Below are 60,948 nucleotides of genomic sequence, written 5' to 3' on the forward strand. Positions count from 1 at the left end.
AAAGAGCTTCATTACGAATTAAGAGAAGAATGAGCGTTGTAAAATTGAAATGTTTTTCAACGCCCGCTTCCGGAAGCAACCGGATAGTTTCAACTTCTTCAAGTATGCGGACGTCAATATGATTTACAATCACCAAAACGCAAATTTAAATACGGAAAGCAATAATTACAACAGCTGAAATATATAATACGTACTAAAATATATAACTAATACAAAAAGAGTTAAGCGTACTAATTATTAATTTATTCTTGCATGCATAATATTATTAAAAGAGTAAGGCGAAATTGTTCATAAAATACATATTTTTAGTTATTCTTCAAAATCAATTTCATCCCCTTCAAAGTAATCTCCGTCCGATAAAACGCATTTTTGCCAACGCTTTTTCCAGTCTTTGAAACAGTCGGATTAGTCTTTTTCCAGCATAGCCCCCAAGACCTCCTTCGATCCGGATTTTATCTTCTCAATCGTTTCGAAACTGCGCCCCTGTATTGGCCTTTTAAGTTTACTGAATAGCCAGAAATCGCACGGACCCAAATCAGACGAATAAGGTGATTGCGAAATGATACGAGTGGTGTTTTTAACACCTTTTTTCTCAAAAAAAATTGAGCGATTTTGGCACCAATCAAAGCTTATCCGGTTTGACAAAAACACATGTACCTCAGACATAATTAAACATTTCGACAAACAGACGCTTTACAAATGTTATTGACAGTTCTACCACCCTAGGAAACAAAAATTACCTGCCTTGCTGATGTCCAGGAATTTTTAATAACAATTTCTGTCTTACTTTTTTTATCACGGTAATAAAATAACAGAACATAATCAATTAGATATAAAAAATAGCACTGATATGATTAATAACGTCTTTACTTACTAATGTAAGAACATAGTTAATGATAGTAACTAAAATAATATGTTACGCCTTTTTTATATTTACATAAATATTAAAATGTCCTCAATAACCTGCAAATTAAACCTGCAAATAACATGAAATACATTCGAAAATATGTATGAGGGTAATGTTATGAGATGAAGGTTAAAACTGTCAAAGTAAACTTAAAAAATTTGAACTCCCTATAAGTTTTAAAGCTAAAGTTAGTTTAAACACAGCTATGAACTACAGCGGACTATTATCACTTGTAATTTATACCAAGCATTTATGGCCTAATATACAATTAGAGAATTTGATAAACATAAATAAATAGCCGTATCAGCAACACTTTATTATAATTTAAATATAGTAAGGCCTAGTTAAACCTATGCTATAGTTAAGGACATAACTCAGGGAACATGAATATTATCGAAAATTATCGTATTGTTAAGAAATTAAAACTCTTATTCTATCAAAACAAACAACAATCAAAACAATTCATTTTAGTTTTTACAAAAAAGCGTGTTCGAAACTTTTTATAAAACCAATTTTTTTATTGAATATAAAAAGAACTTTTGACTGTGACTTCGCTTGATATTTAATATATGTATAGTTTTATCGCTTGCAGAAACCTCAAAGACTAATAAAGGTCATTTATAAGATTTATTTTTTTCAAATATAAATACTGGCTTCACGATCATTCTAATGTTGTTCGTATTCAACTCTTTTAATAATGTTAACACGTAAGACGATGCAAATAATCCATAAATCACTCCATTGGAGTTTCGACTTTCATCGAACTAGCTAAGTGAAACCGACAAAGGTCACAATATTCTTGTGTCATCTATGGATGCATTGTTTATGCAAAAAAGTAAAATGATTGAATATTGCATATGTATGTTGCTTTAGAACTGTGTTTCGCGCAGACAGACGGTCGAAGAATTACGATCACGAAGCACAGCGATGACCAATGTACCCAAGGCCGATCCCCGCGTCTCCCAACACGTGACAATAATGTAGTGGACAGGCCAGTAGTGGCGCCTTCAATCCCGTCGGCGGGGTCAATTGACGTCTAATTGTAGAGCTCCGGTCCGTTGCGAAGCTGCATAGTGTCGATGCCCTACAATCGTATTTTTAGTAAGGCCTAAAAATACAAACAGTATGATAAATAGTTTTTTACAAAGCGAATGCTTGGTATTCAACAACGCATTTCATAAGCTTCCGTATTTTTACACGCTCTTACGTATATATACCGTAAAAATATTTTATGTAAATAATTATTTAATAATCAATATTCGTTATACGATATATGCGTTGACTTCTAGCAGTATGTTCTCCAAAATTTCTTTATATATTATATCCTTTAGAGTAAATATGAAATCTCTCATTAAGTAGGTACTTTTATAGGTATAAATCTATTATGAACAATATATATATAATATATGAAAATATAAAAGAATATATCTTACGTTAGCACGCAGACCAGATAAAAGCTGGGGCTGGTTCTGCAATGGAAACAACGGAACAATAAGGCAGCATAGGACATCCAACCACAAGGACAGACGGTATAGTCGCATGAAGGCCACATTAACTATTGAAAATCTATGGGAGAGGTCTATGTTCAACAGTGGACATCCTACGGCTAAAATTATGACGAAAATCTTTCACGCTCGCCTTCGATTACATAAAAATAGCATTGAATGCCCACTTTGATAAGCATATGCTTCTAAGTTCAACAGCCGCAAACAATTATATTAATCCAAAATATTCTACACGTATTTTCATAACACTTAATGTTGGGTAAAATACAGTTGGGCAGGATTTTGTATTTAAAAATTTAAGACAGGTACCGGTTTGTTAACAATTGCAGTTGAATAAGTTACACCAATTTTTATTTGAAAACTGTAGCTTATCTAAAGCTAAAATTATCTAGCATTTTTAGTAGTTGTTTGTCATTCGCCTATCTGTAGCTTATTTTCTCCAATGAGAGCATAGGAAATAGAGGACGTTATATGATTAATAACTCATCGCCTTCTGTGAACAATTTTAAAACTGAGTTTTGGTTAGCAATTGTTAAAATTCTATGAACAAAAAAAATTTTGCAAATAATTTTAAATCTACAAACATATTTTGACGAGGTTCAATTCAAAAGAGGAAGTAGTTTTATTATCTGGAAGGACACAGTATGGGGTCAGTGCGATATCTGTTATCAGCTAACGGGCTTTGCGCGACCGAATTAATATGAATTTTACACAACATCGTGCTAATTTACAAAATCATTCATAAACAACTGTGTGTTTTATATCACAATTCACTAATTTGATTTTGAGAACTTACCATGGAGAGAGATATGTACGGGTTTTGACCATAAAATCCAATTTCTTTCTACGGATCTTCTTATTTCTTAAAAAAAGAAGACAGTGTACACTATAAGCAAAAATTATTAAGATACGTATTTATTCACCTGTCATGACAACCACAGCCCGAGATATCTCTCTTAAAGTAGTGTGTTGTGTTGTTTGGCAACATTGGAAGTACTGCAACGACAATTAAAAATACACGTTCATCGTGTAAGTTTTAGTAACTTCTTAAATTAATTATATAATATTTTAGAGACAACATGTCAGTACACGTACTTGGTTACAATTTGCAAATAACAAACACTAATATTTTTATTAAATGAAACGATTCCGGATATAGAGTATAAAAATAACTAATTAACCATTACAAATGCGAGTAAACACCATTGTGTACATATTTATTAATACGATTCCATTATCCTCCTTGGTCATAACTGCCTATGCAGCTTGTTCGTTCCTTTCTGAAAGTTTACTCTTCAAAAGTATTTAAAATTAATTGGTTATTCAAAAATTCAATAGTTATTTGTATAAATTAATATATAAAATTAATAAGTATATTGGATATAAACAGAAGCAGATTTTTTCATTAACTACTTACTAACTTATTTACATGCCAAATTTTTGACACATTAAATACACGTTGTTCTTTTGCAGGTCGCACAAACGTTGAAAATAAACTACAATTAAGACAAAATTGATTAAACTCGATCGGAAATGTAAAGTATAAAAATGCTTTATCAAAAACCACAACCCAATTTAAGTTGATAAACTTAATTAATAAATGTTGCCGGCGATAAGCTCCTAGTGAAGTATGCCATTATATTAATCTTAATAATACGAAAGCGAAACCACATGTATGGCATACCGTGCGAAATAGACTTGTTTTTGTAAGGAGGAAATTTAATTTTCCTTGAATTAATTACTGATAATAGGAGTTTTTTTAATGAGTTCAAAGAGTTTTAGCTTTTTTTCATTTAATGATATACTTCAAATAAAAAATGTAATTATAAATGTAATATTTGAAATTGTACTAGCCTATTTTTTACGCCTAAAAATGAAATATATTTTTCTCAGGTAAACGATGACTCGTCCTGAGCTACCAAAAGAAATAATATATTTATAGAATTTAAGGATGAATACGTAATCGGTTCCAACGTTATGTTTTAGTGGCGAGTTGACATATAAACGATCTTCAGCGAAACGTGCTTCGTTCTAACGAGACAGCAGAGCTTTGGTCTCGACAAATTATATATAAATTAAACATTTATACTAAGTATACAAGTATCACAATTTTGTAAATATTACAAAGACATTTCTTAACAATGTCATTTATTTTATCTTTTCCATTATTTCTTTTGTACTCTTTCCTAAATAGACCGCTATTCATAATCTTAACTTTAGATATGAATATTTATCAGTAAAAACCGTATTAAAACATGTTAACTCTTTTTCAATTTTATCTTTAAGAAGCTACACACGTCCATACAAAGACTATCATAAATATTACGTTAATCGCCAAATGTTGACGCCACATGTGGGTTTATCCTAGTTTTAGGAATCAAATTCATTTTCGAACGCCATAAAATCGTTTGTTTTTATATAATATAAATGAATAACAAAAATATTATAAAATAAAAATAAAAGTAGTAAAAAATCTTTCTGATAGTCTTTTCTGTAAAATTATTTATTAATTCTCAATCAATTCTCAAAAGCAGATCCACGTATATTCGAAACCGAATGTCATAAACAAAAATGGCTGCTCATTGTTTCCTCTCAAGGATTCGATTTATGTGACATCGAAAACCACCAAACGTGTTCTAGATCATAAGTAAAATAACATGGCAAAATGCTTTGTTCTCATCCGAACGTGAACGAAGCGTTTTTTTCTTGTTGAGACCCTTTTGTTTTTAAATTATGTAACTTAGCATTCTAAATGACTTGTCAAAAACGGGTTTGATGATGACGCATCGTTACATAACCGATGGGATAGACTGATATCGGATGGTAAAAAAAAATCAAAATAATCACATTCTCATCATATTGAAATGTAAACTCATATTTTGTATTTCACAAAAATTATATTTTACTCAATTTATTTTTATAATTATTAGCTATTTGAAGTAAATATGATCACATAGAAAATATTCCAAAACTTTATTGTATCAAAACATGCCAATTAAACATTACTTTATACGTACAATTGTATTTTTTACGTTAACGACTTCACTCGATATTTTAGACCATAATTTTTTAAATTCATGAATAATGTAAATAACTGTGACTTTTGGTTAAAAGTTATATAGCTAAATAGTAAGGATAGGTTATAAATGTTTTGATTGTCCACGTCATGATAACCAAGATTGAGCGTTCGCTTTTCGATTTCATTGTTTTTTTCTCAGACGCTTCGTGTGTCGGAATGGCGAGGTTTTATGGCACACGTTTATGGGGTAATGTTAGGGTCACCATTGGATACCAAGAACATTACCTAAACATCCGGTGTTGTAGCTTGGTATAAACGTTGCGATAAATAAAGCTTCAAGTTATATTATTCATTGTTTAAACATACATACATGCATTTTCGTTTACTATATATATGATTTATTCCCGGGCTCTCGGTACTACTAAATAACCAAGTGAAATTTAAATCAATAATAAGTTTGATAAGTGCTGCAAAAATATTTATTGCAACATTTTTATTTTATCGGACATGACTGATTTCTAATTTTAATCTGATAAAACCGCGGAAAAAAGAGTCAAAATATTAATTTTGAACAAGATAGAAATTGTATTTAAAATCGTTTATTATTTATTAAAAAAAAAAAAACGTACTGTGCTACACCCCATGCAAATATTTTTAATTCCATCCAATGAATTTAAATAAACCAAATATATGTTTAGACAGTTCATACAGTTGCCTTAACGCTGTATACCAATTCCGCTAATGTACAATCGCAAATTTCTATGTAAATATGCGTCATGGCTTCAAAATGTTGCATGGTGTAGAAAAAGTCCTCGTGGACATTAGGATGTGGCTACACTACCCAACATCCCTGATCGTAAAACTTGCGATGAACGTGGGTTGCGGTCGCGTGATCCAACCGGTCGTAGAATAACAATGTTCATTATTCAAATTGGCTATTATGATTCGCCTTTCCAACTCCCATTAGCTCTTCTCACGAGTTGAGAGAGAGAGATGCCCTTACCTATAGCGTGTTTCAGTTAATTATTTAATCAAAAGTTTATTTTTTAAATTATGCGTTTTTTCCAAACATTATATCCCCTAGTCTATAGTTTAACTTGAGCTAAAATGCTTGTAAATAAGACAACAATAAACTAAATAATAATAAACAAATAACACCGTTTACCAGGAATCATTTTTGTATGGGATTGCATAATATTTTGACAGAAAAAGATAACGGAAATTTTCTATGTAAAATTTTATATCGTAAGATGTTCTGCGCGCAATCGACTCTATATTTGGTTAAGACGGCATCGTGAATTCAAAGAACTTCCTTATTCCTACTCATCCTTTGCACTTTGTAGCTATTGATATTTAATAATTACGTCACAAGTTTACGTAGGCAGAGCCGAAGCCTGTCAGTTGTAAGTAGAAGGGGGTATTATAATAAATGGCATGTATGAGGCAACGGCGACAGCGAGTCGCTCGGGGGGCAAAACCGGTCCGACACTTCCTCGTGTCGCGAGCTATCTGCGTTATTGGAACTATTAGCCGACCTGGCACCGCCAGTGCCTCCGCCATGGTGTTCGATTTCAACAGTGGGAACAGAGTTTTAATTGAATTTAATACTCTTTATTGTACACGTTCGAAAAGATATACATAGTTGCATAATAACTAAGAAAAATACAGTGGGCGGTCTACCACAAGGCAATTTCACCCAAACAACTATGATACGGGAAAAGAAGGACAAATAGCTGATAGTCAACGTGTACATAAATACAAAGTACAAAGTTTTACATATGTGTGCATACATTTGATATATACTAACAAAAACATTATAATACATAACTATAAATATAACAATTCATAAAAACAAATTAAATTCTCGATAAGTATTAGCACTTGCCTAAAATTTAGTGAATTAATGGATTTTATTTGACACAAAATGTTATCCTAATATCTACGTTATTTTCTTTTATTTATTACTACTAACACAAACTACAATAAAAAATAAGGTTGGAAATAATAATTAGATCAACTATATATTTATTTATATAAATACCCTAATCTATTTAAAAAAAAATAGTGGGTAATTATTATTACAATGTTCCAGAAGCTTACATGTGAATTAAAAATGTACGTATGTGTAAAACAAATTCTTGTTAGTTATACCATTTATAACTCATGAAATGACTGGACTAATTTTGATGATTGTAGTGTTTTTAGATTTGTTATCTTTCAGAATATGGGAATATATATATACAACTAAGTCTTGCTAGGTAAACCATATATTATTATTTTTTTATCATTTATTTCTTTTTATATATTGTCTATTATTACCGTCTTCATAAAAAACATTTTTTCATGTTTGTGTACATTTGAATTCATTGAAGTTCAACAGGTAAGCAAGTATACTAATAAATGAAATAAATACTTTAAGATGTCTATGGCAAGCCGTACAAAGAAATGAATAACTATGTCGCGTCATAAACTGTCTGCGTGTCGTAACAAACCGAAAATATGAGCGTGTAACAATGAACACAACGAAACATGCAATTCTTTTAAAAGGTATTTGCACCATTATTATGAAACTTGCCTTGGGTGACGTCTTCGCGTATTTGTTTTGTTAAGGCTGTCGTAGTTAAACGAAATATCATTTATAAAAATTCATCCTTGCTAATGAGGTAGAAACATAGAATATCGATCGTTAAATGTTTGTCTGCGTTTTATCCCACATTTATTGTTAGAAAAATGTTCTGTACGTGTATTTTAAAATAAAAATAACATTTGAGCCCATTAATAACCAACACATATTTTTTAAGAGTATCAGTGAATTGAATCTTAATTTTGTTCACTGATCGAAAACACGGTATAAAACTGTAAAGTAATATATTTCTATAGTTGTAGTCCTTTTGAGTAGAATATAATACAGGGCAACTACATCGAGAAATTACGCAGTGAGTTTAAGCATCACAAGACCAAATCTTAGAACAAAAAGTGGTTAACCGCCTTCTCTATTCTTTGTGGTCACTGAAGAATAACGGACATTCAAGTTCTGGTAATGAGATTTTAGTTGGAACTTATAAAGGATTTAGATCTCTTTGTATCACGAATGGATTACAACGATGACGTGGCATGTGACGTAACTTCACGCGTTACATAAATCGTTATTGTTATTGTTTCCACAATTTTCACTTATTTGTTTGTTGATAAGCGTTTTTGTTCTGTGAATATACGGTATTGTTACATTCACACACATATCGTGTGTCTTTACAAAGAAACGCAATTAACAAACGTTTCTATTATTGTAACGGAAAAATCCAGCAAACGTATAGCTCATTGTCACTACCTATTTTTTATAAATATTTTTTGCTTCCTTATTTCTAAGTATATATTCGATGAATAAATTATTTTATATAATTCGCATATTTTATGTAACCAGTTATAAAAGTTTTTATGACTATACTACATTTGATGGATGTACTTGATTTAAACTTTAAACTCGATTTGTTGCATACTTAAAAACTAAATGGACGCTTCTGTCTTCTGATAGTCACTGTTGCCCTATTAACATTTAGAGCTTCCGCGGGTTTTTATCACAGGGCGCCAATATCGTATACTCTAAACTTCCTTTTAAGTAGCAAAGCTCAAGAGCTTCAACAGGATGCTCAGTTTGGTCACTTACGTTCAACCATAATTACAGAATTGCGAGCCTACCAAACTCTAACATAGCTTGGGCAAACGTTCCATAAAATGGCCCAACGTAAAAATCCATTAAAAAAGGCCTCAGTTTGGACTACCAAGCTTAGAACGCGTTTTTTATTTCGAGACAAAAGAGAGGAATGGTACCTCGACTCGGTCGGCTACTATTATTCTAGCTAGCATTACTATCACTTCGGAAAGCATTAGCGCTTTCTCACTAACAATTAGTTGATAGTTTTAATATTGCAATTAACAGCCAGAATATAAAATGTTTTAACACTTTAATACTGTTTGACTGTCGGCGTTAAAGGCTTTACCCAGTTTAGGTGGCCAAGCGCTGATGACGCTTAGTCTAAACCTCTTTGCAGTAACTAATCTCGTTGGCAAACTCAGAAGCTTCGGCTTTTGCCATTTAACCGTTAGACGAAAGGTTCACAAAATAACGGTATCAGGGAGGAATATCAGCTTGTTATGCATCCAACAAGTGAAGCGACAGAATAGTCAATTTTATAAATGCCCATCTACTACCCTATCTTATGTTCGCAGCTTGAAGTATTTAACACATCGCAATGAAACTGTCATTATTACCAGGAAACAAAAAGATATCTATCAATCCGCAATGGGACAAAGAGTGGATTGTGGTCCGAATCTCTTCTCTTGCATCTAAATAGATGAAAAATTCTAAGGCTAATTGCATTTCATACCTGGATGTCAGAAATTCACAAACTGTTGTAACATCTATAAAATGAATGGAGCTCCCACGCTTTCATGACATTAGTACATTAATGATTGTCTCGAAAAAAATATTTTTTTTCTTTAATAATTTATTTCTAGAAATAGCAATTACAATAGTTGTTCCTGACATTTATTATTAACTCATGTAATACTTGTAGTCTTATATTATTTCTTCAAAAAAAAATATTTAAATTGTTTTAACTATTAAATTTCTTATTAGAAATAAGTAGTGCCTGTTGTGTCAGTTATATTTGTACTTTAGTGTTTTTATTGTGTACAATAAACTGTTAAATAAAAAAAAAATATATTGTCTTTTTGGTTTATAATCAGCATTAAAAATGTTTATTGTGCAATGTATTGCGGTGAAATCTTTAGATTTGTTATAAAAATTATTTATAACAACATTACGTTCGCTTTGATATAAAGGAAAATTAACAAGATAAACAATAGTTATCATCACTTTTTCGATGTATTTGAATAAATTCTCAACGAATCCACAATATCAATAAATTACGTTCTCTTGAACTTGATAACCTAAAAAAACGGTCGTTTTAGATTAAGCGATAAGAACGGAAATGTGATTTAGATTCGTAATAAAAAAAATTGTTTTAATTTAATAATAGCTTAATTAAAATATTTTATTTTTTGCTTGTTTCATACGAACAGATTTTAACCGTAACAAAGGTTTTGTTTAAAAAGATACACGTTACGATTTTAACATAACTTACAATGCTTATTAACTATGGTAGTTGAAGTGGCCTGCGTTCTAAAGAGAACTGTCACTTCTGTTGTTAAGCTTACATGTACATATTCAAAATACTTTTTACATTAATCCCTTTTATTTATATTAAAAAAAATTAATTCAACTCATATAAAAAGAAAAACAAAATACCAACATTTCTACATTGGTTTTGATTATTTAATGGTATAAAATTACGCAGAGGGATCGTGTGCGTAATTTTAACGTTTTTTCATTAACAAAAATTTCGTGATTATTGCTAATAAATTCATACAGCAACAGAACTTATAATATGATAATAGCTACTGAAAAAAAACGTAACCATACCACCCCGGATGCTTTCGAGCGGGAATGAAATAAACGGGTATTAAGATACAGCTCAGGCGAAACTCCTAGTCACCGCCTGACCCATGAAACACAGGAAGGCGTAATTGACTAGACAAGATATTTGAGTACAGATGGCTCAAATATCTCCTCCAACCTCCCGCGAGGTATAGAGTTCCCGTTAGTACGATTCGTATTGCCGGCTGCTACCTACCTGCTTCGTACTGCTATAATGTGACCATTACATTTATGTTTTTTGAGGAACAAATGCAAGCACTAGTGGTAGTTTCCTGCCTATTGAAGGCGATGTAGTGGCCGAGAAAGAAAGAGCATGAGCTGGCAGTATTGACGACGGTTTGACAGAACAGAGCGCCCGATACTACGGCCGTCCCGGCGCTTGTGTACCTGAAGACCAGTACAACGGTTTCAATACTATTACAGCATTTATGCGCAACCAGTCACTTCATAGAGTTCCGGCTTACACGACCAAGGTTGGTTGCTTCCTAACCCAGTAAATTGTCTTCCAAGCTTAAGTTAGTCGATCCTAAGTGCCTCCGACGTTCTATCATAAAACTGGCAGAAAACAAGAAATAGTATTTCAAAATTACAAACTCTTGCTGCCATGTTATGCACAAGTAATATAAGATATCGTCCAATGAAACATTGTTTGGATACGCAATATTGATTTATTTTACCTGTGACGAAATGATTATGCTCAGAAAAGAATTGTGTACATACTCGTGAAGCGATATTGATATTAGATTTGCGAAGTAAAAAATTTAATTAATCAGGCTGAAATTTAAATTATTTTTCTGATCTAAAAATGAAGAAAAAACACAGAAATAGCGCACTCGACACGATCGAAACGCACTTAATTTGTTGCTTACATGGTACCTGTTTTTATTATCATCATCATATAGATCATATAGATATAGGTCTCTCCTAAAGATTTCCAATAATATCGGTTGAAAGCGACCTTAACGAGGACGATTGTCTACTTGTTATTGCACTACACCTGCACAGTTGTGAGCCGACGACGGGGCGACAGTGGACATCAGACTCTGAAACCGGGACCACCTGGTACTTCAACTTGACAATCCGCTAGACTATTGGAACATAATAAGCAAGGAATATTGTTATCGTCAAGAATAGCTTTTGTATTACAGTACAAATGACACACTAGATCATAGTATACATTCAGTTGCGTATGCGTGATTCACGCTCGTCAGCTCGGTAATCTAACAGACTGCATAACTGCATGCGTATGCATATCAGACAGCCGCTAGTGTGTGTATATTTTAGCTTAGTATACAAAGAAATGATGAGGTGATCCTTTATTTAGAAAGAGTCAACTAGGTACATTGAAATTACCTATTAAAGTGTTCCATTAGTCGAAAGTCTGACTTTTGAACAATAAGAAAATTCCTATTTTACCTATTGTACGAGTACTAAGATATATATATATATATATATATATATATATATATATATATATATATATATATATATATATATATATGTACCTATCCCTCAATCTACACTGTACTCGTTTTACACGTTTTCGCTTTTACACGGTTTTATTTTAATAACTGATTTTATTACCGTCTCTCAAAATGTAAATATTTCTGCTTCAAACATCGAATCGGCACAAAAAACTTCGAGTGATGAAAGTGAATTCGAACCTTCGATTGCGAAAAAAAGACTTAGAGTAATTTCTGGCAGTGATAAAGGATAATAAAACACCTTCGGTTTTAATTTTTGTTCTTCTGTTTAATGTGTTGTAATTAAATGAAATAACAGTGTTTCCGTAAAATATTAAATATTTTAACTTGTCAATGCATTTTATTTTTATTTCTGTGGACACTTTAAAAAAAGTGAAAAAAATCACAACTGTTAAATAGCAAAATTATGCATTTTGTGCAAGCTTTTTGATTTACACGTTTTTCTCAGGAACGTATCTACCGTGCAAATCGGGGGATAGGTGTATTAACTTTTGTACATAAAAGTATCAGGAAATAAAAAAATGCGTCATCGGCTAAAAAGAGAATTTTTGGGTAATTAACATTTAAAGCTCTCCTATAGAACAAGATTGAAAGCGGAATCTAACACAAGACAAAATTTCTTTAAGTGCTCTCCATACTAGGCTAGGCTTCACAGTTGTAATCTGAAAATAACAGCTGATCGAGCCGTTATTCAGTTCTCTCGACCACTATCGTCTGCTAACCGTATGTCAAGTAATAACTCTAGCAGAGTTCTTTCTCGTGGGGCCTTTTTATCAAACCAGAATGCACTTATCCCAATAGCTTTGTGGCTAAATCGTTGTAATAAATAATTTAGAAATCGAAGCTTAGGATCAATAAGGGTCTGGAAACAAGCGCAGCTTATATTAGCCATTTAGGCTTATTAATAAAGGGACTAATATATCGCTACTTCCGCTATGCAGCAGTAGTCGTGCAATGAAGTGCACCGCCCGCCAGTCCGCTAATAAATGTGCGTGCGCGGCAAACAATGCGAAACACTGAAATTCACTCTACACGTGTTTCACTCCTCCACGGGGCATCCTCAGGAGATGTTACACCGACCAGTGCCAAATACCGAGTGACAGTAGTCGTGTTCCGCAAAGTAACACCTGAATCGATTAGATTCAGGCTTATGTTCAGCAGTAGACGTCCCACGGTTGAAATGTTAATAAACCCAAGCTTAGTTGCTTAAAAAAGGTCTAGATGCCTTCTGCTCTCTATAATCTTATTCTGGTAAAGTTTTAAACACTAACGAAGAAACAGCATTTGTCAATGAAAAAAAAGACACCACCACGTGGTGTTAATATTGTTCGTGGGTTCAATAGATCACAACTTGTGACGGACAATTTGTGCTCCATAAGGTCCGTGTCTCCGTCATCAACATTTCAGTCGCAGGACGTTCTCCGATGATCTTAATAAGGTCATCTCGTCGTCGCCTTTATAAACGAGCATGGGTTGATTGTCAACAGCTTCTGATAGACCAAATATATTAGTTATCTTTTTTGAAAACTCTAAGTGAAATAACAAAATAAAAAGTATGACAAGTATCTCATGCTTTTAGTAAGGCGTGAGAAGAATCGGTCCCACAAAATCAACTTATTAGTGTCTTCCTCTTAAGACAATCAGTTGTCAACGCCGCGGCTGTCTGAGAGGATGAGGACAATTAACCGTTAGACTGGACGTCTCCATTCTAATTAATTTATTGTAGTTCTTTTTAGCTTCTTACGTTTACTAATTAAATAACTAGTTTATTTCTAAGGGCTGTTATGTGAAGATGTTATAAAGTTTTGCTCACGTAATAAAGACTTTATTTTAAAAAATATATCTGAACAAACATTAATAGAGCATAAAATTTATTAATCTCCTCTATGTCAATAAATCAAATCCTGTTGATATTGTCTATATATATATATAGACATACATATATTGGTAGTTTATAACACTAAGAACAAAACATATTTTTAAATTAAAATTATTCCTTCACCAAAGAGATAACTTTAGGAAAACAAACATTTAAGTTACACAAATGACCCAGTTTTATGTTATCTTAAAATTGTTGAAATAATAAAAAAAGGAAATAATAATACAAGGAGATAAGCTAAGTTAATGAATAAAATTATTTTAATTATCTTCTCGGTCTGCTGACTTTAAAAGAAATATACCAAACGGTTTTTGTCTTAATCATTATATTATAGCAACCTAACAATTATTAAGCGTTTTAAGAGAAGTAAAATTTCAAACTTTTGAGTTTTTTAATCGCATTTGTCTGCAAATCTGTTAGCAATATAATATAGTTTAAGTGATTACTTTTTTTCCAATAAAATATAATTTAGACTACTTAATCCTCCTTATAGTATAATATAAATGCTCGAACGGTTCAAGCGACTATTGTGTTATTAGCCTTTTTTAAAAAAAACTTGTGTACGTTATGAGAAGTATTCCAGTAGTAAAATTTGATAGAAACTAGAATCAGTTTGAAGTATCTTATAAGACGTCTTTCAACTTAATCTACAAGTTTTACAAACGCGCCATGATTTGTGACGACCACAAACTGGGACGGATTTTTTTTGTGGTTACTTTGGTATGTCAAATTTACACATGAACCACGGCGCTCATTGTAGACTCATTTTATACCCCTGTAACCACATCTACATGTAATCGTTGTTTATAATTAAGATTTAAATAAAAAAAGTGATCACTCTGAAACATCTTTTTAGACAAAAACTTTTCAAAATATAAGAAGTACTGGCTCGGTAGACAATTACAGAATAAAAAAACCATATTGCTATAATTTGCTGAGTGAATCTAAATAAATGAACACGTGTTTTTATGGTAGATAACGAACAACTGTATTGCGTAATGTCCCAGCGCGGTGGCGACAATTAACTAAGCATCGCTTCTTTGTCCATATGTAGAGACTTGTTAACCACATTAGAAAGTTACAGAACGGTAAGCGCCAGATGCGAGCATACAGGCAGCCCTGTGCTAGCTCGCTTCCTGATATACCTTATTCGACTGTACTACACTTGGCCTTTGTCGTTTTCGTCGTTAATGTTAATCCGTTCACGTGTGCTTGTAGTGCGGAACCCGGCAGTAACAGAGGTCGCCGGCATCGCGTTAAGGTGATCGACGGCTGCCCTTTTCAAATTACTGTACACCATAAATGGAATGTCAATAGACAGAAAATCAAATGCAAACAGCTTCGGCTTTGTTTACAACAGTTACCTGCAGTTCACTTCAAATTTTTCTTTTTGTTTTATTTATTAGTCGTATTCGCTTCATTTTTTTATCTAGAAATAGATAAATACTGTTTTTCATCATTTTAAAATAAATTATTCACTTAGATATACTGTTCAAAATAGAAATACCACGTTGAATTTAAGTGTTCTAGGAAGATTGAGCTAATATTAAGCAACGGTAGCTAATGGGTAGAGGACTAAGACTTGGAACCGTAGATCATAGATTTGGGTTTGATTCCTGAGTCACAGTCTTATATAATTCAGTTTGTGTATTAATTATATAGGATTGCCACTGCTCATAAACAAATTTTTAGAGGATGGGTAGTAGCGCCCTCTGAGTATCATAATACCACACTGCGATCGTCAACCAACTTGCGAAGCGTGTCAATTATGGCATATCACCCCACAGATATCTTTGCGGGAGGCCTTACCTTGCCGTGGGCATTCGCTAAAACTTTAAATTTGTAAGAATTTCAGGAACATTTAACTATTAAATAATATTATTCATTTATCAAAATAACAAGCCGAATATTAATATTCTTCATAAATAACTATCTGAATAAACTGAGGAAAAATAACAAGATGTAGTAGGATTAACAGAAGCCAACGATAAAATAACACGAAGAAACAATGTAAAATAGGTTTTAAAAAATTACATTGAAATTGAACCAAGCAGTGATGACTAACGAGTATGCGATAGTAACTTAGCAGACGCACGTCGTGTTCGTCATAATGATTTAAGGATTTTTCAACGTGACCACTGAATGATGTCACATAATATTAATTGAAAATCAGAAAGACGCCGGTAAAATGTCATTAATTGTTTCTACTTTTCATTTCCTCCGTCTTACATAAGTCAGTACTATCATGTAAACAAGTAAAAGCTAAAAGAAAAGATTAATATGTATAAAATTATAATTCTGGCGCTCCAAGGCACCCAGGTACAAATGTAATCCAAGACTGGTAAGCGCTATTTTAAAGAAGCTGATAGTATTTCACCAATCCCTTCATCCAATAATTAAATACGTTTTTTTACATCATCTTAATATCAGAAATCATAATATAATTAACTGCCAGACATTTCAGTTAGTCCCTGTTAATCCCTTACCTCACAGCTCGAAACTTTTAACTGCTTTTGTTAACCATCAAAATAATTTAAAAAAGTATATAACATTTCTGTACAATTAAATATTGATAAGTAAGCCATGGAGATCTTACAAGACACGTAGCCCTGCTCGAGAGTTCTCTGCGATATTTAATAACGAATGAGGAGATCTGTAGATCAAAGAGAGTATCCGACATGGCTCAGCGGATTAGGTGACCGCCGGGGCTTTAAGGTTCTGGAAAAGAAACCATGAACCGGTAAGCGCAAATTTTGATGATAATGTCGATTTCGGTAACGTACAATCTGTGATATGTACTACATACACTTAAAGGTTTATCACGATCAACCATTAAATAAAAACTGGAAGATGGTGTAACAAAAAAATAATTAAAAACGAAGAACTTATTATTAAGCAATATTCTATACACAGGCAAATACATTCTAATTATTACATTCCGATTTTAATATATTCCAGCATTCAAAGTTTAAATTACTACACCGTCAACTTTTTATGAGACTAAACATGCAAGTTACTGGACTATTCAACTTAATGTTAGTATGTAACCTGGAGTTTTGGTAATGAAATCCTGGCGCTCACTGGCTCTTGCGCTATTCCTTTATTCATGACAGCTGATTGACGCCCACTACAATTAATAGGCCTTACGCTTATCGCAACCACCGACTTCCCGCGACCTTCACTATGTCTTCGATCGACTGTGAGGGAGGCATACCCACGTCGAGTCTACTAGCTCCTGGTTGCCACTTGAGAATCGTCCTGGTTGATGAGAATCGTGGGGCTCCAACGGCTGTAGAATGCACGACCAATGTGCACAGCCTATTACCACTTCAAACAAAAAAGTCTTGGCTTATACCAAAACTAAATGACAAGTATACGCGTCCGTAAATGCGACTGTAAACCAATAATTTAGCCCATGAAATTAAATAATAATGCTATTATTTAACTGTATTACTTATACTAAACTTCGATTGTTTAATGCATTGCTTATAATGAATTCCTGTCCAATATCGTAATAACAAATTATTACACGAATATACAGTTTTTATCGCGTAGTCGCAGAAAGGAAAATTCTATCACAAAGGTATTTGTTTATAAAAGAGTTGGTCTTTTATGGCAATCATATGTTTTAAAAATCGACAACTATTCTTCTTCCTTACTTTTAGAAATAAGATGAGAAATTAATGTACTAAACTATATAAATACGAATACGAAACTAACACACATGTCTTATTTATTTATGGCTTTTTATTAACAAAGCCCTTTAATAACATTACTTTAAAAAAATCTACTCTGATTTTTCATCACAACTTATTTGACGTCAAAAGTTCAATTACCGACCTTTTGTGTTTTCGTTGCTGGAATATAATTTTTGTATTTCGCATATAAAGAAATATCTTAAAAATTAATTTGACCCTTAAATTCTAACTTAATAGTAAATATGTATTATTATAACTACTAGCGGTTTTAATTAAATGAGCATAAAACATTATTTTAATACCCAGTAAACATATGTTATACATTATAATTAATGAGAATTAATTTTTTATTACTTAAACATAACATCAACGGTACAGATGATAATTACATTTACAAGACGACGGCATCAATCTAGGTTTAATAAACAAGTAAACATTTCTACATCTTTAAAGTTTGATGATCTCATGAGATAATTATAATTGCAGAAATATGTTCTTTGTAATATGTCGTCCTTTCAGTGAATAGAACATTAACACCATAGTTACATTTCTTTTTATTTTGTTAAATATGTACCAAAATATATATGATATTTCCTGGCCTACTTTTACCTGACTGATATTTTTTTATATTTAGAGTCGACAATATTTTTGCTACCTATGCTTCTATGATATGCGATAATCATATTGACTTGAAGTTACATACATTGCACGTGTATATACATGTACTCTGTGTTATTTATACTTAGCGAGGGCAAATTCAGAAAAAAAAATTATATGTAGATACTTAAAGAAATGTTTCTTGGCATTTAATACAAAAATAAAATAAAGGAAGAAAATTAAATAGGTTTTAATTGAAAGATATACGTTATAAAGTTATACGTATATATATATATATATATATATATATATATATATATATATATATATATATATATATATACATACGTATGTCGGTATTATTTACTTCTTTGTATAAAACCAACATCATGGTATATTTATTACTATGGTACAGGTGTTATTCTATATTTAAACAAGTGTCAAAATTGCACCTGGACCGCTAAAATTAATTTACATTAACTTCAAGGAAATAATAAAATTGATAAAGGTACGAAATATTTTAAGCGAATAAGGAATTTCAATGACTTCAAATTTTAAATAATATCACAAATTAAATGTTATATTTATAATGTCAGAACACGAAAAGGGCTCACTTTTAACAAAGCGTTGGAGTTTTTATTGAGTTCTTTTGATATATATATATATATATTGCTGTATTGAAGTTGTGTATTTCTATTTCAGCAATAAATTTTAATACTCTAACGGTAAATAATGTTCGAGACTTCCTAATGTTAACACTAAGGCATACTGATATACTACGTATGGAACAATATTATATTAAGGTGACAATTTGACTGACATTTTGAGGCTACACTTTGTATGTTCGTTTATACAATCAGACCTGGCGAACTTTGTTCCGCTAAGAGTCAATGAACAGATTTTGCATTTTCTAATTTACACAAAATTATTAAGATAAATATTCTGCAAACTAGATTGATGTTTTTTTTACTTTAATTTGATTGATGAATATAATTTTTAAATACTTATTGTCCTATTCCAAACGAAAACAAATCCAAAAAGACAAAAATCATAAAATTAGATCAACCGTTCTCGACTTACAAATTTTATAGATGTTATGTTATATTTGGACATTTAATTATTTGGTATTGATACATTTATAAATTAACAAAGCAGAATACAGGACACGAAACTTGACTCATTATTGTCGAATCTTTTTCTATAAGTAATACTAATTGTGAAGCAAGGTAAATTATTAGTCATTGCAAAGAAGTTTGTTCGTTGCCATTCACAGTTCGTAGTTACACTATACAGTAATGTTCAGTTAGTTCACCAGTTTACATGACTATGTGCCACACGCTTTCGTTGTTTTGGCATCCGCTTCACGGATTACTAGATGCAACTATATCCCAGGGTAAACCTCGGCCTATGCTGTCACATAATAAACATTTAACATTCTGATTTGAGTTTCTCTGAGAAAACATTGTCTCGATCAGTTGCTATATTATATGTTACCCTCAATATACCAAGCGTATCGGCCTATTCCTTAACGACTGCGATAGCTTCATTACCTAATTCAATGTAAATGATAGCAAAGCTTGTCTTATCGTGCGAATTGCTGATACTGTGTTCATCATAGTCATCATCATTTCAGCCGCAGGACGTCCAGAGTTGGACCTATGACCAGCAGTGACCAGCCCACTACATAGATTTTCAATGAGCGCGGTAAGAAGTGGCATGCATTCGGAATCATACGACGACTAAAACAAGGTGGTCTATCCACGTACTATGATGCTTTTGTTGGTACCTGGTCTCCGCTCCAGAAACTTAAGGCCATCGGTTCTGCATATGGCTATGGCTTGCCAACTACCATAACTTGATAACCCGCTGGACTAAGATGGTTACATTCGTTCAATTGAGGATCTGTAAATTTCTGATACGGTCGCAAAAAGGAATACATGAAATATTTTATTACGTCACATTGCTATAATTCATCATCAGATGTGTATGTTTTGCATTGGGCGTTTATCGGGTGACATGATGTTAACTACTAACACAGTTATCGGCAGTGTCATCTACTGGTATTATCAAAATTTAACTACGTCCCTATATATCCTATCCATAGAAACCTTTTTTTTTAATTATAACGAAAAAAAAATTTTAAAAATTACTTGACATGGTTACAAGATTGTTTTTTTTTATTTTTGATTACATAAAGTTACTACTAGGCGCAACAGTATGAACGAAATATGTCGAAAATGCATACGAAACGTCCATAGAGATAAGGTTTAAACATATTTCGTGATTAAGTTGCGTTTAACTGTATGTTGCGCGACATTTTTGTTGGCTTCGTTACATAAGTATTTAGAGCAGTAAAAATCAGTTATCGCGTAACATACTGAGTTATATTCTGCAATTTGTTCGTGATAAGCAACGTCCGCGCCCGCATCGTCGGCCATGTTTGAATGCGCGCCAAATTGTTGCCCGCTTCACTTGCTTGTCATATGCACACTTCTTACACCTAATTTATTTTTTATTCTCTTTTATACATATACGAAAAAAAAGTTAATTGTGAAATTTATGTTTTTATATTAATTAATATTGATTCTGTCTGTGATCTTAAAATTATTTTACGGATAATTCACCTTCACCAAATATATGTAACTTTCTTTTTTATAATTTTAACACCTCTCTTTTATATTTCTTTAATAATCTCAGTATTACTAGGACAATTTTTGTATTAAATACGTAATATTAACGATTAAAAATACATTTTAATCATTTTTATGATTAACCTTGAAAAACTTACGTTTTCTCATTAAATTTTATGACATGTTATTAATATGATTGCAATTGGCTAGGTCGTGTACAAACGTTGATATTTATAGTTATAGTAATATTATATCTGTGAATAAAAACGATAGTAAACGACACGAAATAGGTAAACATTTTTACGATTCACAATAGAGAATATTTTGAAAAAACAAGCATTCTTTTAACGAATCAAATATTAACATCATTGCGTTCTGTAGACAAACTTTCTATGCAATATGGTTCCTTCAATACCAGAAAAAAGTTTATCGTTTGCTCAGTCAATTATATGCATTTGTCACGTAAGATACTGAAGTTTTGTGTGTCTCTCAAATTCTTGAAAAAACGGAGCGACTAGTTACGGGTGTAAAAGCTTTGAAGGCTTTTTATACATTAAAATGTATAACTGTTCATTCGATATCATTTAATGTGTGATAATAATAATAAAAATGGTAATGTAAATGATAATACAGTAAGAAAAACGATTTCAAAGATTTTCCGAATCTTACTTACTTCATACTTAAATTAATTGTTATTTGTACCTGTCCAATTACAATAGAATAAAATTAAGGTAACGTATTTCAGAATGATCAATTTCTACAAGGCGAATCGTAATTGGTGGAAAAGCTTTAAAAGTTTTTGCTGACAAATCGGCTACACATTCAGTTTATTAAATCTTTTACGGCTGTAACCGATCATCATGTACATAAATAATTAAGTGTGATGCAAGATTTCAATTAAACGTATAATGCATTTAAAACATGCATTTGGTGCACACGGTCTAATACGAATGTCGGTATTGTTCATAACTGGATTAAGCTAAATACGGTTGAAGCCTTGTATGTACTTAGGAAGTAATTGCAAGTTAAAGAAAAGAATGCAATGGAGAAGATAACATTTTTTGTCACTGTTGTAATATAAAATAAGCTGCATTATTCAATTCCAAAAATTGTTTATTCAATAACAGTCCTGTTAGAATGATAAATGCCTCATACTTGAGAAAAGGATATAGACACTAAGCAGTATGTATATATATATATATACATACTATATATATATATATATATATATATATATATATATTTATGTGTGTGTGTGTGTGTGTGTGTGAATGCTAAAATTTCCTATCTATAGAGAGATACATAGATAGGAAATTTTGGCATTTAAGATTTTGAATCTTGAGCATATGTGCAATATGATTACTTCTATTAATCTTTTTAATAATTTACTGATTGCTCCTTTAAATGTAAATCAACATGTTTGGAAAAATAGATAATATAAATGCCATAAAAGAATAATATAAATGTTAAATTAAATTCTTGATCAGACTCGGAAGATTGGCCAGAGATCAGGGACGTGTATTATTGATAAGTCATTCTCGAAGTTACGAAGAATTGCACAAACATTCGAAATAAGGGAAATACGTATTTATTTATTTCGATGAATGTGTTTTTATACGTACATATTCTGTTTATTTTAGGTAAACTTGACTCAATACGGACATTATTGGTGCTATTAGTATGACTTTTATAGGTTTAACAAAAATACTCGTGGAAAGGAGGCCCATTAGTATTGGTGATTTTACAAATAGCATTGTTATAGATAAATGTAAACCAGTCGCCTAACATGAATCCTTTTAAATAATTATAACAAAATATTGTTGACTGTTATGATTAATTTAAAGGATTTAATAAAGGCATACACAAATTAAAATGTCATTAAGTTAATAATGTAAATTTAATGAAATGCCAATAAACAAGCTCGTCATGTAATAAATTACTTTAATCTACTAATTACTAGAATATTAACGGCATTGTTACCGAGAAAACATTTAAGAACAATGTTTAGTTCTCATAATAATTATATGATCTCGAAAGACCTTTTAAGATTTTCACCAATTCAAATTAATTAAATTTTATTATATTTGATACTATGGAACGCTATCACTACTGCCTAAAGAATTTATTAAAACTATTAGAATCATATACAGTTCAGTTACATTTCATTAATCAGGCATAAACAGTGACAGACAGCCGAACTGTGATTATGCCGTGCCTAAGACACTAGTATTGCAATGCTAAACCTACATCGAGTGACAGCCCAAGCGTAGTTCCTTTCGTAGACCCATACACCCAAGTACTCCAAAGATAAGCTTGCATTGCATTATTTCGTGATGCCGATGCTGTTAGCCCTAGGGCTTTTATAGTTTCATTGAACATGGATCTGTTGAACTGTTGAATGAAATGAAAAAATGAACTGTTCAGAAGGGTCCATGAACTATAAGAAGGATCCGTGAACTATAGAAAGAACATCTGAAAATCTTATGCCCATGCCAATTTAAGGCTCCCGAGTAAACCCTAAAACTATTATCCCCTCTTAGTTACTGTAAAGCGGTCTTAACTAACTAACTTTGGCATTCCGTCACCTCAAATCGGACCAAGGTTTAATTGTCAAAGGGCAAAAATCATTCCTCTACTTTAAAAATACCATAAAACAGTACACGACAGTCTTCAAGAGACAGATCATCTTTATACATCCTAGCAGATAGTCTTTTATTCGTATCTTTCTTCATTGACCTTAATTGGTTAACAACTTTTATCTTTTTCCCTCAAAGATTCTCTATAGAAACTGTTGAAAAGGGGCATGCGCCCAAAGTCTTACGACGATTTTGTCAACATTACAAAAAAAGTACGCTAATTTTTACATTCACTGTGATATACAAAAACCTCGGGGAGTTTTCCAAATTATAAATCTGAACATCTCATTTTTAGTATTTTTTTATTTTTACGTATTTATAAAACACGCTAATGCATGATGCGCCCATCAAACATCCTATTGTCAAGATCTACCTCAATGTAAATCTCTTTAATATTGTTCGAATTTATTAGAATTATTGTTGAATATATGTAGAATTAGAAAAATGTTTATTTTTATATTCTCAAATGTGCGATACAAGAATCTTCTTAAATGAGAATGAGGCAAATATCTTTATAATCCCAAAATAACAATAAAATAAAACAGTTACCTTCGCCGCTTGTGACTAATAACATTGAACCAAACCTGCGAACAGCGATTGTACGAACGAAATTTGCAAAACCTTAAAGTTTTGGGATACCCCGATATAAAAGAACCTTCCGCTTAGGATTTTATCTGAGAATAGTATAAACAAACATAATCGTCATGCCAGCCGTGAGATACAGACTGCAAGGCCTCCCCAAAAAAATCTAACGCAGCCCGCGTGCAGGGTTATCCCGCGACAATGTCGTCGATCCACCTATTACAGTCCAGTTTTTTTACATTTCAGTCCCAACGGACGGTATAAATAATAATAAACACAATAAAGCAAGTAAAATTAATTGAGTTCTAGCTATAATCACAGAGCAAACGCAGATGTTCAAGTAACAAATAGACAATTTATAACAGGGAAAATTGTATAATTGTCGTTATTATATGGTATATCGAATTTCTTACCTGGTTTTTCTCGATAGGATCAACGTTCCGAAATTAAAAGTTATCTATATAAAAAAACATCTTTAAGTTTATCTTGTATCAATGTCTTGACTTTTCAAGTACACAGCAAAGCCTATTTTAAAGTTTAAATATTTGTTTCATTTGTTTGATAGTTTTATTGAACGTTAACTGTACATATATTTTTGTAGCGATGTTTTTGTTGCAAACAAGAACATTATGCTGATCCGTTAATTATAAAGTTTGCATACAACCATAGTTACCATTACAAAGCGTGTTTGCATACAATGTATTGTGTTTCCAAGCGCCATAACTTTAGGAGTAAGCAGTACGTGAGCGTCACTCGACACTGACCCATTATATAAAACAGTCATGTATAGTCATTGTTCAACGGCTTACTGGTTCCGTAATAAATATTTATTTCATCTATACTGTGGAACTTTTTGATGTATTTCTTATTCATGAAATAACCTACGAAGTACAATGGGATGTATTATATTTATTTCTTAAAATTTTGAATGAATGAAACACTTTTGTTTTCGACTCCGGTTTTATCTATCCATACTTATATATGATTTCTACCTATTTCTAACTACCTAGTTCTAACTAAACATGATATCACTTGAAACTTACGGCTCAGAGCCTTCAAATTTGGTACAGATAAGTCTTTTTCCAAGTAGAGGTCAGTTAAGAATAGGTTTTACGAAAATCCACCCACAAAGGGGTTGAGGGGGCGTTACTTAACGAAAGTTAATATTTTCAATTTAGAGCTCTTATAGGTAGATAACTACGACAGAATGTTTATTGTTGCGTTTTAAAAATTACAAAGACTGGATTTTATGAACTAACACCTACAAAAGGCAGTGCAGACTTCGAGAATCTGGTGGTGTATAGACAGTATTTAACATTTGTTTCAAATACACAAACAATGCCTTAATGAGATATTAGTAGCTTTAACGAACGTGTTGTTTTATTATATGAATTTTTCAAAACATTGTTATTGACTCGTTCGTAATAGACACACTAATGAGGTGATATTAAAGAGATCTAGAAGAATTAAACAACGAAACAACAGTAGAATTGAGTGATTATCGTTTTTATGTTCAATACAAAGTCGTTATTATGCCGTTATTACCGTAGATCAGTAATCAAAACAATTGTAATCAAAATTAAACACAACATGGTAATATCTTTATTTATATATATGTTATCACAATTTAATCATATATTTTATTTATGTAAAAAAATATATATTTTTTTTAATTTTAATTACGTATAAATAAAGCGTGAAAGGAAATAACCCAGCCGCTTAAGGAATCATTTTTATGATACAAGTTTCCGAACAATTAATATTTATTTTCTTAAAAACAGCGTATATTACAAAATTATGTGGCTCAAATCAAAAAGAGGCTAATCTTTTCTAATTGAAATATAACCAACACCATTGCAGCTGATGCAGCGTACAATATGAGCGTTTTAATATTTCCAAACTGTTGTCTATAACCCTGACGTTCGTTGCATATTTCTACTCGCATTACAGAATTTTTCCCATGAGAGAATATATGCCCCTCAGCTAATTTATAGCAAGCATAGGAAATATTATATTTTGATTACGCAAAGCAAAAAAATATTTCCTTCATTACTGCAAGCATTAGCTTATATTGACACCACTTCGGTGTTGCACATTCAATAAAAATGCACACGAGGCGTATTAAATATATTTATCGTTACCATACAGAAAATTAATACAACAGACAGATACCTATTTTTGTAGTACAGGAACTACAAAGTTATAAAAGGCTCTCGAATCGAAAAAAAAAACCATCAGACTATCTTAGCTCCACAGAGCCCACATTTGATTCCTGTAAGGTTGGTGCAACATAGCACATAACACTAAACCAACAAACGGGTTTGCAACGAATGCCATAATAAAAAGTTGCTCGAGGGACGCGCGGCGGACTATCTATAATGAACTTATTAACAGGCGGAGCGGGAATGTAATTGTACAAAAATTAAAATTTTAAACATTCATTTATTGGTAAATTTATACTTTTCGTTTCACAATTTAAATTCGTCGCTATAAAACAACCCTATAACAGTTCCATTACCTCTTTCGAAACAAATGTATGAAAACGTTAAAATAATTAATAAAAAATTATAAGAGAAAGGTTATCCAAGAAGTGTTATTTAAAACATACTTAAACGTAAAAATCACAAATACTTTTGGAACAGCCTTTTTAATCCATGCATGCATACTTTTATCCCAAGTATGTTTATAATTTTATAGATGACTAGATTTTCAAGATGGGTCACAATCACAATCGCTCCTCCTGTCGACATAAAATTGGTCTTAAAGCGGACGCAAGCAACGGATATCTCGATTGGTCGAACCAGCTCTAAAATTACAACTTTTTGCATTTGTTCACCGTTCTGGCAACTTACTTTTTAGTACTTCCTCGCCAAATTCTTTATAATAGATTGGTATGCACTAGACTAAAGATCAAATCCCTCAAAAGCTAAAACAGGTTTTATTGTTCGACAGTAATACTTTCTGAGTTATCTGCGAATCATATTGATTTGAAAATAAAATACAAGACTATGCAATATCTATATATAATTGGTATATAAATAAGTTATAAAGAAATGTTCATATGTATCTGACAAACAATTATCAAACTGACTAATAAAGTTTCTTAACTTAATTACGTATATATTTAAAACGGTGTATGATAACAAAATATTTTTTTAATAAACATGAATTAAATTATGTTATGTTTGGTTGAAATATTATAGTAATTATTGTGTGATCCAATCTGATTTTCTATAGATTTGTTGCGTGGTTTAAAAGCGACTCGTAATAAACGTAATACAAAAAGCAAAAGCGAGCCGTGATGAGAGTTTTGTCATTTTTGTTGTGGCGGCCGAAGCAACAACAAACCTCCGAAAACGACCGATAAAAGCCGAATGCGTCCGAGTCGAAAACGAATCTCGCTCCAAAACGTGATCACGCCGTTTGATTTGAAAACAAAATCCACCCGCCCGCTGCGGGCTCACAAGTCACGGGCGAACCGAATTGCAGGCTCAGTGCGCGAGCGAGCGTGATACGGAATGAACGTGTGGTGCGATTTGCGCGGACGTTGACACTGCGATTTATTTTTTATATCTTGCGATTTATACAGCCAGAATATATACGTTTTGGAGTATAAAGTCGAGAAGTAAAAAGTATTTACTGTCTTAAGTTCATTTGAACCAGTTCGCGCAGTTTTGACCAATAGTTGTGTATTTCCGTATAGACGCAAAAAATAAAAGTGAACTTTTCGAAACAAAGGACTGTTTTGTACATTTTCGCAACAAATGCGAAATTGTGTTCAAAAAAAATCTGTTCTGGCTTAATCGTGGAGGGCACAAGAAAAAAAAATCATCGCCCTCGGCCAACTAGTTCGGACTCAATCTGTGGTCATCGAACGAAAAACAAAAACGCAACGTATTCTTGTATTGTTACAACATCCAACAAACTCTTTTACAGAGATTATTTTAAATTCCTGTCTATTCTTCGTGGACTAACCATTTCAAAATTGCTGTGAGTTCTTGGAACATAATCGTGAATTTGTGGATCTGTTTGTCAACTACGCGAAGCAAGCCTTTAAAATCAGGATCAAAATTAGTGTCGACTTGATTATACATAATGTCTACTGCCATAATGCATCAGTCTGCTCTGTATGATTTTGGGGATCTGTTCTTGAAGGTAAGGCTTGTTTTATTATTTCCGATATTTCTGTTACCGTTACTGATATTAATATAATAATTTTTTATGTTGCTTTAAAAGAAATACTTTTTGCATGGATCTACGAATTATTATTTTGAATATTATGATAATATACTTGTTTGTAAATGATATGCATATCTTATTCCCTAATTTTTAAAAATTATTTGTGTACGGTGGATAAATTTTAAATTTAACTGACATTAAAAATGTAGCATTTGAAACGTACAAAAGATTTAACAAGTTAGGTACGAGGAAAGGACACGTTTTCTTATTTTGGTTTCTCCATTTTCAAGTAATTGAAAAAAAAAAGAACAATAATATAAGATCATTAATATGTCATTAAAATCAACAAGAAGGAAGGATAAATGCACGATAACAGTATGTAGATTGTGTGCACGTTTCCATGTTATTAATTCATAATATGATAATAACTTATGTAAGTCTTTAACTGTCTTTAACCTGTGTGTTTTTCTTCTAATAATGCTATAAATTTAATTAAATACTATATAATATTAATGGTATAACACAAAGATTTTTTTTATTTAAACTTTAGTGCGTGTTATTGAATAATAATAAGTGCGTACTTTTATATCTAAACAATTGCATTTAATTAATAATATTAACAATATTTACCAGTAACAAACAATCCTTTAAGAATCAAACATGGTAAGTTAAATTTTCCCTAGCCGTTTACTAAGGCGATGGTTCCTAACGCCATAATTACATTATACGGAAAATAAGCAAAACCAGTTGAGTGTTGCGTGCGGGGTGCATAAGTGGCGAGACTGGTTCGTTCATGAAATGTTGTGGAATCATGAATACGATCTGGCTAGGCGCACGGCCAGTTTCCTTGGAAAAGTAAAAGTAAGTTGACACTTTGGCATCGTGGACTTAAAGCTTGTTCATTTTGAGCTAATCAGTTTTTTAACAGTTTTGCTGGTACTATAACTATTTACACTTAGTCTCCGTTTTGGTAACGTTTATAAATAAAAATATAACCATTTCTCTTGGTTAAGCTTCTTTGGCCCTCCCAGTAAATAAGTAGAATAAACTTTACTGTCTATCTAATTTTTATTTGTGTTTTTTTATTTGTATTCATATGACGCGACAGTCGTAACGAATTTTTAAAATGTATCAATTCAATTTTCTAGATGTCTTTAAAGAACGGAATATATAATATATACAAATTTAATAATCAATGGTATATTTACAACTACCTTACTTTTAATGTACGTAGGTATTTTAAAAACTTCGCTCTAACAATAACATGACAAATATTCGTAATAAATTAACCTCGTGGAACAACACAACAGACTATAGTATATAACGCTATTTTTTTTTATTTATATGATCACAAGTGGTATTATTGCTTAACAAATCCTTTTCAAATCTCAGCAGGGGTGGAGAACAGACTCGGTTAAGTGGTGTGACTGGTATGGTTCAGTGTCGTTTTACCGAGAAATTGAATCTTGTCTTGTCGACATAAGTGCCACAATCGCATATATTATTACTTGTTTCGTAGCTCATGTGTTATAGCGGGGTAAAACCGGTTCTATTAGCTAATTCACATAGTTATAAATCGTTTGCTCGTCTTTTACGCTACCTGCTCTTGGTTTTTGTGGCATTTTACATTGCATATGAGCTGAACCACTTGTTGCTTGGAACCATTTTATATTTGGTTACAGGCCCTATGTAGTGTACGGGACTGAGGGGTCCTTTGTTAATGTAGGGGAACGAGATAAATATCAAGAATATAATAAACGTAAAATAGGTTACGTGTATTTAGGTATATTGTTTGCATAATTAACCCGGTCTTCTCTTCTCTAGTTGTTGTCAGTGTTTTGTAAAAGATATTAAATTTAGATATATACTTCGCGTTCACTTAACCAGAATCAGACTTATGTCTCGTGAGTATCATTTGGAGTATATATTTTAAGCACACTTTTATATAAACACACATTTTAATTATTGCTTGATATACTAAGACGTTGATTTAAATAAGAGGTTTAAAGTTCAAATAATCAATGTAAATGTAATTTACGTCAATATTTAAATTCACCTTTTCTGTAAATGTGATCTTTAAAATCAGGTGATCTTTGCCAAAATATTACAATAGGTTGCATTGAATGCTTACTTATAGTGGGAATTTTAAAAGGTGTTCTGATGTGCTTTCAGACTACCTTTTTGTATTTCGGGAGATCGGTGAAAAAATGTCTAAACCGTTGAGACCATAAATGCACCTACAACCGTCTACCTGCTATTTTACAAATACAACCGCTCCGTATTATGCTATTTTTTGTGCCCGTATTCTAATTCTATAGATCCTTGTTCTCTGAACATATCTTTGCACAGAATATTAGGTACCTATGCTAGAAACAGGTTTTCTTTTGTTAAGCGGAAATTGCATGTAACTGTTAGAAGGTACACATTTTCAAACAAGCTATTTAGTTCTATTGATTTGTAAATCAAGTCTCAATCTCATTATATATACCAACTGTTTGATTGTCCTCATTGATATTTGTTTACTTACTTTTTATCCCTGTATTTGTACCACAGCAATACTAATTAAGTGTTACGACATTCCTATATGTGTCTATAATTTGGTATTGATCTTAAGAATAAAAAATATAAGCATTTCACAGAGTTATTCTATAATTAAAACTTTTTTGAAACTACCATTATGCCTGACGTTTGTCCAAAGTTACATATATCTTTGCTACTAATTATTATAATTTTAATTTACGCGCTATATTTTACTTATCGTAATGAAAAATAACAAAAGGAAATGCGTCAACAAAATTTATGATAACAACTTTACAATTACATCTCATGCGGCTATTTTGTAGTCGTTATAGCAATAACGTCAAATAAATTTTAACTGGTCGAATAAACTAATTAATTAGAAAAGCATAATGAAAAACGCGTCAATCCACGTGAAAAAAGTACGTAGGCGTTTATACGCGCTTTTGAAACAACGATTATTTTAATATTATAAGTAATTATCTGTTTAGAAGAGTCTGTGCCCTTTTCGAATGAAATTTAACAATGTTTGTTATGTACAATGTAATATCAGCCATGTAAATGTCAACAAACCAAGTTCCACACATTTCCTCCAACTAATAACTCTTGCATGCTACAGTAATATTCATTTCATAATAAACTTTCGTTTTTTAGATTTAAAATTAATAAAAGTATGGTCTAAAATATATTTTACAACTTTATTACATGTGCGTGCCCTCGATGAATGTGTTAACTTATTGAAAATGATATTTAGGCGTTACGAGTTAAGACATTACCATCTGGGACGTAATAGAACATTGGATAGGTCATTGATTTCATTGTATTATTCTGCAAATTGTGTGAAACATTAAAATGTGTATAATCTCATATATTTTAATGTTTCATACTGTCGCCGACTGGTTGAGGTCATGCGACGCGATTAACTCTCCACGTGTTAAGATAAAGGCATTGTAATTGCCCTCCTCCTATGCCCCAGGCAAAATATTACTATCGTCACCTGTTAATTTTCGTTGTTAACTCTTCACCCGTTACTAAAACTACTACACTCGCATTAAGAATAAAATTAATTTTTATATTTAGCATCCTTTTCAAACTACATTAAGAAGTAGGTTTTTGTTAGGTCACTATTAGTCACCGTTCTAAAAGCAATTGCTCATTTGCCCACGCAAACCATATCTACAATTTTTACAATCTTAGCACGAAACAGATTTCTACAATTTTCGCAATCAAAACTCGAAATGTTTCTATAACGGCCGGTTCTCGCGTCTAAGCCGATACCTCCGCTATTTCCTAACGTCTGCGCGTTGCAGATACTTTCAAGTGCAGCACAAGTAAGCACAGTAAGCTCGATTGTGTGGGATCACTACCGCCTGTCTAGTCATTTGTACACAATCAGTGATTTCAAATTATTTTCCGTTAAGTTGGCAAAATACAATTCCATATGGTGCTAAGAACGAATTTGCACTAGCACCGTCATATTATTAAGTCAAACACCATATCATTCGATGTTTCGCTGTGACCCTGAAATGAATTCGATTATCGCGCTCTTTGTTTCACTTGTTTTTTTTTTATAAACATGCTAAATATTAGTTGAAAAGGATGATAAAGACCTTATAACCGGACTGAATTTATTTAATTCAGCGAGGCATAAAAAAGTCTGAACCTAGATTCAAGAAACCTTGGTAAAAGTGCTACTCATTGTTCCTTTATACAAGACGCATCTTAGTTAATATTATATTCTTACTATATCAACCAAGAATATATTTTTTTAAGATTTATAATATTTATTAATGTTAATCCAGTTTTAATTAATGATTACATAAGAAAACACAAACATTGTTTAAACACTGTCCAAAAAACAAATGTGGGACTAGGCCATTACTTATCATTCCTTTTCGAGAATTGTTCCTTTCTCTCTTCATTTCAACCCGGACGTGAGTCAGTACCCTTTACTCCCTGTCAAGTCTCCACGACCTCAACATATGAGGACGGCACCGGTCTTACGACTTAGACGGTCAACACTCCTCAAGGTGCTAAGTTTCCAAACATGAATATTGTTTAAATTTTTAATATCTGGCTCGCCTTGAACGCTCTCTTACAGAACGCGTGGATTCCATTATACATCTTAATTCATATATATACAAGACATTAATTTGTGGCAAAGATGTTGCGGCCCTGTTACTAAGACATTGCGACAATCACTTCGACGCCCACGCTGATTTTATTAGACGTATATGAAAATAAAATGAATTAGCAGTGTATACGGGTAGGTAAGTAATTGGCTACGTTTATTATATATATAGACGATTTTTGAAGTTCGCAAATTGTTTTTGTTGGGCAAATGTGAGGGTTCATTGCCGATCAGGCGGCATTGTCGACTTGCAGGCTACGCCCACGGTCGTATACATTACTGAAGGCAGATGTAAACGCAGCAAGCGGAATTTGAGCGCATATATTTTAGTGACTCTATTTTGGATTCTTTGAACATAACGTAATCTACTTAAACCAACAAAACTAAAACATGAAATGTAACTGAACTTATTTTATACTGCAAATATTTTACAAAATAATCCTAAATTTTGAGCATTAAATTAAGCCATCGTAGCAATGCTCACCGCAAGTTGAAGTTGCAGAGGCCATTATTTATCTAACAGCTTTTTTATAATACTATCGCTATTTAATCTTGTTTTAATAATTTATTAATAATTTTTAATAATACTAAACAAAATAGCAATTTCATACTATTTATTGTATACTGTTGTATACTTAGCTAACGATATATCTAACAAATATTTACGCTACATTAGATAATAGCCATAATAGGCAACTTTTATTTCTAACTTTTTATCTATAGCTCACGTTATACACAATGAGCGCACTTAAAAGAATATTTCTGTTTTATATTTACTTTGTCGACAAATAATAGACGGCTGGAGTAAATGAGCAAACAGCTAGTTATAGATGGAATACTTATGTGGGTGATAATGCATATCTGTCGCCTTATTGGAGTGCAGCGCACAAACAAAAGGGTGCTGTACCTATGTACCCTATCTTATCTGCCCGTCTGATAAACTCTGAAACGTTATAGCGCTTAAAATAATATTATTATTTAACAGATTGAATGTACATAGAGCGGTATTTTGAACTTTTTAATTTGTATTCTTTCAAACATAAATTTTATGTATTAATCAGTCTTCCCTAAAAATTACCACAATGACCGATCTTGCAATGCTCGTATCCAGCGACTTCCGCGGCCTTGACGTGGGTCAACCTATTGGCGGTGCTACCAACCGGCTTCATTCGTGATCCGAGAATTTTTTCGGCTCATGTATTTTATGAAAATCAATCCTTCGTATTCATTGTTTTATTCAATACAGTTTTAATACTAGTCTTGAAATACGATAATGTTTTACGTAAATTTGTTATTAATTATTGAACACAATTGACAATCTTGACAATATTCGCAATTATAGGAATTGCGAAAATTGTCAATATTCTAAATGTTGTAATTTTGGTAAAATATGCAGGTATTCCGCGCATAGCTGCTTTAAATCCTTATACTGATTCATTTCAAAAATAAGCTCTAAAGCAGCAGTTATGAGAACAACGATCTAGTTTCACTTTCATTCCGTAACTCGGCGCGGCGATTGAAATCCGTGTAACACTTACGGCCTGTTTAACGTCCATGTCGGAGGTTTGGCTGCAGTTTTGGCACACATTCGCAGCTGCGTTGCGTCACCGAACAGCCGAGGAATCGAGCACACGGCGTAACATTTTAACCATAAGCGCAACTTCAACACGCTTCTCCCCCTGCCTACTTCGCGATCCAACACTTTACATAATTGCCCGTCAACATAACTTTGTGCAACTAAAAAGAATAATGGATGTATGTGAGAAACAATTTGTTTTTGATCACGTTAATTTTACTTTCATATGTTATAAGTTTTTAACGTTATTTTGTGCTATTAAAAGCAATAAGGTTTTTATAAAATCTTCACATTTTTTCCTATTGTGGTCTATATAACTATAGCTACACTTCCTTTAGAATTTTCGAGGGATATCTTATAAAGTTTTCATCGTTAATAGACATAGAAACAGTGCGGTTACGTCACAAACCGATCGGATAATAGGGCGGGATATATTTCAATTGCATAAAGGTAGTGCAAGGCGAGCAAAGAGCGACATTCTCTCGGCCGAAACGGTCTTAAACTTTCTTTTCTTGTTTCGTAATGATACGGCTGGCCAGAGACGAACCAGGCGCCGTGCTACAGCCACATTTCACAATCGATACTTCTTTATCGCATATTTATATATCTATTAAAGATCACTACCGAAAACCTGAAAACGTTACGTTATTGTAAAATTATTAATTTAGTAAGTCTTAAAACGTAACTTCGTGTGTGTGGCTTAATTACTTAAATCAGGAGGTGAACTACCTTTTTCTTAGTTTTAAATTTAAAATTGAAAGTATATTAATTAATAATTCATCTCATTCATTTATTATTCAATGATGGAAATGCGTGGAACTTTGTATTTTGTCTCATCTACTTGCTTGAAATTATAATGTGTACTGGTACATCAAACATTGTTAATGGCTTTTCATATCAGCATTTCAAGCTTGTGGTAGCTTACTACTTACAATGTTGATGATACAATAGTGTCTGTAAATGTCTACTGCAATAAAGATAGAATTTGAATTTTTTGCATCGCAAAGCTCATGTTTGATAACATCTGTTACTCGCCTTATTCTATGAAGCATAATATGACTATGAGGTGTTCGCAATTGAACAATGTAGTCAATAAACTCTAAATCAAGCGGCGGTAGCGCTGCCTGCCCACGTCGGACACGATCCGCACGATTGCATTTTGCATAACCGTTGCACAAACGCCGCTCTGTTACATCGCGATTATAATCCGCGCATGCGCCATATCTTATGGTCGTGATGCAGGAAGCGAACTTTCGAACTCTTTCACTTTTAATGCTTATTATTTTGCTTCGCTTAAGCATTGCTATTCATTCAGCACCACTGCTTTCTTAAAACTTTAAGGAATAAGCTATAAGAAATTGACGTACTGTCTGTATAAAATCATTAGCTATATTCTTGTCTTACAGAAAAGCCAGGCCTAAAAATAATCCGCATAACCTTCAGAAGTCTTTTTCGATATTTGAGCAGACGATAGGATTACCTATCAAATATCCTTATGGTTCTAAGTTCGACGCCTCTGTAGGCACCAGGGCACATAACAGATAATTATAATAATCAAAATAAGTGAACGTAATAGTGTTAACTATAAATCATAACGTAATAGGATGTTATCAAAGACTGTGTCCGCGTTTACCGTCCTGGTAACTAAAATTTCTGTTATTCTCTGCGACAGGCAGCAGATATCAGGAACAACAAACAGTTAACTAGTTTGAGGTTTATTTTCGCATATTACACCGTTATGGATTAGGAAAAGCAACGTCAAGAGAACCTCAGTGTTTTTCCAAAGGTCGACTATCATTGTGTCATGCCTGAGATGTTGAACATTGACGTTATTAATGGTACTAAAAATAGGTTATTTGATTTCGTCGGGTAACTATCAAATTATCATACTTAACACAACAGTAAGTATGCTAACTGCTTATTTAATATTTATTTTTATTTATTTATAGTACCATTATACACATAATAAATTAAACAAAAATTCGGAAGCATTGTAATCCAGCCTAGCTAAGCACAGTCGTGTCACATTAACATTATTGTCACGGCAGGCACTAATTTAAATTTGAACTTTGCGCCGTACGAAGGAGGCAACCAGAGCGATGTGTCATCCGAGCCGGTGTCACTTTGTATTTTAAATTAACCTATAATTATGCTTTCCGATGCCCTCGCCTCGCTATTTGTTTAGGAATTGAAACGCTCCAATTAAATACACATTTATTTGTTAAGGCGCTTTAACTGTTTTGTAATAATACGTTGCGGTTTTTACGTATTGTACGAAATAATAACTCTACTAGTATGTATTCAAGAAAATATAATATATTTCAACTCAATTAATGGAAGTGAATGTAAGAGTGCTAATTATTATTATAATGTCGCCGAGAAGTCGGTGGATGCGGGTAGACCGATCATTGTGGCGATCTTTGGATGAGGCCTACGTTTTGTAGTGAACGTGTATATATATGTTGTAGTCGTATAAATTATAATTATTACTAGGTTTCTTATTCGATTATCTAATCATAAATTAATACTAAGATACTTGCATAAAAAATAAAAAAGGCGAATATATTGATTAGTGAAATTCTCTTCCAAATTTTATGTTATTGAGGAGAAAAAAACCGGATGACCAAAAATAAAACGAAATTTCCTAAACAGATACGTGATTTTACAACAATTTAAAGTAAAACTAAAGCAAAAAAGAAAGTACTTCAATGAGCTATATAGTGCCAAATAAATGACGCTGGTCTATTACGATGGGTGTCAAGGATGACACTTTTTACTGTGGTCCTCACAGTCCAAGTCACGCGTATTTAATAACTACGTAATGTTTCGTAACCGGTAAGCGGGCCGTAACCTGTAGGACGGCACCGTGTTATGAAAAGGCTTTCACAATTACTAACAAGTACGTATTCAACGATTGCGGCATAATCTAGCTTCGAGAACTGAATGAAAATTTGCAATACAAACGTTATAATTGTATGAATAACCATCCTGGATTTGAAATAACAATCTATTGAATTTCCGAGATGTTTTTAGTGCAGTTTATACTTAAAAACCGACTCAATGAAGTATTCTTTACACTGTGTCTTGACAACCTAGTGTTAACGTATATATTTTCATAACTATTATAACTCGCCTCAATAGACTTCATACCGTCAAAAGTACGTATGAATAAGTTTTTTTTATCGTACATTGCAAGACTTTAGTACAATAATATGATATTTTAGCTATAACGGTTCATAGAATACACTGAAACAGGTGTTCAATTTTTATTTTGTTGGAAATGGTAATTGTTCTTACAATTTTCCTCTCATAAACCTTCCTCGTGTCTTCATCGGGATATGATAAAAAATTATCCAAAATGGTGGAGCCGTTCTCGAGTTTTGTACATAGGTGAACACTTGGCATTATTTTTTTATAGAGAATTATAGGAATATAATTACGAAACTCCGCGGAAATAATTAAATTATATTTTTAAGTTTCAAGTTAAGCATTTTAGGAAGTTTTGTTATTATTTACCTTATTCACCATCAAACTTATGAACGTTTTGTTACAAACATAATGACAGAAAGAAAACAAATATTTTTTTTATTGCCCTTATAGATATATGTTTGTTTTGAAATGAAACAAAGGTGTAAAATCGAAAAGAGATACAGACAGTTCACAAGTCGTCACGCTTGGTTACAATTAAGTTGTTGCAGAGTTTTATTATGTAAGTATCGCAATTCATACTCTTGCTTTGTCTCTGCCACGACGATCGCAAACTGCGAGGTGATAGTAGTTTACCATTTCTGGAATCAATAAAGAAATGAAAGTATCACGCACGAACGGCCCCTGTGGGTCAGTGTCGTTTTGCTCATTACATAAATGATGTAACACTAACTGTTGTACCACCATTTCGAGAATCTATATACGTATGCTAAGACTATGTTGACTATTTTTTATTTATTCGTCCGGCACTAAAACGAGGTTCACGTTTCTAATGACATCATTACAGCGTACATACGCTTCAATGCATTAAACCTCTATTAAAGATCTGTACTCAAATATTTTTAAATATGTGAGCGGCATATTGACAGTAACATTGACATTTGCAGTCTTTTACATGGATTTTAGAATTTCTAAGTTCTATTGTTCTTTGTTTCTTTGCGAATTTGACGCATTTGTGATAAAAGTAAAAGTGCATAATATAATTGATTGATTTAACTTCTCATGGCGAAACGGCATTCATTATACAGTATTCTCTCAAACATGGAAATATCGCGACAGAGTGTGTAGGCAGGAAGTAATGTTGGATTTGTAAATGGCGATGAACTTCGCAAGGCCTCGCAACTATTTCCTGCTTCTACACAAAGGTATCGCTTTTTACATGAGTTGAAAACATTGATGATGAATTTTCCTTGTTTGTGAACGCAATGACATTCCTCAATATCTTATATTAATAGGTTTTAAACCTCAGAAGTATAAGATTACACCGCACCTGTCATAATAGCCTCATTAATAATAAACATTATGGAAGGTCAAGGGTTGCAAAGGCTTCCGGATTAGAATGGTCGGGCTATTGCACTCGGCGCTGCGGCTGCAATGAAGGCAACTCATAAAAAATGATTAGGGGCAAAAGTAGTCATAATTGTAATAGCCGTTACGAGTCCAAATCGTGGGATATATGTGATCAACACGCACTCATTCAGAGCTGTTCTTCATCAAAGCATGATTTTAACCAGACCTTCTTCAGCATCTTTGCCATTGTTACTACAAGTAATCACATTCTAATAAGCCGACATTACTAAATTCTTAACAGCGTCGTAATTTGAAGGTATATCAACTTGACTAGGGCTATTGCTACTTCTTGTAAATGAACTTTTGTCGTAGCTGACCCGAGAAACCCGTTAAAGCGCATTTGTAAATGTTAAGCATGTTACTTCGTGTTGCTTACGAGTCTCGTGTGTTATTGCATTTAGCAGGTAGAGATCGTTGACTATAACTATGCAACGATGTTTAACCACTGCGTTATCAAATGGTAGTTCATGCATCGATGCACTCGGGTAGTTGCTACCTCCACGCTTAAGGGCCCGTAAAATGTAGCCAAAGTATAAACGCGATGTGCGTTATGCCTTTTTATTAATTGTAGTGTCGTAATATTTACTAGTTCGTCTCAGGTGTACATAATTTTTGACCCTACCAATTTATAAGAGATTTGTAAGGCGTTGTTTTGCGTAAATCGTGAGGTTCTGTTATTGTGTTTATAGTAACCAATAATGTATTTGTAACCTATCAACTTCGCACAGCGAAGGTATACATTCACGTACGTGTGATCGTAGATGTACTGTGCCCGCGGCATTACTAAACAAAATTCCTCACAATACCACATGTAAGTGCACCCCTAGCTATTAATAATGTTTATGTATACACATGCACAATGAATCCAATTATTTTATTATTAGTAATACACTGCCTTATTTTTCAGTATTAATAGTAACAATAATGAACGGTGGACAGTAAAATAATAAAGATTTTAAACCCTCTACGCATCGTTAGGTAAAAATCGTCAGCGTGACATGTGGGGTGGTCTATGACATGAGCTCTGGTTATGCTTCGGTGCTTTTCTGCCGATACTGACATTAACCATCACGCCATTTCTTAAGCTACGTTTAAACAACATTTACCTTGTAGTTGTGTACTTTGTTTAAACATGGTAAATTTTAAATGAATATTTGTTAAAAAATCTGACATTAAACAACAAACATTAAACAATGTTTAGTTTATCTTGAACCAATGTTAGATGTCTTTTTGTTTTCTATATTTTCTTAAATCTTTTTTCTTATGACATAGTATCCTTAACAATTTTATTAATATGGTACATCTTTAATAAGCACTATTCTGTGTAAGGATATAAAATATTCCAAACAGGAATATTATCTATTGTTATATCTCGTAAAGAAGCCCCCGATAAACATTATTAGATCATCTTCTTGCTTATGTTCAGTAAGAGCCATTTAAAGAAGTCAAAAAATAACAAATGGATCTGTGACGCAAATTGATAACTTATCCCGAACTAGTACAGTGCTGGTTCAAATGTTATCAGTCCTGACCTTACGCCTGATAGTTACTTGAGAGACCGTTTTATGACAGTTTGTTCAACCTGCGTCGGTTCGTCACGTAGCTTTATTTACAATTAATTGAATACCCACTCTAAATTTACTTCTTTGTTTATCCTTGTATTTAATTAACAATCACAATTAATCCTTCACTTTTATAATATGTTATAGTACCTATTACAAATGTTAAACAATAATTTAACCGTCAATTATAAAATAAAAAAAAATTAGCGGATTTGATGTAAACTAAGTTTTATATCAATTTTGATATATAACTTATTTATCAAATTCGAAATGCTAAACACCATTTCCTGTTTTGTTTTGTTTATTTGTTAGATGTCGCTTAGCGTTAATTTAATTACATTACATACATTTCATACACACACAGCTAAAACAGCCTGATATTATATCGCATTCGTGTTTTAACATCTGATTTGAATAAGTTGCGTTGATGGACCTGTTATAACGCGTCCATTTTAATTCGCATTAATTTGTGACGTAAATAGTTTGTGAACGGTACGCGAGCGGATGTTACACATCTGGTGAGCTTAGGTCCTAATATATAATTAGCGGTAGAAGACCCAGTCCTGCAGACATTCGCACAATGTGTCCCGCACGTTGTCTTTAGGTCACTTCCGTCGGCTCCCCTTACCCCTCCTTTGTCCACCCTTTCGACACAAATTGATTCGGCGTCTCGCCGTAATTGAACAATTTGTGGAGGGCTACGGACTTGCGAGAGTCCACTTGTGTATTAACATTATATATAGATATGTACTTATACCGCCCACAAAAACCTTGCATTAATTTATTTTTAGCGGTAACGAATTCAAACTTTTTGATGTTTAGATTAATGCTATTAATTCGATCTAGCATACTAAAAACCATAGAAATGTATGACAAATCCGTCGCTAAAGAAGCAATATTTTTTTTTAACTAAAAAGTTTGCATGATAAAAGATGTACATATTTACAACGACAACACGATAATGATGCGTAGATAAGCTTTAGTTATCTTTTCTGGTCTAATTATTATTTTATTGCGATAAGAACGTCAAATCATTTAAACTTATCTTGGGTCATCGTTTTACTTAGACTACCATTGACGGAAATGAAACTAGAAATAAGTATCTTTAATACTATATTTTTTAAGTGTATATTAATACAGAGCTGATATTTTAGGATCTACACCGATTTGTGGCAGGATTCTAAACAATCGTATTTCCATAACTCTTAGCACATCAAGTCTTTATCTAATCATGCAATGAAAACGCCTTATCACTTTAGTAGTCGTTATTATTGTGTTATTAGTTATTATAATCGTGCAACCATAAAAATTAGTATAATTAAAAGTTATAGTAATGAACGGAACGTTAGTTTGTAGACGAGTACATTCGCTTGAGCGAAGGTCGACCGCTTGTACGGATGCCTACTCGATGGCAGACGAAATCCTCGGCATCTTCTCTTCATTCGTAGTATTACATACTACTATTGTCAAAAACTGGAATATACAGTATTCCATAAACTCTTAAATTATCGTATAATGTATCTTGCATTATGTAATCCAATCCCTCAAGATTACAAAATAACGACTCATTTGAATCACAATGCCAGAAGACACGTACTTCTGATTAATTTTGTGGCTAACACCGCTTATTTTTTCAGTTAAAATACAGAAAATTATAATTTATCTTGAACATTACTTGGAAAACAATAAAATGACCACATTTTCCTTTCTTTAAAGAATTAAATTTTTGTACCTCAATTTTTCGCTAAATTAAATTTACCCTTTGCATTATTTAATGTTGTTTACTTATAATAAACGACAATTATCCTTTATTATTTTTTGTTTTAAAGCATGCATGTAAATCAAAACTTTTCTAAAATAGCAATTTCAATTTTATTGTAATGCATTTAGTTATTATATCTGTATTGGTAAAGTATGGATATTGGGATAAAACATTACCAATATAATATACATATAAATATATTATAAACGCAAATGTCATTGAGCGATAACTGGCTTCGCAACTGGCCGGTGTTGAATACTTGCTAACAATTAACCGCATTTAATATGTCAGTTATTTTTTACTACTTCACCGTCTTTGTGTGCTTACACTACTTCCTCGTTGCTGAAAGACCATGAACGTCTCTAAAAGTCAGGGTAGAATGTATAAAATTGCAGTCTAGGTCCATTTTTCATAACACAATCTTGTCCAATGAAAATGTAAACTGGACTACCGTGATAACTATTAATTCCTCCACCCCGGTTGTAATTTCTTTGAATGTTGTTATTAATAAGTATTGTTTTGTTTGTTGCAGGTAAGATTTACTTCACTTTCACAATTTTTAGTGGTAAATAAATTTTACTTTCGGAGCGCGTTAGTTCAGGAACCGTAAGTAAAAACAAATTTACCATTAAAATTGATATTTAAATAAATCGATTTGTAACGATTTCTTGTTGCTGTCTAATTAATTATACTGTGTATTTAATGTTATCGAAAGAAGGATGAACGTTTTAATAGTACGACTTTGGCAGTAATTACACATGTTAAATGGCATTTATATATGTCACGTTTTCTGCGAACTACTTTCGTTAGCAATTTATAAAAATAAACGGTAATAAAGAATTAAATCATAATCTCTCGATACCTTACACTAGTACTCACTTGAGATTTTATGTGAATGAAGTCTGAATTAATATAAAAGTCTTTAATATAAAGCGAGATTGTGCGTTCAGTGGTCACCGTTACTAATCTAGTACTTAAGAAGGATTGTGAAAACATTGCTTAACGCAACGAGTACAGTTGCCATCTCGAGGCACGTACAAACGCCCACCGTGGTTTTCGCAACCTTGTTCCGACTAGCTAGTAACACCAAGATGCCCAAATGTCCTTTGATTTACTTTTTCATCCCCGCTATGTTTCGAAATCATATTTAATCATAATAAATCGTAAGTAACGATTTGAAGGTGTAAGAAATTAATTATAATACCTCATAATTACAGATTGATGTTTTGAATGCAATACATTATATTTTTAGACGACGTCCACATATTCATACATATATTTTAAACATTACTAAATCTGAAATGTAAATTTAGATGAGACGACATTACCTACTGATAAATGGTCATCTTAGAGCTCTGATTTTAAACACTGCATTTTGATATGAATTGTTACTCAAAGTATCATAATGGGAAAAAGTAAAAGTATATGACGTCAAGAGTTATGCTAGAATGCATCATACACAGATGCATAATATCTAGGTACGAAGTACACGCTAACGATGTAACCAAGAAGCCAGCCAATGTTTACTATTTTATGTTGGCTTGCGTAAATCATCAATGTTACGAAACAGAGTTGCGTAAACTAACAAGTATTGAAGTTTAATAAGAACAAGTATTGAAGTATAATAAGAACACTGAGTCCGTAGACTGGAATCAAGGCTTTGCTGACGAGGCGTCAAACGAAAGTGGAGGCCCCTTTGTGCGAACTAAATTATATGAAACGCATTGTGCCAAATGTATTTGTTTCGTCTTACATTTTGTTGCAATATGAATGACTAGACAATCTCCTTAAACCTTGAGTAGGTTTATCGAGACATTATCTCCTAAATTAGTGTGATTGCTATGAAGTACCCACAACAAGTTAAATGGTAACTAAAAACCGGGTACCAGCGTAAGGATTACAACTAGTTTAACAACGGTGCAAAAATTCTCCAATCTGTAATATAGCTATCACTATATTAATGATATATATATATATATATATATATATATATTGCATCCACGTAGCTAACCATAACCACCCAACTTTCCACGATTTCGTTACAATTTGCATCCCATATCCCACATCACAAACCGTGAATCATGGAAACCCTTTTATTAAGTAACATATTGTTAACATTGTTTCGCGGAGTTTATTTTGTAACGCACGTTGGCTCTTGAGTAGGGGAGAAAGTAGTGCAGCCGACCTTGTCGTTTTTTTACTCTTCGACCTTCACGAAACCGGATTTCCGGTGCGTCAAATCGAAAACTGAAGTCTTAGTTGAATCACTTATTATACTCTCTACTATCTCTGTCTACTGGCCCTTATTACGTCCATGTGTGTTCCGTCAATATTTTGTAGTTAAGTAATACTCAAATTTACACAGTAAGTGATATTAGTCTCAAGTTTCCATTATTAACAAACTTAACATTGTTAGCGTACTTCCAAATAAATTTGAATATCTTAGTTTCATTTTGTTTCATTTCCTAGTAGATTAAAAAACACTTGATGATAACAGTTAAATCATTTTTCTATTACGACCATTATCGATGACTGTTTTAAATCGAAAAATAATGGCAAGCCGGGTGCAGTATAATGTATTCACTAATAGTCAAATCATTTATAATCTGTTAAATAACAACCTATTAAGGTAGTCAAAGACAGCTAGCTCACTACTGTTTTAGTAATTTTGTTATACATAATTTGTTATATTTCAAGCACAAGTTTATTTTTACACAAAAGCACCTATTCTGTACTTTTTAAAACGAGACTTTTTTTACGTGGCCTACCATAACTTTTATAAAAGCCCATACATTCGCTTAATCTGGTTTCTGATTAAAAAATATTCATGTTGTAAGTCGTACGAGTTATAATATTCTATTAGAATTAGCAAATGCAGATCATATTTAAATTCTCTCGTAAACTTGGACGATGGTGATGGCGTGACAAAACTGAATGCTATTGCGCGCGCCACGCTTGCGTGCGACAACCGTTCCATAGATCCGTCGACATCGCTAACATGTCAATAGTGCGCGGTCATGGCGCAGAATATTAACATCTATGCAGAAAACAATTGCATTTTATTTCGTTGCACTACACCTTACAGTAAGCGTCCACTTAAACTTTTATAATAAAACTCAAAAAGTTTGAATAGAGATAGTCCATCTTATCGTCACGGGACAATCCCGCGGAAATTAATTCAAGCTATAACTTAAAAGCTAAGGATTCCCAGAGACATTACTCTCATTTTTAAAGAAATTGTTATTCTGACGGTTGCTTCCCAATATATATGTAATAACGTATTAAACTCCAAAATTGAAATAGTTACATAAAAATATAAATATATCCAAGAATTATAGACTCGTAACGCCTAAATTTCCTCTTGAATATTTAACAAAATTTTCATTTACGCATGTATAAGTTCCACAGGATAACTTAGACCTATTTCTTAGTTTTAAATCTAAAACTAAAAGTATATTATTAAATATGTCTTATTATATATTCAAGATTTTTTTAGTTAATCGAAATGTGTGGACCTTCGTTCGTTCTCATTGTCATGACATATTATTATAAAATGCATAAATTTCTTTTCAAAAAGAGTTGCTGTTGAATTTCAAACCGGCTGTTCTCGCTAGATCAATTTCAAACATTCTGAGCGGGGGTGGGAAGTTAGTGTTTCTAATATTAAAATAATTGACTATTCAAAAGTGGGTGTAAAAATGTCTACTTGGATTTAAATTTTTGTATTCGTCTCAATTATAATATGTTTCGGTTCTACTTTGTAAAAAAAAATACTTTGATTCACAGCCGCTTGTGAAATATATAGATTTTTATTTAACAAAATGTGTATAAAACTAAAATGCGTGACGAATTTGACGAACGCTCCGTATTAACTATTAAGAAGCTTTTTCGCTAATCGCCACCGGACCACACGAAGCGTGAACTGACCAAACGAGTCGAAAACGTTAATTAATAATGATAAGGTTACAAACGAACTCCCTATATATTCTCAAGGTCAAGTCGAGCGATCCACGCCGTATCTAGACTTATGTCGACGCAACAAATAAACAACGCCTTTACCAAGTCGCATATTATACTTGAATATTATATGAGGCTATTCGGGGATACTTGACATTTAAGTTGGTAAAAAATAATTGTGTGCGTCATTGGATGGAAAACATTAACTGATTCAATTTAAAATAATAAACATTTAAAATCCTAACGTACGTGGCGTGGAATTAATTCAAATCTCACAAACTAATTATTAAATCTGAATAAGTATGTAAAGGCTACCTTTGGAGCGCAGTAGGGCGCGAGGTGAAGGCTCTGTGTGTTCACTGTTTTACATTAGCATCGATCGAACATTTAATTGTTACCCACGATTGCTCAATTCGTGTATAATAGGTTTTCATTGAGATCCGGAAAGCGAACGAGCGAAGTAATTACTGATTAGCATAATTGAAATAATGGAACCGCTACTGCCACCGCCGACACTCTTGTACTATTAGCAAAAGGTAGAAAGGCTTATTTGACAATTATAAAAGTCTATACATACATGTGCACAGGCGTGTTAGTTACCCCATTTATTATAACTCGGAAACGGCTGGACCAATTTAATGTTTCACATGTTTTTGGCTTAATGTTCGCCCTGAATAAGATAATAACCATTAATATATGAAATTCATCAATTACAAAAATATCATTGAAAAATCATAAGTGAAAACAATATCAGCCTAAAGATTGTAACATTATAATTATATGTAGATTTGGTAACGAAATCTAGTCTTTCATTGTTAGGGTCAGGTAGTATATATATATAGTACGTAGATATGAACATGAAAATCATTTTAAATAAACAATGATGGCTTTAACTTAATTCGCATTTGATTCAAAACTAAGTAATTATTACTATTTACTTATGATTGAACAATTCCTTACATAACCAGTAAACGTAAAATTAAATTTCATTTAGACTCATTATTTATATATTTTTTTAAAAAATCGCCTCTAGCAATAAAACCTCAATAAGCGTTTTAGTGGTCCTTTGTGTATAAGTCGTGTAAAATAAATTGTCACATTTGTAATTACACTCTTAAACAGAAATTTATGATTGTGACACTAATATAATGTATACATTGTGACACTATCATTTTTAGAACCAACCCGTATAAAAAATATCTACTTTTAGAAAAGGAACTCATTGATCTCTTAATTCTTCAGTACATATTTGTTAAATATTAATGTCTTGCAATGTTTTATATATTTTTATAATTGAATGTTCACTTTTGGATCAAAGTCTTTTAATTGTGTGATAACTTACTATGATAATAAGAATTGTTTCGTAACACGATAAAAAGTTGTGTAAACAAAAAATAAGAAAAAAAATAGACTTTTTTACTATTAATATTGTTTAAATAATGCGCACTATAGATATGTAGTATTGTCAGATGGGTCGTTTAATTGAAATAAGTCTGTCACATGTTTGTACTAAAATTAGAATATAGTTTTATCGTTTAACCACTAGTGTAGTTTTTATCGTCATATTTACATATGCAATAGCGTTTAACAATTTTTATTCGGCTGCCATGTAAATAGCGGCGCGATACGCCTGCTGAATTAATGTCCCCAATTCAATTGAAGTGTTTCATTAGCACAAGTGGCCTCGATTGCTTCGTTGATCGAGGCGGGCGAACGTCGCAAAACTGAGGCGCCTCCACGGCAGACACAATCAAAGTGCATTGCTAGTGATGATTCTTTTAGTTACATCATCACTATACTTCTTTGTCTTCTGCTGCTATCCAAAATCTTGGAGGAAATCCTATATACGTATATGCTTTACCGCCATGCGAGGCTAAACCAGATTTAAGTACAATATCTACTTTTGATCTTATTACACACTGTTAGATAATAACTAATACACTGTAGAATTCCTAAGGTATGATCTTGATGAAACCATTGAACAGCTACTGCACTATATTTAATGTGTTCATGAAATTTCTTTGTAAACATTGTTATCTTGTTTACGTACGATTAAATATAATACGTGGTATAGTCATGTTATTGATGATCGCATATATATACAACTACGTGTTAACCCTCAGACATGGATAAGTTGCTAAAAGAAACTGAGGCCAACGTGGTGGCTACGTAGTCGCCACGTACAGATAGTAAATCTTCAATAGCGATGTAAAAATAACTAATTTCATCAATGAGATTAACGAAATCGATATTATATTGTAAATAATCTGTGACATCATTTAAAATATCGTACGGCTATCTTATTGGAACAAATGATTTTTTAATTTATTTACGGAATTAATTGTAGTTACAGGTACAATTTTAGGCGAGATATTTATGTGACACGTGATATGTATAGCTATGCCGTTATCTCAAAAAATACCGCCAATGTTGATTCACCATTAACTATAAATAAACTGCATATGTTCATATGCGTATGCCATATTGATCTGTTGGTCTATGAATATGATAGAACTTAGAAACATTTCAGTGATATGTTCATAAAATACTAGATATATGTGTTAATTATTCCAACCGAGTCTGCTGCGATTACTATTCAAGTAGTTATAATTAATTATAACGTATTCGGACCAACGTGGCGGAGTTTGCCCTAATTCGTTGTGAAAGGAGGCAATCAACGTGCATTAAAACGTTTAAATATATCCACTGTTAAACTGACAGTAATTTGTTGTATGTAAAGGATTCAAAGGAATATCTTTTATTAAGTAAAAGTAATAATTTTTTTTAAAAAATCATATAGTAACATTGATTTGTACACGAACGATAAGACATTAACTGTTAGTCATTATCTTTATGTAAATGGTTTTACCGTCATCATCATCATCATCATCATCATTTGAGCCGATAGACTACCACCGCAAGGGATAGGCTGGCTACCACTCCCAAAGATGACTGGTTTTATGGAGAATAGTGATTTAGTATAACAATCTTAATATAACTGGGCAATAGGTTCGTTCATTCATGTTCCTAATTACAAAAAAAAATATTATTACAGTTGACTTTGGTGAAATTTATATATGATTTTTATTGAAAACTTCGTCGTAGCCCATGAAACATAACAGTCACCTTAAATTTAACTGCGGTCACTGCTAAAATTTTAATTGCGCCTTATAATTTACTGGACACATTTGCATGGTTGATTGGTGTTTATATCGTACACGTTTAATCAAATTTATTTAATGGTTGCCATATGTGAGGCTGGTGCGATAGAGGAGTATATTCATATCCGGTACAATTAAAGCATTTTCACTATTCAGATCAGTTTTCGTATTAATTAACACTGTACTCGTAATACGTGAGTTACATCAGCCGCCCCCGCGAGTTTTCCGGGCCAGCGGTGTAATTTTACTTTCTTGTAGGAAGTGTTGTCGCTTTCAACCGAGACCGGTTGGGAGCACCAAGTCTCTCATTATTATATTATGGTTTAGTGAGCTAACAGCAATTTGTTACGCTGCTTTCCGAACCTATTTCTTTTTTAAGTTTTCGTCCATTCCTGCTCTCTTCATAACTACAATAGAAAAGCAATTATATTAATACAAAAATAAAACATGGAATGGTTTTTATTTTACTTATTTTTATTTTTTTGTTTCAGGTGAGCCCCGAATATCAGAACGATGGTGCAGTAATCAATTTTGTAAGTTGAACTTTTCAACTTAAGATATAATGTTAACCTTACAATATAGTAGTAGTTGTTAAGCTATATGTATCACTAAAGAATAAATAGTCAACAGTTATAGATTAGTTTTAAAATGTTATAACTATTTGATGTGATTTTTACAACCCTAAAGTTAAGATTTAGCGAATCAAATTAGCAGAAATTCTTAGCTTTGATTAAACAACCCTCTTTTCATTTCTTAGACTTACTAAAATTAAGTATTTCTAGCTACTAGAAAGAAATCTATAGCGTTTTATAAAGTACACTTTAACGCTTTAAAATTCATAATGTTAGTACAAAAGTTGAAACTGTACACAATCGTTAGAAATAACTTACAAGCGATAAGTGCTAAGTTGTCCACTCATTGTCATATAATTTAACGATAATACGTTTTTGGTCGATTGCACGGTATCACTTGCTGGGTTTAAGGAATAATTCACTTTAACAACAATAGAACAAATGGAAACTAGTCATTTTTTATCTTCTATATTGAGTCATGTCACAATTTGCGGGGAAAGTGCGGCCCGGTGTGACGCAACAATAAAATTTGCACGGACAAAGGAATTGTTGCGAGCGAGCGCACCTAACGCAAGGGCTTACTCTGCGATGTTAGTGGTCGCTATTTACAACTTAACAAACAAAAACTTTTATGTTATGTTCCATACAATGAGCAATTTGAGTATTTACAAATATTTCCGGCAATTTCCAAAAATCCTAACTCTGTTATCGTTTACTTAATTTGATTAGAGATATTGTACGTAGCAAATATCATATGCAGTGCAAGTCAGTCGATGCAGCGACCGTCGCAAGTTACTTTATTTACATGTTCAGTTCTGCAAATCGGTCTCGCGCGGCGCTCATTTGTTGCATCTATAAATAAGGAGGTGCTAAAAGCGGACCAGCCGGGGGACGTGCTTCCTCCGCTTTGAACGGCCGAGGGATAAACACGCCCGATCTAAACGAGGTTCTTTGTTGACACTCGTTTTACGCCGCCTCCACCTCGACTTGCGGACTTTACGGCGTGCGCATAATAAATAAACCATCGGACCCACAGCACCGCATATGCCCACTCGCCAGCGCCGGCCGACTCATCCTTCAGTAATATCATTGAACTTCAACAACACGAATATTAGTCACGTAAACACACTCTACATGCCGAGAACAACTTACGATTCTCGTAACATCACCCGCTACGTGATTTCCTCTTCGCCGTATCAAAGATTAACGTTTACCTCGAACAATGGAGGCGTATTGTGTCTTCTAATAACCAGAAACAATCGTTTCGTATATTCAAATTATAAATAAAAGACATGCGGTGGCATTTTTACCATAGCGGGCGTCCCTTGCATCGCAATGTGGCGAGCGCTATCTAAATGCGCACCGCGCCCCTCGCGTCCGGTCCAGCTCTTTTAACAGTTGCTAACTTTATTATATGTCCACCACTGCACTGTTGGCCCGGGTAATTATCATGCGTCGGACATACACTTTTCGAGACGACGCATTTTTATTGAAATTCTTTACACATTTTCCTCGTGAAGACGGCTGCAGAGGCAAGTGGGTTTTAACAAAGCAAGAGTAACGAATAGTTATTTTGTCGCACAATATTAAGAGCAGCATTGTCAACAAATATACTTTAACAGCGTCATTTATTTTTAAAAGTTATTAATGGTAATTCCTTTATTTGCACAAAATATCTTTGCCTTTCAATCAACGAATCCATTCACCTTATTTGTTTAAGGTTATATTCTTTGTGATGTACTTTGTTGACTCGTGTAATTTCCTATAGCGGATGGACTATTTATTTATTGCCACATAAATAAATGTACACATTTTATATATAGTTTACTTATGGTACTCCTAAACTGAAACTACGTAACTGATCTGTTTCTACACATGGGACAATATCGAATAATCAAAAGTTATACGAAACGTGACCCATCGTGCAGACTCTGCGGGAGAGTGACTAAATGTTACTATCACTTTGAACTATATTTGTTAATCGTTATGATATTATTAAACTGATACAGTATCTACACCTCGTTTATCGCCATATGTCCACGAACCGATTACGCTGTGCGAGAATCGTTTCATTTAAAATAATCCGTTACAGTGCCAGGCACGAGGGATTAATTACGCGCCTTCTCATTCTGAATCATACACGCATTCATTGTTCGTTATATCCGAGTTATACGTCGTCTGTTAATGTTCATATATTTTGGTCTGAGCTTACAATGAGTAAAATGTTTCAAGGCGTCTCAAGAAATCTTTATATGCAGACACCAGACGAAAAGTCTAAAGGTTAATCACTTGGCATTGCTGGTACGTCGATGATGTGACTCGCAGAGGGGACGTCAGTATCTTGTCTGTATTTTCGCGCAATCATTCAATAAATATGATCGCCGCAATCGACATGACCCTCTACCTTCTTAGAGAAATGGACCGATTTAATATTGAATAACTAGCCGAGTTTACTTTGTCCTCGTCAAATTCTATAAAGCTCCAAAACATGAAGCATTGGATTAATAAAGACAGTTGCATTACTTTGTTTAAAATTCTGATATAAATAGAATGCAATTGATTAAAGACAAGTAGAGAGTAATTAAGCCCGTCTCATGGATTATATTACGTCCCGACATCAATTGTTTGTCTGGCTGTTATGGCGAATAAAGTTCAATCTTTTAATGTGTGTGAAAATTGTTCGATATAATCCCGCCTTCGCGCGTCTAACTCGAAGTAACTTATACAGAAGTTAAATAATTGCTTAACCTGTAATTCTTTAAACAATCAAGTCAATAGTGTATATAAGACATTAATTTTAAATAAAACAAATTTGTGGTAGAACTGAAAGTTATGATAAAAAAAACTACACGCTACATGTAAATAAAAATGAATGGCTCAAACTTGTTAAATAGGAACCTTTGCTCGTTTTAAATTTGTCATCAACCGTTGATGCCCATAATATTCCAGTACGATTTGTAACAACTTAGGCTAATAGTGTAAATATTCACTTCTTACCAATTCACCGTCTAAAATTAGCGCTGTAAAAAGAGGTCAAAGACCTCGTAGCTTTGATTTTAATAGTTTTCTTGGTGAACACGCATGAAAAATTACAGCCATGAACTTCAAAGTGATCACGCTCAACACACTGATGCAGAAATATTGAAAATTATTATTACGTATATACAGCTTGACTTTATTTCTGATACTATTTTTAATACAATAACAATGTGTTCATTTCCTACGTACGAATCGAATATTGTGACTCCAGAGACGACACGGAAAGTTTTTAGAATACGATTAATTTGACTTTAAATTATTTATTGTTTATGAAAATACCCTGTTGTTGAGTTTTCAATAACAATTGTCTCATAACAGCCTGTCCGACATAAGAACGAAGCGATTGTTTTTTCCCTATGCATGTTCTTCTCTTGATTTTGTAGGATTTTCCAAAGCAAAAACACTCAATGTGAAAAAAGTCTCTTAGTTTTAGAATAATGTTATTATCCAAATTTCGTTACTCTTTGAGTATTATCTATGAACTGAAAAAGTGACAGTATCATAAAGGAACTTTTTTCTTTTGTTAAAATTATTACGTCTTAAGTTAGTTAATAATATCAATGATAATTATAATCATGTTAGCCGATAGACGCCCAGTGCAAGGCATATGGGATCCCCCCCCCCCCCAAATACGCCACGCTAACCGGTATGACAATGTTAATAAAACAAACATATTATCATTAATTATTTTTTTTTTTTTCTCGTCGCGTGATTTTTTCAGCGCACTGTTAAAATTTTGTTAAATACAGACTTATGAAACGTCCGACGAGAGCATTGAGGCACGAAAATGTAATGCTGCGTGGTCGTCACGTTGACACAATCACACGCTAATGTGTAGAGCTCACGCCGGGGCTCGTGCTGCAATAAAGCCCGCAACCGGGGTCGTTTCGCTATTCGAATCGTATTTACCAAATACACATCTCTTATTAAATTTAATGGCTGATGTAATATTTACTATTGCGAGCCCTTTTTTGGCAAGCAGTATATTTTGTGAAATCACTAAACAGTGGCAACTCTTGTAGGTACTAATCAAAATTAAGTTAACGAAGGCTACATGCTCATACAGGTTGGTGTTATATCTAACAGTCACACAATAGATATTGTCAATAAAATTATTCACATTTAAAGAATGTTTTGGTTAGTCTTAATATGTTCAACTATTAAGTTTTAAATTACACAGGTTAAGGTAAAAATATTCCGTACCTATCGTAGACGGCGAATAAACTCAATCGACGCAGTCTTGTCACAGTCCTTCTCCGTTTTATTAATGCTTATGGTTTTACAGACTTTAAGCTCAACTAACTTATTATAATTAAATTCTTTTGTTGCCTCTTGTCTGGCCCCCAAATGTGGACAAACATGACTTCTGATTCGATAGTGCTACTAATTTTTAAGGCTTCTTAACCGTAGTAAACACTGAAAGAACGATGGCAAAATAGTCGTGTTAATAGAGTGCCAGGAAAGGTGGGCTTTATCAAGTGGTGCATATAGAGAAGGATTCGTATTCGTTAGGACTGACAGGGAATTTTCAGAAGGCGGAGTAATTTACGAAAATTTATTTTGATAATTGAAAAATCAATCGCAAAGGTGCGAGTTGCCGCGCTTTTGATTGCGCTATGCTGCAAACGCGTTCGAAATCAATAGTGATTAACATTTTCCCTGGGGCTTGTTGCGCCCGCGCAACCTCCGATGGAAAGCAGCGCTTAACCAATGTTACGCTCTGATAACTCTCTAATTACTCAGTTGCCGTTTTCCATAGCCACTCTGTTATTCGACTGAACTTCAACACTTCGTGGCATTTCACCCGTGCGGCATGCTCGTTCAACGTTTATTTATTTGTTACACTTTCGTTTTTAAAATAGCGCATCTTTATTCAAATAGAACTAATTATTTTATTTGATGTCAGAGCGTTAATCATTGCTTAAAGGTGTATAGAAATTTTCGTAATTGTAATTCAAAACTTTGTTGTTTCAAAATTACCTCTTCGTCATTTACTGATAACTTTTGTAAAAGAATTTAAAAGGTCATGCGGTCTTAGAGGCAATCTTTGTCGATGGGTTATTGCCCAGCGAGCGAACAATAAGTACTCACGCGCCGCTAAAAGCATTCGTGTGTAATTGTTTGTCGAGCGTCTGCTGCCAAGCGCACGATATTACTGCATGTTCCTTCGGATATGAACCCGTGTCCTTTTGCCACTTGACGCAGTTTGCATTTCTGAGTAACCATCTGCTACCGTCTGTTAGTCTCCTTAAAATAACAATAAACCACAGTGGACAAGGAAAATAATAAAATCCTTCATAAAGACTAATATAATTATGACAGAATAGGTTCACACATCTTTCGCTCCACGACTTCATACATCACGGCGGCAAATAGCACAGCGTAATAATTTGTATGTTGTATTCCAAAACATAAGTGTTTGTGTGTTTACGATCCCCGGACGAAGCAGAGTCCAATAGAATATACAATGATGTGTCATTCACATCGATTGAGGTCGCATACAAGATGCGCCGATCATACATTATGTATGGTATCCGTGGTCCGCATCGTCCATATCGTGCAACCGTCAATGCTGGCCTTTGGCTCACTAAATATTTCAAAGTAAAAAAAATTGGAACCAGAAAATTGGTGATAAGCCGTTACTACAGTAAAACTAGAGCGAATCTATATGTTATCGGCACAAAGCAAATTATGAATTAATATCTATGACAGTACAGTTACTTGCGACACCCGTCGACCATTGCCCCTCGCAGGGAGAGCCGGCTGCAATTATATCTCATTGCGACAATGCAATGAACACTACTTTAGGTATACTACGCACGAACAACTGAATGTTTTGGATGAATGCTTAATAATGCTGTAGCTTTTAGCGGAAAACATTTATAACACACCATTTTAAATTATTTCAAGTGTTGCATAAAATTGTACTTGAGTTATATTATGTAAAAAGCACGTACATTAGTTACCGATTAAAAATGAACGCCGTAAGTTCCGCCGTAAATGCGTTAACTTATTACTATATTGATAAATGTGTAATAAATGTGAGTATGGCTGTGTAACAATATTACTAATAGTTGTTATCAAAAAATAGTGGTAAGCGTGGCGACGCCTTTACTTGAACAATAGCGTACAATCGGTTCCAATGTGGCCGCAGCGCTGTGTCAACTGCCTCTCGCGTGAACACCACCATTGTTATGGTGATACCTCTATAGCAGAGGTCGACGCACCGCACGGAACAAAACGCACTAAAACATTTTGCATCTTTAAACTGTCTTCTGAAACCAGAGAATCTTTTCCATATTGTACCCATAGTCATAGTCAAAGAACCTAAATAAATTATTCATGACAGGGGGCCCGGGCGAAAGAAATCTGGTTGTAGGCCATTAAAATTCGTCTCACCCCGAGGCCCCAACAGTGCCAGTTAAGGCTTCGGTTAATTGGTAATATTAAGCATTTTAACATTGGAGCCATTACTGAAAACGAGACGCAGGTAGACGGAGTCAGCCTCCGGGGGTGCTTTTTTTGTTAACTATGAGCAGGTACCCGACCCGGATTACATTTTGGACGTTTTTACCATAACACAATACACGACTATCGTAAAGTTTTCTAATGAAAAAAATATAAACGTGACGGTTAATAATTATTTTTTCCAACATCGGTGTTAAAGCTAAAACCTTTTTTGAAAATATAACGGGAAGCCTTTTTACCCTTACGAGATATGCTATTAATATTTCTATAATATATTGAACTAAAAACATTTGTTAATTGACATATAATAACAGTTACAATTTTGCTCTGATTATCGTATTACACATAAATGTGTATTTTTGCACAATAAGACGAACGGTTTCCGCGTAGAGAAATTAATTTACATAGCCCTTTACACAGGTTCACTCGGTCCATGTTTGTTTAAGCGTATAATTTTTTAATATCTTTATTTGATTATCAGTCACCTCGATAAACTACGATCCTGGTACAGGATCTAATACACGCAAAACATTTTCTCTTTAAAATGTTTCCTGTAAATTTCATAAAAGATTTATGTTAATACAATACAAATATTATTTGTTCTTAACTTTAATAAATATAGGGTACATTGCCACAAGAAGTGTCTAATAGTGGTTTTTAACTATTTCAGAACCAAACTCGACCAGTGCAGACGATGAACAGCGCACTCAACGGCGCCTTAGGCGCTGTCAGCGCGAACAGTGCAACTACTGGAACAGCCTGGGAGCATCCGGCTTTAGCTCGCGCTACTTCTGTTCCCCATCGAGCCCTTGCAGGTCTCCTCGACCGGCTCAGTCACCGCCGACTGGAGCGCACCACCAGCGAACCGGCACCGCCACCGGCCACCAGCCGCTACAAGACGGAACTGTGCCGCCCCTTCGAAGAAGCCGGTGTGTGCAAATACGGCGACAAGTGCCAGTTCGCACACGGAGTGCGCGAGCTTCGCAACCTGCAGCGCCACCCCAAATACAAGACGGAACTCTGTCGCACATTCCACTCGGTGGGCTTCTGTCCGTACGGGCCGCGCTGCCACTTCGTCCACAACGCGGAGGAGGCGCGGCGCCGCGAGCCGCCGTCGCCGGGCGGCTCGCTGGCTTCGCTATCGTCGGGCGGGTCGCAGGCGTCGTACATGAGCGACGGATCGCGCTCGCCACGCTCGCCGCGCTCGCCGCATACACCGCACTCGCCGCAGTCGCCGCAGTCGCCGGCGTTGTCGCCCGCGCACGCCGGCGCGTTCGCGTTCCGCCGCGCGCACTCGCCGGACCCCGATGACGAGCGGCTGCCGGTCTTCAACCGCCTGTCGTCCGCGTTCGGCGACCTCGTCATCGCCTAGTCCCGCAGCGCGCCGTGCGTAAGCGATACCCTAGTGCCTCCTCGACGTCTTCCAGCCGCGCCCCGGGCGACGTCCCGATCGCCGCGTCTCACCCGCTCAACGAATGATCTCCAGTTTGCCGATGCCCTTCGTAACCCTATGACGTTGTTTTAAACATGCGAGTGTTCACTGGCGTCTCGAAAGTTTGCGGTGTGAATATAGATTTATATATCATTTAGTTATCGGCACGCACTTGTAAATGGCACCTTATATTATTAGAATATTTATTGCGTAGCTCGCGGATGTCTTCCCGATACGATCCTCCGCCGAGCGGTGGTCTCTGTAAAGTTAGCTTATAGAAACATTTTTTTTATTTATTTCGTTCTGCCTCCCCGCGCTCGGTACCGTACCGCGAGAAGGCACTCGTGATCTATTTTTAAGGATTTAAGATAATAATTTATTATTTATTTCGAGTCTCTTTAACTGTAACGATTATTTTTGTAACTCGCAGCTGCGATGCCGCACCGCATACGGACGGGTCACGCGTCGTCGGGACGTGGCTCCACAGGAACTGGCCAGTAGTCCGGTGGGCTGCACAAACTCATTTGCTGCTCGATTTAGTTTTAACACTTGTTGCTCCGTGTTGCTCAGTGCACAAGGCTTGGCCGAGCCCGCGGCGGCGGTGCGTTGACTGCCGACATCAATCATCCGCAGTGCATTTGAAAGCCACCGCCGCGGTCCCGCATCGCACACGTCTTTTCCTTTTTGCGGCGGGCGGGCGAGCGCCGCTCCGAAACCAGTTTTGGAGTTTTGGTGATTGTTTTACATCCCCGCGCTAGTCTCTCCCGCTCGGCACTCGACGGAGCAACATTTGAGCGAACGCAAAAAATGTCAGAAATCCGAGAATAAGCCCGCCGCACTACCCGAGCTCGTTCTTCACCGAAATACCTGTATAAAGTTATAAGTACACCATAGTATAGAGGGAGGGCGAACCCGTCTCCCGCACAGTGCCTTTTACTTTACAAAAAAATAAATCGATTATATTTAATTTTTAGTTGAACGAGATGGATTGATTGTTTATTTATTGTCTCTTTTGAATAATATATTAAGATTGGCACATTTATTACATTTAGTACTTTGACAGAGCTTTGCTTCGAGGTAGCATATAGATTTTTTTCTTTGAATTTAAAGTGTGATATTTTATATTTATATAACAAAGTTTTAAATGTTTTTATTAAGGGACCAATGTAAACGATAGGTGAAATTCTGATAGAAACCGCCGGATACGCTTTTAATTCTTACTGCGAAAATGTACCCTCGCGCCTCACATAAATTATTTTTGTATACATTGTCAACTATAAGATTTTGTACGAATAATAAATACGACATGTTGTCCGACCACGGTGATGTGTTTAATTATTATCAGTTATAGAACCGAGATGGTAATGATGGAACTTTATTTTTAATTTCTCATTTAGTTTCAGTTTTTCTCCCCTTTTATACGAAATAACCATGCAACACCATGGTTACCACTGAGTAATAATAATTTTGTACCTAAAATTAAGAAAGTTAGTTTGTAAGCGTTTTCATAAATTTCGTGAATATTATTTATTATCAGTTCATTACGAATTATAAACCATTAAAGCTGATTATTTAATTACCTTTGTATTTAAACAGACATCTAAGTTCTATGATTACTGGTAACTTAATGTTTAGTAATATATAATGAGTCATTTATTATAACAGGCATTAGTATAAAACTGTAGTACCTACGTCAGTTATAGTTAAGTATTTAATTTTTTTTAATTTAATTCCAATTATTAAGTTAATCTTCAAAAAAATTGACTATTCTATTCCATTCGTGGAAAAAGAACTACAATTCTTTATGACATTTTTCTTGTAAGTTTTCTTATTTCCATCTGCATTTTTATTGAATTATAATGAAAATATGTTATTTTTTTATTTTTGTTTTCTTCCCCCACACCCTAAACAACCCAACCTTAAGTTAGCTAGCTTAAAAACTTAATTTGACACAAATCGACTTTGGCAGAGTTAGTTTTGAAATTTTAACATTGCGGTCATGTTTGTCATCACTTTAAGGTACAAGATGGGAGATTGCATAGTAATTTATGTGTTTCTTTAGAATTTCAAATTAATATCTTAGTACCGTAAAAATAGCTATCATTGTTGTAACCACCTAAACAGCTTCATGCTTAGCTGGCAGAAAAAAATATAGTGTATTTAGTTACTTTTGGTTAGTTAAAATTATCATATCAGCCGATAGATCCCGCTGCTGAGTATTGGCGTATAGCGAATATCGCTGCGATGACTGGTCTTACGCAGCCCGCATTACCTCGACTATGTCTTCTGTCGGGGCGCCTACCCACGCCGCGTCTACCTGCGATGCGATCCAATCATTTCTGCCACTATAAAACCTTTCGGCCCCAACGCCCGTCATTTGTTATTGCTGGCATTCAAGCATTTTCATCATTTATTTGTAATACGAAATAGACAATAACATGAAATATAGATAATACTTCTCAATATTACGTACGAAGTGAATCTCACCTATTATCATTGGACATGCAAGAAACCGCTCGGCGGTGCCTCAACAAAGGTTATTAGGCTCATTATACACGTTACGTAAATCAGTGCATTTGGCTTAAGAAACCCAGGAAGGGA

At 33.7% G+C, this 60,948-nt stretch overlaps 1 protein-coding gene across 4 annotated transcripts; it reads left to right on the forward strand.

The window, feature by feature from the left end:
- The first annotated feature begins 27,917 nt into the window (after window positions 1-27,917).
- On the forward strand, window positions 27,918-59,665 carry Tis11 (Tis11 zinc finger protein). 4 transcript variants are annotated; one of them, XM_068773589.1, is made up of 4 exons: window positions 28,509-28,589; window positions 43,251-43,324; window positions 50,328-50,369; window positions 57,586-59,665. In XM_068773589.1, exon 4 carries the CDS (start codon window positions 57,610-57,612, stop codon window positions 58,285-58,287), a length of 678 nt encoding a protein of 225 aa, XP_068629690.1. In that variant the 5' UTR covers window positions 28,509-28,589; window positions 43,251-43,324; window positions 50,328-50,369; window positions 57,586-57,609; the 3' UTR covers window positions 58,288-59,665. The 4 variants fall into 4 exon arrangements, with proteins under 4 accessions (XP_068629676.1, XP_068629683.1, XP_068629690.1 ...); XM_068773575.1 differs by lacking the exon at window positions 43,251-43,324 and having other exon boundaries at window positions 27,918-28,589; XM_068773567.1 differs by lacking the exons at window positions 28,509-28,589; window positions 43,251-43,324 and adding an exon at window positions 29,286-29,474.
- Window positions 59,666-60,948: the final 1,283 nt, after the last annotated feature.

Source organism: Battus philenor, unplaced genomic scaffold (assembly GCF_028537555.1).
Source record: "Battus philenor isolate CCGP_79_NKW_IND1 unplaced genomic scaffold, ilBatPhil1.0.hap1 SCAF_11, whole genome shotgun sequence".
In the NCBI taxonomy this organism is placed as follows: Eukaryota; Metazoa; Arthropoda; class Insecta; order Lepidoptera; family Papilionidae; genus Battus; species Battus philenor.

Excerpts from the sequence above, each read along its gene's own strand:
- Tis11 (XM_068773567.1), top strand. The coding sequence starts at position 29,412 with ATGTTGTGGAATCATGAATACGATCTGGCTAGGCGCACGGCCAGTTTC. Across the intron at positions 29,475-50,327 it reads GTTTCCTTGGAAAAGTAAAA|GTGAGCCCCGAATATCAGAA; the intron begins GTAAGTTGACAC and ends TTTTTGTTTCAG. Across the intron at positions 50,370-57,585 it reads ATGGTGCAGTAATCAATTTT|AACCAAACTCGACCAGTGCA; the intron begins GTAAGTTGAACT and ends TAACTATTTCAG.